Source organism: Salvia hispanica, chromosome 2, assembly GCF_023119035.1.
Source record: "Salvia hispanica cultivar TCC Black 2014 chromosome 2, UniMelb_Shisp_WGS_1.0, whole genome shotgun sequence".
In the NCBI taxonomy this organism is placed as follows: domain Eukaryota; kingdom Viridiplantae; phylum Streptophyta; class Magnoliopsida; order Lamiales; family Lamiaceae; genus Salvia; species Salvia hispanica.
Window position 1 is genome coordinate 8258716 of NC_062966.1, and position 71061 is coordinate 8329776.

The window sequence follows — 71061 nt, forward strand, 5'->3', positions numbered from 1 at the left end:
GTAAATCTTACTATAATAAAACAATAATATTCAGACATACTCCCTTCTTTTTCCAAAAATAAAAACTTCTAGAACAATACGTATTTTAATGCAAAATTGGTAAAGTATGAAATAGATAAAAGGAAAGAATGTGTTAATGGAAAATGTCACTCATGACTCATCTTAGAGAAAGAACTTTCCTAAAATAGAGTGTTTCTATTCATACGAATGGATTAGTAAAAAATGAAAAGAGGCAGTAAATAAATTGTTGTTTTAAATCTTAATTGCTGCAGCCTGCAGTCAAATAACCGACGTAAATATGATGTCCACTATTTTTTTTATTTCACCAATTTTTGTGTTTAAAACGATGAAAATGCACATAATTAGCCTATGGAGGAGATATATAGATAGATGTTCGTTTTAGACCAAAATCATTAACATTTATTTGTCGATCATATGAACATTTTTATATCGTGGAAATTTGCCGCATAAGTGGAAAATTTACTTAGGCTATGCTCATGTCTAAGCATGAAGAAAATAATACCCAAACCAAATAATTGGAGGATGAGAGTTCACATAATAAAGTGAAAAGATTCGGTTATGCCCAAAAGAAAGTGTGATAAGGGTAGTCAACGTCTGCTACAGAAATTCAACCTGTGACCCAATGTAAAAAAAGTGATATAAAAAATGTTTTAAAAATCAAGTCGTAGATGATCGGCCATCTCAAGATTGAAGTCTCTATCTTGGTGCTTTCATTTTCTTTTGCTGCATTTTAAGAAAAGTGGTTTAAGGTAAAACATATGCATAAGACAAGTATGTCTGCTTTCGAGAATCTTTTTTTCATATATACTTCCCATAACCTTTCTAATTGGATCACCTTACATTCGACATCTTAGGAATATTACTAAAATAATATGGTAAGTCAAGGTCCAACATTTTCAAATTCTTGATTTAATTTGCTGTGCGTGTTTTGGGAATCAATTTTGTGTTTTTGTTCTCCCCACTCCTTAGCTACACATTATTTGAGTGATCAATTAATTAATTAAGATGGGTCGCTTTGGTTGTATTTACCTATAATTAAATTCAACATTATGAAATCATGTAGTACTAGTATTTATTCTATTACTTGTTGGTTGTATTATTTATTAAGAGAAATCATATCAGTCTGTGACCGTTATACGTAACTTTCTAATGTGTGATTGATTTCTCATAATAGAAAAGTAGAATAAAAATAGATTCAATCTCATCGGGAAAGAAATAGAATAGAATGATAATGTGTATTCGTCTATAGCACAATTATTACTTGTAGGAGGAAGAAAAAGGGAAAATGAAAACGGCCCATATGATGTTCACTAGTCGAAGACAACTACTTTATCGAAAATGATATAATAAATGTGCAAAAGTAATGCTCTAATTAAGCTAGTTAATTACTTACTAGTTTAAGGAAAATTCTTTAAATAAGAGCATGTCCGCATGTTTATTTGTTAGATCACATACTGAAGCTTAATATTGTAAATTCAAGGCTGTTAATGGCAAATAAAAATTACTACTTTTAAAGAGATTGTGGTTTAGAGTCTAAAATATCTTTATTGCTATTAACAGAATAGTAGTAGGAGTGGTACAATTTTTTTCTGGTATGATCTCGATCTAATCCTTTTCCCATTTCAACAAACAAAACAAGGCCACCAAAGTTGACGAGGTCGCTCGGAGACTTCAACTGGCAGTCAATCAAGGGCGCAACAATTAATAACTACGCTAACATCGGTTTCAATGAAATATAATCAAGAATCAAAATTTTGAAAGCAAAATTCCAATTACTATTCAAAATGAATATGACACCGGACAACAACTTATCGTTCATGCAACAATATAAATTCCAGGTAATATACCTACTTTTCAAGTTTGATCAACGCAAGTGCTCCGGAGGCCGGAGATGTCAATCGGACCAACTCATTCGAGTTTGATCTAATATGCTCGGGTTATTAAGATACGGGTCATTTGAGTTAAAAAAATTTTAACCCTAATTCTTAATTTTTGGATTTTAAGATAATCCATTAAACTTATAATAAATGAACACACACACACATGATGTTATTCTACTCGAAACTAAAATTTTAGCTCGTAAAATTTATTTATTATGATAAATATAAAAGTAAAAATTAAAAATATAACTTTCAAATGATGAATCAAAATATATTTTTACGTACAGTTGAAAAAAATATTTGACTACTTATTAGTACAAATTAAACGTGATGCATCTGATTAAGGGAGTAGTATATATAAAAAAATCCAACAACAAAATTCTCTTTCTTTTATTTTCACCCTCAAGTGCGACAAGTCAGGTGGAGTTATGTCTGTGACATACTACACCTTAATAATTTCCAGTAATATAAGGGAATTTTTGTTCTATCAGAAATCTAAAAATAAATAAAACATTAAATGATATGCTTTTGTATGGAGTACATGAAATGCTTTACTCTTAGAAGAAGAAAAAAACTTATACTAGTACTATGCGTTATCTGAAATTATGAATCACGGTGAGCTGAATTTCTTGTTTGTTTTTATTGAGGAATGTTAGATTCAAAGGTAGACGGAAGAAAGAATGTATGATAAGGTTTGCATTTTAGGCCTCCAACAATATGCTTATTTTATATATGCCACAAACAAAAAAATGAAAAAAAAAAACAAAAAACAAAAAGAAGGAAGAGAAGAAGAAAAGAAAAAGAAAAGGCTAGTGATTGGCAGTGAAGTGAGTGATCGAAGCGAACTTAGCCAGCTCCTGTGGCAGAAACGGCCCTGCGCCGTCTCCGCCCATGCCGAGAAAATCCCTCGTGAAACCATGCAAGCTCACCGAATTAGCGGCGCCACCGAGACTGTTGCTGAAATTCATGATATTATTAGCGGCCGGATTCTCAAACACCTGATGCAGCTCGCTTCTGTTGGCGGTCATCAGCCCGGCCGTGTTGCCAAAGAAGGCCGGGCTGCTCTTTGTGGACCCCATCTGCGCTGCTTTCTGCAGTAGCGCCGTGGCGGAGTTGTGGCTGTGGGAGTAGAGTGAAGCCATGGAATCCGGCATCGTGGTCGCGGTCTCGGCCTCCTCCTTCATCATCCCTTGCAGCGGGGATGAGGATAGATTTGCGTAGTTAACCATGGGTGGATTGGAGGCGAAGAGGTTGTTGGACGCCATCTGAACGATGTCGTTTGATGAAGGCATGAACATGTTTGAATTGTGATCGGAGTTGGCCTGATCCAACCAAAGCGACAGCCTCGGCTTCTGCTGATTCGGATTTCCAAAATTCTGAATTCCGCCGTTCATCAGATTTCCACACAAATCATTCAAATTGTTGGGGGTTACAACGACCCTGGCGCTCTCCTCCGCCAGGGCGTCGCAGAAAGCGCGGTGCGTGATGAAACTGTCCTTTCTGCGCAATAAATGATTTATAAATTATTAATGGATAACGCATTAATTGAAATGGAAATGGAAATAGTAATAGTAATAGTAATACCTGGAAAAGAGAGTTCCGCAGTCGCATTTGTACTCTCTGGTGCCGCAGGTCTTGGAGTGAGCCTTCCAATCCGACTGCACTGCGTATTTCTTAGAGCATTTCTCGCACTTCCACTTCTTCTCGCCGTGCTTGCGGCTGAAGTGCTTCTTGATCCCGGTGAGGTCGCCCAGGGCCCGGCCCGGCTCGTGGTGTACGCAGCTCTTCTCCGGACAGATGTACACCTTCTTCTTGATTTGGTCCTTGTTAGCTCTTTGCTTCAGCTTCCATGGCAGATTGTGGCCTCTCCTGTGCAGTTGCAGATTCTGGTCTCGCTGGAAGCCTTTGTTGCAGATTTCGCAGATGAATCTGTTGGTCGCCATAAGCGTCTTTGGCGAGAGCGCGATGACTTCCGCATCTGGATCTATGTATGTATGTATGTATAAAATCATCAATATGTATTTATATAGGTATGAATTGAATTGAACTGAATTGAATTAATACCTGGTGTGCCGGGGAGATTTCTTCGCTTTTTAGCAGAAGGGGGTTTGGAGTTAGGGTTTATTTGGGGAGAAAATACATCAGCAGACATCATTTGATTAAGTGTAAGAGTAAAACAAACAAGCTCTCCAAATACAAACAGATGGATGCTTTCGTGTTATTCCAAACTAAGGATAGACGAAAACACACAGGAACAAGACCACAAATTATAGTATACTAGTTTGTAATAAGGTTTTGAAACACACCACAAGAATACAACACAAGAATGACTTAATTTCGACGTCTTGCTCACAGAGATCTGTTGGAGCCTTTGTTTGATTTCAACATAAAAACACCAAAAAATACCACTCAAAGCTAAAGAGAATATTTCCGAACAATCCCCTCTCTCTCTCTCTCTGGCAATTAAGCTTCCCCTTCTACTTCCTATCTCTTTATCTCTTAAATTCAAAATTGGTCAGCCATACAAATAGCAGATGGGGCCATCTCTCTCTCTCTCTCTCTCTAGATAGATAGATACACTTGTTTGTACGTACACATTGGCTGTATGCTGCTTGTAACCAGAATGTGTAGAGCTGTGTGTCATCCGTAGTTTTTCGAGCTGATTTATTAATTTATTATATTATCGACACCCTATAAATATTACAATATATGTATTTCCCTTTATACTAGTAGTAGTATAAAAGTATTGGACGTTACTAGTAGTTTGTTTAAATTTTTCAATAGTTTCTATAGGTATGACAATTGACCATATGCTGCATGCATATATTTCTTTTTCGTTTTACTCTAATTTTTTGAATCGTTCCAAATTGGACAATAAGTAATTTTTCACTTACATGTAAATTTTTTCAGTCATAAAATTAGCACGTATTTCATATTGAACTCCAATGCAGTCCCCTCTTTATATACCTATGATTAATAACTACGTACATTTGATATTTTAAATACTAGAAGTATATATACATGTCGATAAGGGTAAATATATGGAACCAAAAATTGGAAAAGGCGTGCCTAAAAGAGAGTGAGAAAGGTCAAACGGGGAATGGTTTTAAGTTTCAACTTTTTGAAAAACATAGGGCTCTGTGACATGTAGGCTAATATATTTCTTATTTCAATACTTTTGGGTTCACACTTATAGATCTCAAAGAAACAATATAGTAGTGAAAAAGGCAGTAATATGTAAAAAGTGTGTTAGCTTTTCTTGCTCGTGTGTTCGCGAATAAAATCATTACGACATAATTAAAGGTTTGAATTTTTATTCGATAATTGCAGTATTTCCTATTGTTTGTGATAAAGTAATTTACAAGTGCATCAACACTGTCAGAATGAGTTTTCGCAATTCCCGATGATATTTCAGCCACCCGTGACCTAAGGGACCCATTTTTAATCTCAAGTATGAGACGAGTATGATCATTTATGCCATGTAATGTAAGTATATTTGAATCACTTGGAGTATTTGTTCAGAGAAATGACGAATTATACTACTGTCTACTCATAGCATAAAAATAGTCAGCTTTAACAAATTTATAACATATATAAACTTATTGAACATTCAATTTGTTAGGAGAAATGGAGAATTATACTACTCATAGCATCAAAATTGTCAGGTAATTTAATTTTAGTATTCCAGCTAAAATTAAGGGACTTAAACGAAAGCTTCCCAAAAAATAAAATATTAAGTACTAGGACAGCTGTGTTCTTAACTTAAAATTATTTCTCTTTGTACCCTCAATTTTGATATTTAAAAAAATTTCTAATACAATTATGTGAATAATTGCGTCTCTAATTTTGTATTCTTATAACATAAGTTTCTTGTAGTTAATGAAGTTGAATTACCACACTCGTAACACATAAGTTCAATGTGCTATATTAAAACAACATAATTTTAGATTGGTAAAGCATATGAGAGCATCCACAATTCGTACCCCTTTCTATATCCCAATTCAAACATCTCTTTTATTGCATCACAATGCCTCTCAATTTCTACATCATCTCTTGTAACAATTATCAAAGGAATGTCAAACCATTATCAAAGGTAGACTTGTTGTAAGGAAAGATGATACACGATTAGTGGAAAGATTATATGTAGTTGAAAATGAAATTGATAGGATTCAGAATAAAATGATGCCTTTCCATAAGTACATTGTAATACCTCGTAGACGTGGCAATTGGGGGAAATGATTGACACATCTCACATTGATAGAGTTCATAAATCCCCAATGACATACGCGAGTTATCGTGTGTTAAACAACATTGAAGCATACCAGTCAACAAGACATCCTAATATACAACGGCATGAGAACTATGGGATTGTTCGCCGTCCCAATAGTGCAATGGAACAAGATAAAAATTAGGTCACGTCCATTTATATTTCAATTTGTTAAGTTTCGTTTACAAATTTATTTTTGAGATTAACTTGATTGTTAGTTATACCAAATTTGGACCATTGAATATCTTGACGCTTGAGTAGCTTGAAAATACTTACTTATTTTACTTTTTATAAGTTGAACTTGAACCGCTTTTTAAAGCCTATTGAACCATAAATATTCCTAACTTGATTTTATGCATAAAAATTATAAAACTATAGGCTTGATTTTAATATGATAAGAGGATACATGCATGTTCCTGAATCCCGATCGTGTCATGATTTTACCAGTGGTTTATTCATTTTCAACACAAGCTTGAATTTTCTTCATAAATTTTGTGGTTCACAATATATTGAACTTAATCAAGAGGAATCATATATATCCATATAGTGATATTGATGTGGTCCATCAATCTCTATTCTCTCACTCAATAACATATAGTAGTATTTTTTAATGGTGAAAAGAATATTAGTATTATCTACAATATAGAGGTTTGAAATATATACTATCAAGATATGCCTATAATAAAGAATTAGATAAGCAATATATAAATTTAACTGCTTTTGGCTGCAAGCACTTGGATCTTACTACAAAACGAATTATTCTCCTCTCACATGTCCCACTACCATACCCATATCTAAATCACACTAATTCTATTCTCTCTCTATGTATCATGATTCTATGCCTAATTTGTATACTTTGACTAATTGTTTGTAAGTTCACTGCAAATAACGCTAATTTAATTTGTGTTTATAATTATACTACCGACGTTTCAAAAAGTATTTTTATTGTTGGTGTTCCAAATAAAATAATGAAATACAAACGGAAACGTTTTAAAAGAACAAAAAATTAAAATAATTTGTCTCAACTTATGGATGTTTTCTTTTGCATCCTAAATTGTATAGTTATTTTTAAAAAAAAATTCAACGCATATAATTGTGTCTCTATTTTGAGTTCTCAAAAGATACGTTTTTTAATGGTTCTTGGTTTGATTAATAATTTGGTTGTCAATATAAATGTCTTGAGATATATTAATATACTGATCAGTGATTATCGAATGCTAATGTTAATCATCATCAAATTCTTACTAGGCCAAAAGTTTGGAATAAATTGCATGAAAATAATAAAATACAAGCACTTGTTGCTTAATTATACTATGTCTATATGTAAATTAGTAGGTGATGAATAATTAATTAATTAGACATGCACATGCATATGTACGTAGGGACATATTGGACCTAAAAATTTGCCTACAAAAATCAAAATAAGCCCTGATTTCGAGGGTGAAATTATAATTGACGGATTAAGATTTGATTTGCTGTCGTCCGACCACATACGACATTACTTCCATCCATAACTTTCCTATTCCCTATATATAACTCTTCTACGTAACACAATATTTATTCTTTAATTTGATGTGCTGCAAATTTTTAATTGATGATGAGAATTATTAGTTGAAAATTTGCAGCCTAAAAACGCGTTCTAATGTTGCATTTTCAAGGCGCCTATAGAAATTAGTAAAACCCTACTACCAAGAAATTTGGGTCCATCATCAAACCCTATGCAATTCCTTATACGAATTAATATATTACGACCTTTAATTTCGGGTTTATGCATACACATAAACAAGTTTGGTATTTAGATCTTCTAACATTATTTGATCGAGAGAACCCTAGAATGGAGAGAGCAAAGTTAAATATCTAAGAATTAAATATAATTTAATAAATAAATAAATAATATATTACTAATATTCAAATTGCACTAGCATTTGTTAGGCACGATGATCACAATTGAACTACAATAGTATAACATAACATTGAAAGTCAAATTATGTTTAAAAAATACGACAAAAATACATAATAAAAATATGATACTACGCAGATAATTGCTAATGTTCATATATTTAAATATAAAGTGAACTACGAATTCAATCATGTTTTAATTCATCAGTTAAATTCGTAAAGAATAATAAGTGAGAGAAACAAATTTAGTTTTATTGTAAGTTTTATACAAATATATTTACTAGTATAAAAGATAAGATTTTTAAATAAAATATAATATCTCCCTCCTTTAAAATAGAAACTATTTCTATTTTAATTAGTCTCTTAAAATTAAAATTTTCTATTTTAGAAAAAAAAAATCACTGGAAGAGTGGTAACACAAAAAGTGGCAACACAAATGGTGATCATTTAAATGGAAACTGGTCAAATAGAAAGAGACATTTAAGATTGGTAATAATAACAATATTATGTTCATATAGTAATGAAAGAAAAATAACACAAATAATGGTCATTGAAAACCAGTAAAGTAGAAAGAGACATTTAAGATTGGTAATAATAACAATAATATGTCCATATGGTAATGAAAGAAAAATGAAACACAACAGTGAAGTTTATGATTATTTTTTGTGACAATGTGAAAAAATATAAAAAAGTATTAATCTCAACACAAGTTGCACGTTTGCCCATGACAAACAATTCCATTTGATTACACATGGGGTTGTCTAATATTAATAAGTTTAGAAAAAAAATAAAGATGAGTATCCAATGCTCAATTTCTCTACTCAACCTACACGTCCACATCATCCCCCCTTCCCCCTCAACAAAATCCCATTCAAATTTATATTTTTAATACCCTCAAGACTCGAGGTTTATGATATATTTGATGGAAAAAAAAATTACTCCATTAGATAAGAATGTCAATTAACCCAATTTATACTCCAAACCCACTGACTAATGATATTATAATCTTTTAAAATAGATCCTACATATACAACAAGTTTATTTGTAATACTAGTACCCAAAATACAGAAATAAGTAAATAGGTCAACTTTCTGGAGATGCACTAAAATTTATGGAACAATAAAATGAGTTCGGACCTAAAGAAGTGGGGTTCATTTTTCAGGTTAATTGAACATTTTCATCAAGCAATCCAAACAAGATATGAGAAGAGATGCAAAAACATGGCCGCTCAAAAGCATCCTCTCTCTCCACATGATTAAACACTGGCCCATGTCAGAATTATTAAAATCAAGATATTATATTTTTAAATTTGTTTCAATTTTATTATCTCAAAAATTTATTATTGACGTTACTAATTTTATAATTTACATAAATATCAAAACTTAGATCTATTTTTTAGCTTTATAATTTTAAATAAATGAACAAAAGAATAAATCAAGCTATGATTTATATGTAATTTAAAATTTAATGATTTCAATAACTATTATTTAGTTATATATTTATTTTAAAAAATATTATTGACTTAATTATTTTATAAATTATATAAACATTAAAATTAGTTTTTTTTTATATAACTTCGAATAGTAAATAAATAAATTCAAGTTTTGATTTTTATGTAATTTGTAACTAATTAAACAGTATCTTACTCCATTTATTATATCGGATTTACCAACATACAACACCAATTACAATTTTCAAACTTCAGTTCTAAATAGAATTATAGAATCTAAGTCAATATTATTGCGAGGAGAATTCTCTGAAACAATCTCACAGGCGATCAAGACTTGTTCAACATAAAAGCTTAAACCTTGACCAACAACAAGTTTTATCTAAAGCACACTGCAACAAAAACACTCATTACGACATTTTTTAATGCAATTAATGACATTAATAGTACGTGTTTCTAAATATATCACCAATGCTTCAAAAAGTGTCATTATTATTAGTGTCCCAACTAAAATTAGAGGACACAAATGGAAGTGTCCTAAAAAAGCAAATATTTTAAGTTAACCTGTCCTTCATTTAGGAACCCTTTGATTTGCGTCATAAATTATTGTTATTTTTTAAAAATTACAACACAAGTAATTGCGTTTCAATCTTTGTGCCCCTAAACAATGGAGTAAGTTTTTTGTAGTGGCATATCAATACAAAGTACTACGATCCCTATAGTTTACCTTTCCATTTTTTCTTAAAGTTAAGTTTCATTACATCTAGTCAGCAAATAATGAGAGTTGTGTGTAAAATTCACAACTGAAGAACATTGAATGTGATGCGCAAACAATAAACAGCAACACAACAAAACAAAACAAATTGTTGACAACGAAAAAGCAAAAAAAGAGACATGCAAACAAGGAGAAAATTAGCTGGAAACAAGTTAAGTCACCATTGTTTGATACTTTGATGTTCCCTTGAACGGTTGCATGTATGCATAAAGAAAGGCACATCACAAGAATATATATATATATATATATATATTAACAGTATATTTCAAAAATTGAAATTTGCCTTCTTCATTTTTTCAGCCTACTTATAATTATAATCTACGTTATATATATATCTCCATCAAATGTCTATAAGCATGCACATTGCATGGTAAATCTTTGCAGTCTTGAAAAGCACATCTCAATTCATTGATTGGTCTTACACTGCTTCGTTTCCCCCATCTTAAGTTATTTTGTTTGCATAAGTTTACTATAAAATCATCTTATTAGTTCACTACTATATGTTTAATATATTTTAATTTATTTAAAATTGATAGAGATTATTTTATGCTTAATTGGTGCATACTGTACATTGATAAGGTACTACACTCCTCTTTTACTTATTTATGGATTCATATATAAATCTATAATCATGGGGTTAGACAAGACAATAACTATGGGTCTCTTTAAAAAAATTTATTCATGGAACTAAAAGTATATAGGTACCACGATTAATATTTTTAACGAAAATCACTTGAAAATTAAATCCATAATCAAACAAATAAAAGGTTATTGTCAAAACATATGTTTGCTTTAATAGAATGAACGTACAAAAATTTGTATTCAATACAAGTAGCCTAGTATTCCCTCCATCCCGAAAAAGATGACACATTTTTAGTTGGGATGTGATTTTAGGAGTTATTGGTTTATGTGTTTAATTGGAGAGGAAAAAAAAGAAGATAGGGGTGAGTATTAAATAGAGAGAGAAAGAGAGTTGAATATTTTAATTGTAGTGTGAAAAAAGTGGTTGAATGTATTAATTCGAAATGAATTTTCAAAACATAAATGTGTCATCTTATCTGGGACAAACCAAAAAGAAAATTGTGTCATCTTAATTGAGACGAAAGGAGTAGTAGTTTTTCTCCATTTAACTGTCGTACCAACTAAATTGCGCTTCATTAATATACGCAAGTAAGTAGTGCTTGTCAAACAAATATGTATACATTTTAGCATAGCAAAAATTTTTGTGGATTATCCACCTGAAAATTATACTCCTATAATTTATTAATTATAATTAGAGTTTATCAACTACCATCATAATTTAACTAGCGCATGAGAATCACAAAATGCAATTTCGACTGCAAATAAGAATACCCTATAGAGGCTTAAAATTGATGCAAGATATTAAAAAAGTTAACACTTTCTTTAATTTGGAATGAGCTACTGAGTGATTAGAGAACATGGGCTTTCATAAATAAAATAGGAGTAGTAAATAAGCCCAATAAATAACAAACCCAAATTATTGCTCCATTGGGATCGGATGAATAAACACCTTACGAAAAAGTCCTACATTTCATCACAACTGTCCATCAATATTTATTTCCAAGGATGTGTGGGTAATAGTAAATACTTACTACAGTAAAAAATTTCCAGAGAGGGGAAAGCAAGCAAAAATCTTATAATAACCCATGACCACTCCAATTATTTCACACTCAGATTGTTACACTCGGATTGCCCAAAACTTAGGAAATCTCATTATGTGATTATGATATACTATTCTTGTAGCAAATAGAAATATCACTATGCTAATATAGTGGAAATTGACAAGGAATAAACTTTTTTATTTTGCTGGTAGAAATGATGAGACATCTCCTGCCTTGAACCATTACTAGATGGATTTTCCATTATGACTTTACTTCATATGAATGTTACCTTGGATCATACTACAAGGTATGGCAAACTCAGGTACGATAGTGCTATTTATAAATTTTGTTCCCATTATTATCAACTAAAAACATGAGCACAAAATTGGTGGTAGCCTTTAACTTACTCTCTAATTTTTTTTAACTGCGTATATGAGTTCTGACTTCTAAATTTAAATATCATATTTCTTTATAAGCAAGTTTTTGGAATTCACCTGTTATGTGTAGCATGCATGGTACTATTTTACTAGGTTTGTTTGACCCAAATTATTTGATCTGTACATTTACAATTTTACATGGTCTAATAGTGTTATCTTTATACAAGTATATTAGGATGTGGATTTGTAAAGTTTGTCATTTCCAAATGTGTGCTTAAATTTATATCCTATGCTATCATCACATGCTCAGATTGTTGAGACTGATAATGAAGTGGGTTGGTATAAAGTTTGAGCACCTCTATATTTTGATCTAATTAGCTTTGTAGTATTATAATTATTAGTATGGAATATATATAGCTAGGATTCTTAATCTATTTTGATTAATCAAATCTTCACTGGCATTGTAATCTCTCCCTGTTAATGGATCAGATAAAGAAGCCATTTCCGCGAGGCTGATCTCTTGGATCATCCTTGAGCCTGTTGAGTAGCATTTTGTTTTACGACGCACTGATGCCATATAAAGAAATTGTATTTATGATTCATTGTACAACCACCCGCACTAAGCATTTGCAATTAATGTCATGACTTGATTGCTCAAGAGTATTTATCTTTTCTCTTTTAATTAATGTCCCGTGTCCATTAGTCAAAATCCCGACTCCAAAATCAAATAATAATAATAAAAGATTATGTTTACTAATGTTGTACAAGGATTTAATATGATGTCGTAATAGGTTGCTTCACACGCAATACGTGTGGCCACCACGAAAATCACAATATATAATATCCTTTTAGACTAATTCATTTGATAGAGAATAGACCTAGTCTCATTCATTTTATTGAGTTGATTTTCCTGGTACACTTTTACTAAAAAATTCCTTAATATGTCACCACTAACGATATCCAATATTAAACAAATTAAATATTACCGACCTTGGCGCACAATATTTATATACACGTTGTTTCTACTTAATATTGAATGAGTACGATATAAAATTAAGTTTAGGTTCGACCAACCAATTTCATATATTGTTTAAGAAGACTAAACACCAAACTATTGCATACTTGGGTTCTAGTGGATGTTAGATTTGATTATATTCATTAATTTCAAATTGTGAGCAAGAATCTTACTTATTCGTAAATAAAGTACTAGAATGGTCATACAAGTTGTATAGTTATTTCTCTTTATACAATGAATTTATTACGAAATAGATCAACATAGAAAAAAAATTCACACCAATTAATACAAATACATTTCGTGGACTGAAATTCAAAAATAAAATATATGGTAGTAGTAGGTAGTGCAAGTTTGGAACTAGCATTGTGGAAGATCGGCTGGCGGTGGAGGCAACGTTGTGTCCGGCGTGGGCCCATTCTCGATGATAAAAGCATTAGCCAGACCCCACGGCACGTGTCCATCTATGTGACAATGCACGAACCATACACCTGAAAATGAAAATAAAATACGCCTCAATTAATTTTGTATATTTAGATAACTCATCCCTAGTGTAAAATAAATAATTACCTGGATTATTAGCCCGGAACCTGATGACCACCCATCCTAAGCTAGGAACGACAACGGTATTCCGCTCCTGCGGATTGACCAAGTTCAAATTGGCACCATCAGTTTGGGGATTGTAGTTCCCCAGCCCTTGTCCAACCACGTAAAAATTAAGGCCGTGCAGATGCATCGGATGATCATCTGACGACAGCACCGCCGTATTATGAAGTACCATCTCCACCGTCGCGTTGTACTTGAACTGCTTCACTCTCGTCCCCTTCTCCGTCGCAAACAACGCCGGGTTCTGCGTGTTGTTCGGGTTATTGTAGTCGAACGTCACCGGTGGGTTGTCCGGGAAGTCGGCGGTGTAGACCCCACTCACGTTGTTCACGTAGGCCTCCATGATCGAAATCCCCTGTGGCAGCTCGAACGATACGTTGTTCATCGACGCCGCTACTTCCTGCCCGCCCGGCCCGACACAGACCCCGCTCGGGTTGCGGCACGCGACCAGGCCTAGCCCGGTAGTCACAAACATGCGCTCGTCTATCTCCAGTGGGACCGGGGTCCAGTGCGGGCTGCTGGTCAAACCGGTCAAGCTGCTCAAAAACCTGTTCGCTATCTCCGTGTCGTTTCTGCTGGGCATTACGGGCAATAGTGGTGTCGAATTCACCGGGGCCCCCACGTACGACATGATGGCGGTGGTCGATATGTTGACGTAGGGAGCGAGCAGTGGGATCACGAACGCGCTTGCTGCCATGTAGTAGCGATTTACCGGTTGATCGGCCGTCATAAGCGCGTCCACGGTCTGCCCCGGTGCTAAAACCAACACGTCGGTGTTGTAGGGGTCGGTGTAGGACGCGTCCACGGCCACCACTGTGAAATTGTGGTTGGCGATCTTGAAGAATAGCGGAGTGTTGAGTGCAGCGTTGATTACTCGGAGAAGATAGGTTCTTCCTTGTACCAACGTAAACCTAACAGTGTCTGTAAAAAAACAGAGTCAAATAATCGCGGGCAGAAGGAGTACTATTTATTAAAATAGTAAATTTGATATATATGTGCACTTACTATTTGAGGAGCATGGGTAGAGATCACCGGGCTGACCGTTAATAGTAAAAGCATTAGAAACATTAGGCGCACCCCCTGTTGAGACAGCTTCCTCTTCCACATCCATGATATCAGCATTCCACCATTCACCTGCACCCACAAATATACGATCAATATTCACCTAGTATTACATAATTTTAATTAATGAATTGAATATGAAATATTATACTGACCAAGAACAATTGGGATTTCACGGAATGGCGTTGGGAATGGGTATGTGCGACCGGGTGCGGGTCGGATTATTATGGCTCCATGAACCGTGGCTCGGAGTGCTTTGAAATGTGCATGCCACAAGAGACTTCCTTCTTGGCGGGTCACGTTGAATCTGTAGGTGAAGCTTTGACCGGGCCGGATCGGGCATTGCGTAACGTATTCGGGCCCATCGGCCCATGCGCTCAGTAGCTGGAACACCCCATGCCTGTGCCATTACACAATTATTTACCCAAAATATATAATTATTACAAATGCTAGCCTCTAATTTTAGCGATTAAGATTGTTTGAAAATATCGTTTATTGGTCGATTAGTTAATCAATAAGGAACGACGGCCAGACCTAGTCCATGTGTATACGCACGATTCCTATATAAAGATTGTAGTTTGACGTAAGAAATTTTGTAGTATACATGTGGATCATCAGTTCATTTTAATATATCATGATTGTATAGACTATATTAAATTAACCAACAACTAGATGGGTGGTAGGTTTTGCAAAATCCATAATAAGTATTGCATTGAAATTTCATTTTTTTAATTTATTTTTATTTATTTATGATATAAAAATCAAGTCGTGTGTCAGTGTCTAAAAATAATACTCCACTAAATCTTTCACTTTATATATAATCAAAATAAAAAAGATTATATAAGTATAGATGAAATGACATACCAATGAATTGTGACATTATATGGTGATACGTTATTAACACGAACAACAAGTGTATCACCATCTTCAGCTACAATAGTTGGTCCAGGAAGACCGCCATTGACCGCAGTGATCACTTGATCTCGGCATAACCGATTCACAGTAACATTTCCCACCTGCAATTTAGCTTGTTAAATTTGTTCACTCCCAATAATCAAATTGTAACTCAATCAATTATGGTTACTCAGGTTTTGACTGCATGCACAATATATGTTGCATAATAGAAATTGAAAAGGAACACACTGAATAAATAAATCAATTACATTAAAAGTATGTCGAACAATTCGAGCAGAGGCAAATGATGAAGAGCAAGCCAAAAGAGCTAAAGCCAAAGCTAAAAGCAATAAGGAGCGACGCATTGCTACGTATAGTAATAAAGATATGAATGAATAAATGAAAGGTATAAAAATCTCAAATATGAAGGAGGTGGATTGATTTTGAAGAGATGGATTGGTGAAGAAAGTTAAGCAGATGAGTGCCTATTTATACCAAAAAAAATATGATGGACTTGGTCGTCGATTGATAATTGTTCAAAGTCTGGTTTTGTGAAGAGTGTATATATGTAATTTTATACACTAGAGATGAGAATTAATGTGTATAAAATAATGGTAAAATGTTAGATTTTCCATTGATTATGTGATGTAGCGTGTGGAAGAACAAATATCCTAAGTTGTTAATTATGGCCGAAGCTAATAGAGAATTTGGTTGCAACAGAAGCTTCATATCATCATCAAATGAATTGAATACACTTTTTAAATGCATAATGTCAAAGTGGTTACGATTTTCATTCAGAACCGTGTTCTCTTGTCATTGTTTTGACCAGCTCTTTCTTTTTACTATTATTACTAGTACTATTTTTGGTCTTGGTTATTCGTTTTCCAATTACTTCAAAATACTAGTAACATTTTTTTCGTGTAAACACAATTTATGATCAAATGAACTGTAATTACAATGCATATGTTTGTAATTAATTAGGTCTATTTTTGCTAACGAGGAAGTTGCAATTTTGATGATTGTATTGGAAGATTGATGTCAAAATCTTCAAATCATTATTTATTCTAGTATGTCAACGCCCAATCTTCTTTTCTTATCCGCGTTTTCGGATGGATAATCATTATTTTTATTGTTTAAGTTTGACTGCACATCATATAATACCAGAGACCATGATTGCAATATTAAAATTTAAAACTCATCTAAATATTTCGTGTAACCCGCTGTCTCGTACTGATTATGGAATATAACAGCTTTTGAAATTAAATATTTAAATGCATTAAAATGGAGTAAGTACTCCCCCTCCGTCTCATTAAATATGCAACATTTGTTTTTCGGCACATGATTTTATGTAGTGTTGTTTTGTGAATTAATGAAGAGAGAGTAAAGTAAGAGAGAAGAAAAAGTAGAGAGAGTATTGTTTGCATTATTAGAAACGTTTCATTTTTAATAGGACAGACTAAAAAGGAAAACGTTTCATTTCTAATAGGACAGAGGGAGTATTTGTTTTACCAACTTCGAGATTTGAGCGACTTAAGTTTTTCCGAAATTTGAGCGAATTAAGTTAGATGCAGATTGGAAGCAATAGCTTATCATTACCAAACTGTATAATAAAAACTTAAAAAGAAAAATACGGATATTGAATCACCGGAATCAATAATAATCTAACTATTATACCCTTCCTCCTTTAAAAATATGAAATAGTATTTCCTATTTAATTTGTTTTTCGAAATTATAAATTTTTTCTTTTTAGATATTTTTCTATCTAATAAGGTACTCATTCTCAATTAATAATATTTTAGTTACATTCTTCTCATCTCTCTCACTTTATTAATTGTGAATTAAAACTCATGCTTCTTTAAAAGTTTATAATTTAAGAGATGGATCGAAGTATAATTTCTAATTTTATAGGACGAAAGGAGTATAGTGGATCAAAGGAGAAATAATAAAGTACTGGATTGTAAGCATGTAGGAATTTACTAGGGGTGGCAAATCGTGCGTGTCGGGTCGTTATCGTGTCGACACAATAACGACACGAATACGATAACAACAGACACGAACACGACCCGTTAAGAAAACCTCAAACACGAACACGAACACGACCCGCTACCTCTCAGACACGAACACGACACGAACCCATTAACGACACAAACCGTTTCGGGTAGGGCTGGGGAAAAATACCGAAAAAATGATATATCGCTCGTATCGTATTGAAAAATATCGAAAAATTATCGAATTTTCGATATATCGTAATTTTCGATACGATACGATATCGTATCGTAAGTTTTCGATACGATAACGATATGAATTTCCTTATATCGCGATATATCGTTTTATATCGAAAATACGATATATATCGAAAATTTTCGATATATCGATATTTTATTTTCGATATATATCGATATATATCGAAATTTTCGATATATATCGATATTTAACGATATATCGAAATATCGATACGATAACGATATGAAATTTTTTTATATCGAAAGTTCGATATATCGAAATTTTCGATACGATAACGATATGAAATTCTTTCATATCGATATTTTCGATACGATACACGATACAACGTTTTCGATACGATATATCGTATCGACCCACCCCTAGTTTCGGGTCAACACGACACGAACACGACACGAACCCATTAATGACATGAAAATAAGTATTGAAAAATGAAAATAATAAGAATAATAATATTAAAATATTATGTGTTAATAAGAATAATAATATTAAAATATTATGTGTTAACGGATAACACGAACACGACACGAAATTTTCGTGTCCTTAATGGGTCGACCCGATAAGGACACAAACACGATAAGCTCTGACCCAAACCCATTAATTTCGTGACGGTTCGTGTCGTGTTATCATGTCGTGTCAAAAATTGTCAGCCCTAGAATTTACTTGCTCAAGGCTAATGTCAAAAGGGTTATTATAACTAAAGGATTGCTTCACGATTATATATAAAGGGTTGAAAATGACAGTAATAAAAATGAGTATTTTGTGATTTGAATTCCTCCATCTAGAATATGAATATCAATGTTTGGTAATTTTCCAAGGATGTCAAATCTACGGAGCCACCAAGTGATCACCTACTATCCTTAATTTATACTCCGAGTTGAAATTTAAATCACCATCCAAATTGGACGACTTATTTAATCTTTATGGTTCTAGAATTTGAATTCGTAGACTTATTAATTTCTTGACAATTCAGATATTTAATAAAAAGTATTTGGATTAAATATATTTCTTTAACTGTAATGGGACTTATATAAGAATGGTGACAAAATACATCTTGTAAAAGAGAGTAGTTGTGTACTTCCTATGAAAATTTCTTCCTATCGGTTTGACTTTTGTGTTTGACGTTGCTCCTAGTCTTATAATTATAGAGCACACACTCTATTTCACTTTTATTTAAAATATTCCTTTCATATTCTGAATTTTCGGGTACATTGAAATTAATTTATTGTCAATATATATGTTGTTAATATATAGTATTATACTATAATTAAGTGATTATGATTAAAAATCAATTCATCCCAGAAAATAATTCTCTATATATTTTTTTATAGGATATCATAATTAAAATATAGTTCAGACTTCTTTTTATTTAGAGTGAACTACAAAAACAGTCTGACTATGGATTTATGACAATAGTCCATGGACTTTAAAAATATCTCTAGTGACTACTGGTTTATTTCAAAATTGGTCATTTTGCACTGTTTTCTTCCGAAAATGCCCTTTTGGACTGTTGGACAATTTCGTCTTTTCACATTTTAACTGTTTCAATATTATATTATTTCAATGATGTACTAAATCCGATATTATTTCAAATTTTCTTCTTCTTCTTCTTCTTCTTCTTCTTCTTCTTCTTCTTCTTCTTCTTCTTCTTCTTCTTCCCTTTGCCATCCTTCACTTTATTTTTGTATTTCAGTATAGATTTAATTTATAAAATTAAATTTAATATTTAAAATTTTAAATATCAATAAACAATTTTAATTAAAATTATTAATTTATATATTCTTTCTCGTCTCACAGCTATATATATATAAATAAAACTATGCAGCCAACTTACACAAAACTTTGTACTCCCTCCGTCCCGGCTAAGATGACACATTGCTTAGCCGACACGAGATTTTACGAATTATTGGTTAAAGTGTTTAATTGGAGAGAGAGAAGGTGGGTGTAAGTATTAAAGTAGAGAGATAAAGAAAGATAGATATTTTAATAGGAGTGAGAAAAAGTGGTTGAGAATTGGAGAGAGAAAGTTACCAAAAAAGGAAATGTGTCATCTTAGTTGGAACAAACTAAAAAGGGAAACGTGTCATCTTAAGCGGGACGGAGGGAGTAATAAATACATATATTAATATTTTAATTAAAAATAATTTATTGATATTTAAAAATTTAAATTTTAAATTTAATTTTGAAATAAAAAATAAAGTGAAGGATGACAAAGGGAAGAAGAAAATAATTATTTTTAGCTCACTCTTTTATTTATTGAGTTAAATACATATTCGTGGTTCTTACACTGCAAATCCCTAAAAAAAAAAAATATCGCCATTGACCCCTATCATTTAACTTAATCATGAATAAGGTTTTTTTTCTCTAAAACATCCTCATCCTCTGAAGGGCAATTTCTGACCATCACTATATTTATTGTTTTAGCGTTTGCTTCTATTTTTCTTTTGCTTAGATACTTTGTTTGTGAGTCCAAGTATATTCCTTGTGAGTCCAAGTAGTACTAGTATATTCCTTTACTCCTATTTAAATTCATTGTGAAATACTCTATATGTAAGAAATAGAAGATTAGATTAGTTAGTTGCTTTAATAAAAAGTTATACTATCACTTACTTTAATTAATAATACTTCTAATAGACTTCCATATGCCAGAAGTTAGAATGTTAAATATTATAAAAACTCTAACATTTTATAAATCTTAGAATTCATAACATAGTCCTATTTAATTTAACCTTATTATACTTATGGTTGTGTTTACTTTTTTATTTTGTGTATATGATTGCCTATAGTATTCTCATATTTAAAACAGAGTATATTAATTTTTAAATAAATTGAAGTCGAAATAAATATAGGCTAGTACGATGGAATGAACTGAAGAATGAAATAGTATTTCTACTTCTATTCTTTTTTTCTTTGGTTGGTACTTTTTCCGTTCCACAAAAGCAAGCACGTTTGGTTGGTCAAGAGTTTTAATACTATATAATTAGTAAAGTAAGAGAGAGAGGTAAATTAAAAAAAGTAATTAAAATATTGTTAATGTAGAATGACCCCCACCTCTTTAGTGAGAAAATAGTTTCAAAAATTAGAAAATGTTAATTCTTGTGATATGGACTTAAAAAAAAGTGCATACTCTTGTGGGATGGTGGAAATATATATATATATATATATTTTTTAGGAATCACCATTCAATGGAGATAGTGATCCATGAACCTCTTAGTTAAAAGAGCAACAACTCAACCACTAGGCTATTAACTTTAATAAGACAATTATTGAAAACTCTTATATTTCTATGCACGGATGGGGTGATTTGGCTATTTTTGGCTCGACGCTAAGGAATATTTAGGCTCTCCAAATGGTCGGGAGGAGGAGGCGTCTGCCCCCTCCCACTCCTGAATCCGCCAGTGTACACCAAAACACACTCTTTAACCACACACCAACACGCACACACTACACACAATAAATTAAACTTGAAATTAAACTCTAAAATAATTAATTGTTCATATATTATTTCATTTCATTCCATTCCATTCCTATATTATATATAATATCAAAAATAAAAATGAAATCAGTCAAGTACTAATAACAATTCAATTCCTTTAGTATTTTTTTTACTTGCTAAACCCAAAAATGAATTGGAAATGTCGTTCCATTCGATCTTCATTTCATTCTCATTCCTGGACTTAGTGCAATGGTTGTTGGAAAATAATGAGTTGGATCTAAGCCCAGAGGAAATACTGGGTCGTAACTGATAGGCCCATTTAGTTCGGAAGTAAAAACCAATGAATCTCATCGATTCGGCCGAAAACAGAGAAATGCAAATCTTCGTGAAAACCCTAACCGGCAAAACCATCACTCTCGAAGTCGAGAGCTCAGACACAATCGACAATGTGAAGGCCAAGATCCAGGACAAGGAAGGAATCCCGCCGGATCAGCAGCGCCTGATCTTCGCCGGGAAGCAGTTGGAGGACGGCCGAACCCTCGCCGATTACAACATTCAGAAGGAATCCACGCTCCACCTCGTCCTCCGCCTTCGCGGCGGCTCCGGTAGCACCTGGCGGATTCCTTTCGTGGCCAATCACTTGTTGAAGAAGATCACCCAGCTAAACGAGACCTCTAAGAAGGAGTTGATCAAGACCTGGTCTAGGGCTTCCACCATCATTCCGGAAATGGTCGGGCACCGCGTTGCCGTCTACGATGGGAGGAAACACGTGCCGTTTCGTATTTCTGAGAATATGGTGGGGCATAAATTGGGGGAATTGAAGCCGCGGCGCCACAACCGGAAGGAGGTTCATGCGCGCGCCAAGGCTGCCACCAAGAAGAAGAAGTAAGCCACTCTTGGTGAACAGATTTGTTGGTTCAATGGTGTGAGGGTTTATAGGTTTAAAAGTTCGTTTTATGGTTTAGCCTGCTCTTTGAATTTTATCGTGCATTAGCATTAGGGATTTTGAACTGATATCACTGGACATTAGCCTTGGTTCTATCTTGAATAACAAACATTGTCTTTTCCAGTGTAATTTGGATCGTAATGATATGCAATTCACCCCTGTATTCTGATGACTATGCAATGGTCCTGGTTTTTTGTGACATGTGTACTCTTAGATGATAATCGTGATATGCAATTTCATGCTTAATTTTGCATTATCCCCTTATTAAAATGCTAGAATTTGCTTCTTTATGCTTGAACTTGGCGAAGCTAGTGTTCTATTTAGAATCTCCCTTAGGATTCAAGTTTCATCTGCAGCTTGAAAAGAGGGTAAAAATTATGGCTAGAATACTAGATAAGGAGAAAGTGGCTAGTTAGTAGGTGTCACTTGAGGTAGAGGGGTCCGTGGCTTCTGTCAAAGTTGAATCAAAATGAGAATTTTAGAACTCTATCGAAAGATATCTTCCAGGTTTCTTGCCAGCTTGTTATCTCATGGAACTTTTCATTTCATCATCGAAACGAATTTTGGTTGGGTAATGTTGTCACTGAGTCATCTCATGGAACTTTTGATGTCATCTAGAATCATCACATGGTAGTTAGTATACATGGGTGGCGAACGTTGTATTTGCTGTGCAATTATTGAATTAGAGGCTATGAAAATGCAAAAATAAATCATCCCATTTTTATGGGAAAATGTTAATACCCATCATTTGATATTTGCTACACCATATGGCTCTTATTGCAAACATTAGTTTTTCCTATATCTGGGTGGTGTTGATATAGCCACTTGAGCATTTGTGATAGGATGAGAGGTTACATTTTCCTAATCTTGCAAACCAATCAACTTGTGAGTTTTCTCAAATGAGATATCTGCTGAATTGGTTTCACAATGTAGAAGAAGGATGATAAAGTTAGATGGTTCTGATGTTGTTGTCTCCATCTCCATCTCCTTCTCCTCTCCGATCTAATATAATACTCCTGGTAAGATGATTGGATGTCTTCCTTCTGTAGTTAGTGGGTGGAATTGGAATTTTGTTAGATAGAGGTGGGACAGTTTTTCTTTATCTGCTTCCTTTCATTTTGGTGTCAGGTGTTCGTTCATCCAAAATGGTTTCAGTTTTATGCTTGATCTCATCTGTTTGATACAGATACATGCATAATTTTACCACTGTGACTTGAGTAATGGAAAGGTAGTTTAATGCAGCTGCAGAGCAGTTGTAATATACATCGATGTATTAGTATTATTTATGAATACATCTAACTTATGTAGCAAAAGCAGATGTTATTCGAGGCTAAAGACAGAAGTGATGTTCGTTAGCATGTAATTTATTTATTTGTGTTACCAACTTGATTTAAATATCAATTTGCTGTAGAAGAAAGCATGTTTATTATCTGATCTCCAACCATAATACTGCTCTTGATTGTTAATTTATGCTCAATTTATAGGCATTCTTCTGGATGATTAGAATCTTTCAACGTTGGTGGGCAACGTAATAATCAATACAAGTTGGACCGTTATTTATGGCCTCTTGGTCTGGAAATCAACATCGTTTTCTGAACATATTATATACAGATTAGAATGTCAAAATAAACATACATATATGTACACATTAATCTTAGTAGTTGTGTATAAAAGAAGATTAAATATCTTATGGATATTATAATAGTCTCACACTTTAAAACCGTTGCGGAGAACAACTTAACATAAGGCCACAAATGATAAGGAATAATGAACTGAAAAAAAATAAAGCCCAATAATTTGTGAATTAGTATAAAAATAGAAAAGGATGGGGCATTCCGAGAATTGAACTCGGGACCTCTCGCACCCTAAGCGAGAATCATACCACTAGACCAAATGCCCATTTATTATCAATCTTTCTTAATTTTATACATAATATGTCAAGCATGTAGACAGGAAAAAGAAACAGAGTTTAGAAAATTTCCCTAATTTAAACCATTTTTGCATGATTTAACACGTTGTCCGTTTTAGGTTTTCAAAGGAAATTATTGTATCTGTTATTTTAATCACATAATATAATACCTAAATTGAGAGTAAATGCAAAATGATACTCGAAACTTACTAAATTAGATGCAAACTTATCCCATCATTGATTCATTATGATACAAAGCGTTCATAAATAGGTAGTCGAGATAAAATATCAATTGACTTCATGTTCCCATTGAAAATAAATCCAAAAGTCAGATTACGAGTATAACTGAGAATCGGAATCTGCTTCAGTCTTTTTCATTCCTTCATTTTCAGTAGTTAATAAAAATCTTATTTTTTTCCAAACCAATGTGAATTCAAGAATGTTTAAATTATGTTGTTTTCAGTTTACAGTGTTGGACAAAGTGTGTGTGCGTTTGTGTGAATTCATGAACTTATAAGCCATTCTGTTTCTGCTCTTTTTTCTCTTCTTTTAAGGCCTCATATGTCACAAAAGTCACATTTCACAAGTGAAACATACATAAAAAAACTCTCTTGATATTACCTAATTGACCATAAAAATCAAGAAAAAAAAAAAGGAATCCTTTCATCTTGCTTTGGTGGAGCAATGGTGGCCGGAGACTCGACTTCTATCTCTCTGGAGCAAACTCCAACATGGGCCATCGCCACTTTGTGCTTCGTCATCGTCTCCATTTCTATTATACTCGAGCATATCTTCCAACTTCTTACAAATGTGAGCTATCTCTTCTACTTAGCTTTCAGCATCATCATGTGTTGGTACAATTTAACAAATTCAGTTATGTTAAAAGAACATGTTGTAAATCACTGCAGTGGCTCAAGGGACGTCGAGAAACTGCGTTATACGATGCTATGGGGAGGCTTAAATCAGGTCTTCAACCACTTCTTCTTGTATAATGGACTAAACATCTATTTGCTGCTTTTTCTTGGTCTTCATTTTGTTTTCGGTTGGTGCAGAGCTTATGCTTCTCGGTTTCATGTCACTGTTGCTAGCAGTAACTCAACAGTACATTTCCAAAATCTGTGTGCCCTCTGAGGTGGCAGACACTATGCTTCCATGTCGAAAACAAGTTGTTATAGCCGAGACTCAATCTTTATCGGCTTACACACACTTTGTTGATGGACCGAGTGCTTATGGTTTGATATGGGATGATGCGAAGAAGAAATTCGACAATGATCCAAACTTACAGAAATCAATTAATAGGAGATTGGCTGAAGATGTTGGAGATGGAGGTCAAGTTAACAAGACAGAGAAGAGTGATAATGCCACAGACTCTTGCAGCTCCAAAGTATGTGCACGCTTTTGTTATAATCGCGCTTTCTTTCCTTGAGTGTGTTCAAATATAATTTTAGAGTGTTTCAGGGAAAGGTTTCATTGGTGACAGAGAAAGGGATTCAACAGCTGCAGCACTTCATCTTTGTGCTAGCAGTTATGCAGATTGTGTATAGTGTCCTCACCCTTGCATTAGGAAGGGCTAAGGTAACGGTTAATTGTTGCAATACATAACACACTTTCTATATATGATGCCTAAGCCATTTGTCTCTTATTTGATAGATGAGGCGTTGGAAGGCTTGGGAGAAAGAAACTCAAACTACTGATTACCAGGTTGCTAATGGTATGTTTGAATTTTCAAATCTCCGAGCTGTTCTTAGCATGATCATCTACTTTTCGTCAACGAATTTGACTTAACAAATGCTTGGAGCTCTCAAGGAAGTGGTTATGAAGTTGTCTTTGTTAGTAATATGTTTACCTTACTGTCAGTTTTTGACATTGTAAAGTTCTAAGTAAAGGATGCATAAAGTTGTCCGGACCTTTTGGTTTGGTTTAAACGATTTTGTGTAGAGGCGAATGCGATAATGCCAAAAATATAAATTGAGATTTTTTAAGTACTGCGTTGACACTTGATTTCCTCGTAACAAGATGAATATTTGTTTCATGTGATGCAGATCCAAATAGATTTAGACTCACGAGACAGACTACATTTGGCAGACGCCATTCAAATTGCACAGACACGTCGATTCAGCTCTGGATAGTAAGTATTTCTGCTGGCATATACTATGGTTACCTAAATTTGTGACTCCTAACTGTATATATGATCTGCTGGAACAGAAATGTTTTTTCAGGCAGTTCTTCCATTCAGTGGCGAAAGTCGATTACTTCACCATAAGACATGGCTTTATCATGGTAATGAGAGAGTGAGAGAGAGTACATATACACACATGTGTAGCAAGATTCTTATTATTGGGAATTTGCAGGCTCATTTCTCCTCCAGCCAGAGTAACTTCGATTTTCAGAAGTATATAGAGCGTTCTCTCGATGAAGATTTCACAGTTATGGTCAGCATCAGGTTCTTATTTGTCTCAACCACATTCCATTTCTATCTGATAAGATTAAAAAAAGGGAAATCTGAGTTCTATATATGTGTTTTGCAGCCCTATGATGTGGTTTTTAGTTGTCATCTTCATGCTTCTCGATGTTCGTGGTGAATCCCACAACCAATTCTCTCTGTTTAATCGTCCTATGCCTTTCCCTTGTATCTATATTGCATAAACTTGAAATTTACTTTTTAATCAGGTTGGCATTCATATCTTTGGATATCATGTGTTCCATTATTGGTAGGTTTGTGATTGAAATAATATGAGATATAAACCAGACACTAACATTTACAAAATTTGGGATGTGAAGATAGTCTTAACACTGGGCACTAAACTGGAGGTTATCGTTACAAAAATGGCCGTACAACTCAGAGACAAGAACAACGTCGTCATAGGCGTGCCACTTGTGAAACCCAACGACGAACTCTTCTGGTTTAAGAGGCCGGGGTTTGTGTTGAGCCTCTTGCACCTAACACTTTTTGTGGTACATGTTCATCTTCATCTACTCTCTCAAATTTCTGCAAAGTCACGTTTTAACTTAACATGGTTGTTGCAGAATGCATTTGAGCTGGCCTTCTTCATTTGGGTCACTGTAAGAAAGCATTTCATCACAATCTATCTTTCCAAACCTCAACCAGATTTTTTTTTATATGAGGCCTTTTGTTGCTTTTGTGTGTCAACAGATACAATTCGGGTTTAGTTCTTGCTACCACGAGCACACGGTGATTATAGTGACTAGAATAGTGTTAGCGTAAGCATTTACATATCTTAACTTCATCCCATTCTTGAATCATCACTAAGTTTTATGGAATGGATGGTGCTGCAGAGTTGCTGTGCAAGTTATTTGCAGCTACATTACTCTGCCCCTTTATGCTCTGGTGACACAGGTTTTTTATCACAAACATGTGAAGTTGCATAGATGAATAGTATCTTGATGAAGAAAATGGAGCTAATATGTGGCTGGTTTTGGTGACAGATGGGTTCCGAATTCAGAGGTAAGGTGCTCGGGGAAAGAACTGCGCTAGTTCTAAAGCAATGGCATGCTCAAGTAAGGGGTAGAAGGAAGCAGCAACAGCAACAGCAACGTAGTGATATGATGCAATCTTCGCCTCCTATTATGTCGTCTGGTCCTACCGATCTCAACTATACTCCAGATTCAGAGCTGACCGTGGTTAATAGTGTATCAAGGATCGATGAAATCACAGAGGAGCAAGATGAGGAGAGATCATCTTAGGCTCAAGCCAACATCTTATGTGTTTTTCATGCATTATTGTTACTTAATTTGACTGTGTGTGTAATAGTTTTACTTGAAGTGTTTTTTATTATGTAAATCAATTGTGTTTCACAGTTTCAGAGTGAGTAGTATATGTTTTCAATTCCAGCAGTTATGAAGAAACATTTTAAGTATTAGGCTCACACAGACACAATTGCATCAGCCATACACCAATATTAATTCATGTCCATCGATTATAGTAAGATTTTATTTTTATCTTTGGTTTAGTATGTTTTGTTTGATTACGTCCTCTTTAATTCAGCTTCTTTAATGCATCATTAATGAGATTTTAGTCTTCTCTCAGGGGCCACTTTTCTTTATATCTTACTCATCTATGAAACCCCACATACTTTCTTTTCATGAGAGATCAATTATTCATTTAATTATTTTTAAATTATTCTATATATTTAAATTGAATTAAATACTGAATGAAACTAAAAGTTAAAAAAAAATTCTTTAAATAATTAAATGAATTAAAGACTTTTTGTATTTTAAAGATTCTTTTTAAATTTTTATTTGCATTTAACTCAATTAAAATACTCCCTCCGTCCCCGATTAGGAGTCACACTTTGACCGGGCACGGATTTTAATAAATGTAAAGAAAAGTTGGTTGAAAAAGTTAGTGGAATGTGAGATCCATTTTTTTATATTGGTTTTATAATAAAATGTGAGTAGGTTGAGTTAGTGGAATGTGAGACCTATTTACTATTTATGGTCTAAATGAAGTGTGACTCTTAATTGGGGGCGGACCGAAATGGAAAAATGTGACTCCTAATCGGGGACGGAGGGAGTATATAGAACCCACAGTTGGCCGTGTGCGAGCAAACCAGCTTCGCACAGTCACTTCCTGTCTAGGAGATAAAATATTTATTTATTTCTGCAAGGAGGTAAGAGTAAGAGAACTTTTTAAATTATCTTGATTACTAAGTACCCATAATACATATTACTATGATAATCTCTCCATGCCATTGAAGATGACTCACTTTTCTTTTTAATTTGTCTCAACCAAGATGACTCATTATGAAAAATGAAAATATTTTTCTTTTTACTTTGTTCCTTCTCTTTTATTTTAGTATCTCCATTTTTCACATAAAATAAAGTTGCATAAAATTCCGCCCAAGAAAAGGATCATCTTTCTTAAGACGGACGGAGTAGTTTTGTTTAAATTAAATAAAGGACAAAAATCATATAACAAAATTTATTTCTTCTCATAATACTAAATGCATTTCAAACTTGTCACAATAGTATGTACTTTCGGTCGTGGAGTAGCACTTCCAACCGTTATATTATTAATATCGAATGATGGTTTACAAAGAGTCAGTGGCGGAGCCAGGATTTTAATCATGAGGGGGCCTAAATTACTACTTAAATTTTGTTAATTTGTCTCGGTGTCAAGTTGTTTCAGTATCTACAATATGAAATTAACTCGAATATAAGTAATAGAGAGATATACGCAAGAGATGGATAATGAGATAATTAGAGGATGGTAATAAAAATAGAGATACAGTGACGACGTCAACATCGATATAATTAAAGAATATAGTATTTATTTTATAATATAGAGCATAGTATTAACATTAATTTTGCTAATATTATATACTTATTTATGTAATGAAAGAGTTATTTTCTATTCATAAATACCATAACATTAAAATAATATTATACTATGGCTGGCATATTTACATATTTATGTTCTTAAATTATGAAAATAATTCTTAACAGTTACAAAAGAAAATATTTATACAAGATTACTAGCTAAGATTATAGTTACTAGAGAAAATAAACAAAATTATTAACATTAGAAAATCTAATAGAACATAAACATATTCAAGAGAAAATCTAAAGATATATAGAAAAATATTAACACAATATTCAATAGAAATCTAAGGAGATAATGATAAAAAAATATACACGCTGCAGGATCAAGAATCGAACCTGAGATCAATTAGTTAAAAGTGTACCATCGTAACCAATTGCACCACTACGAACTTAGATAATTGTTTCGTACATATATAATATATAGGCAAAGTTCGAAAGGGTGAGGGGCCCAAGGGCCCCCCTGGCCCCACCCTAGCTCCGCCCTTGCTAAGAGTCTAAGGCAGTATTCTTTGGGAAACAACTGTGAAATTAATTGTTTGTTGAAAAGACGAAAATGACTTCAAGTCTATAAATCTCGATTTGAGTCTGTCTACGTCTACACGGGCACGGCCAACGTTTTTTGGTCCGGCCCTAATATTTTATATTTTTATTGCTTAATGTCTCAAACCCTTCCTTTGCACCCCTAAAACCCCAAGAAAAGTAGGCCGGAAAAAAAAATATTTATGATCAATAAAGTTGTAGTGTAAGTGAGTTAACGATTCATCTATAACACACTTTCTACTTTTCTTTTTCGCTTTTCTTTCTATTATTTATTTATAAAGTATAAAAATCTTTAGTTTCTAGTATATAAAGTATAAACATTTTTAGCCTTTAGGGATCCCTCTTTTTTCCGTTTCTTTTTAGAGAAGGGTCTGTCCATTGTAAACTTACTGTTTTTTAGTGTAAACTTACTGTTTTTTACTAATAGGTGGGATGCTCTTATACCAACACTTTAGTCTCTAAGAGCATCCACAATGGCAGCTAGCGCACCGGCTAGCCGATTCGCACCGCTAGCCGGTGGGCTAGCCGAACCATTGGAATTGGCCAGCGCCTTTTCGGCGAGAAAATAGGCGAGCGCTCGCCGATGCGCTCGCCGATGAGCTGGCCGCCATTGCAGGCTCGCGATCGGCGAGCGATCGGCCAAAGGCAATTTTTAATTTTTTAATTTTTTTTGAAATACTATATATACGCGATTTTAGTTTCATTTTCATTCGCACCACTTGTATTAACGAGTTTTCTCTCTCTTACAAGGTCTTCACTCGAAGCTCGAGAGCATGCGTGTCGATTTGGATGCCGGGAGGGCTCAGACGGAGGGCTCGGGCTCAGATGCCACAGATGTGGAGTTCCCGGGTGGCGGCGGCAACGGTGGCGAGGACGGCGACGTCGACGAGGAGTAGAGAGAGGCGGGGCTCGTGTGTGGAAGTCCGGTTTTTTTTATTATGTAATTTTTTTTAATTAATGTAATTTTTTTTAATCAATGTACCTTTTTTTTATTTAAATGAAATTAATGAATTTTCTCGTATATGTATATGTCTCGTAAATTTAATTCCGTAATTTTGTCATAAATTTAATTCCGTAAATTGAATTATTTTTATTGCGGCTAGCATGTGGCTAGCCTTAAGGGGCTAACCTATTTGAGTAAAATGATGATGTGACGGGTGGAATTTTAGTGCTGCTGACGTGGCGGGGAGAGAGAGAGTGGGCTGGCTTTGTGGCTAGCTTATAGGCTGGCTTGCTAAAGCCATTGTGGACCTGCAAGAGCATCTCCAATGGTAAATTTATCCGACTGCGATTGACGTGTTAGCCCGATTCGGCTAGCCGAACATTGGAGTAGGCTGGCGATTTCGGCGGAAAAACCGGCGAGCTAGCCGATTGTGTGTATGGGCAGCGTGCGGCGCCGCCATTGTGGCCCGGCCCGTCGGCCCCGTGTAAATTACAATTTTTAATTTTTTTTTAAAAACTATATAAACGCGATTTTAGTTTCATTTTCCTTATTTGCACCGCTTGTTTTAATGAGTTTTCTCTCTCTAACTTTCTGTAGAGCATCATCGAGCGATGAGTAACGCAGTGGTAGCGGTGGTGAGTAGTGGTGGGGATGCGGGTACGAGAACGGAGGATGAGCGAGCATGGAGCTACATGAACCGCGAGATGGAGCGATACATGCGTAGGGTGGAACAGAAGGCGATACCTCGCCCTCCACGGGTTATCCACCATCGAGCGTTGATTGATCGGGATCACGCCGCCGCCTATTGCAGGCCTATGTAGCATTGGAGATGCTCTAATGCTACTTTAAAACTAAAATGGAATAGACAATTAGATTCAATTTTACTCTAGAATTAATTTCATTTTAAGGTTTTCGAGGAAAAAATATCTATTTTTAGGATTATACTACAAGACATTCATATCACTTTTTTAAAATTTTGTGTGTAAATAAAGGTAAGTGATAGAAAATATTCTTTTAATTTGAGTTTAATATAAATGATTAAAGGAAAATCATATTTAGTGTTATATTTATACTAAAATGAGTTTTAAGCTTAGGTAAATTAATGGTTAGTGAACCCAAAACTGTAATGAGTTTATACATACTTAATACTTTTGAGCTTTACCTTTCCCACTTGAGCAAGGTGGAGAAGTGAAGGTTGAATATGCTGCTTCAACCACTAATTAATGCTACTAATGAACCAACCATGACATCTTTTTTAATCTATTATTACAACTCCCCTCCACAAATTATTCCACTTAACACTGATTTTGGGCGACTGCGCATGGCCAAGGAATCAACACTTGCTAATGATTACCATTTTCCACTATCATTGTTTTTCTTAATTTTATTTTTCCATATAAGCCAATTTTTAATGGACTTAGATTTTGTAAGTGCCCGCCTTCTTACTTAAATTCACGTGCATTCCAGTGAAGTCTTGAAAGCTCATCATGCAAAACTCTCCACTTTTAAATGGAGAGATTTAAGGATTAAATAAATTTTGATCTCTGTAATTAACAATTAACAAGATAATTCATCAAACAATTTGTCGATCCTTTTAAATAAATGTCTCTAACGTCCATGCAACTATTATCATTTAGAATCTTAAATTGCAAGGATATTAAACTAATGGTGTTTTAGTTCAACAAATTGACGTGTACATCTTTTATTAATTTAAGATTAGCTTTTTTTGTCTTCTCCTGGTTTCAATATGTTCCTACTCCGTCCGAAGCAAAAGTATCTTTTCATTTCGATGATTTTAAATTTGTAGTGCATAAAATGAATAACTTATAAACTGCTCAAAATAAATAATTTAATAATAGTAATATAATACAAGAATAGTACAAAGGGTTGGATAGTTATTCGCTACCCGAGGCCCGCCTTGTGCATTATTATGATCACCTAATTCGAATATAAATATATTTCTTAGAAACAAAATTCATTGAGTTTCTTCGATTACGCTAAGTTGGAAATGTTGTAGTGCCTAGTTGGGCAGCGGTGTGACCCACAAATAATGCCCATAATTCAACAGTCAACTCAGCAGCCAGCTTGTCTTTTTCTTTTGTTAGTTTTTTTTATATATTATCTTTATGAACAGTTTAATTAATCCGTGAATAATGTCCCAGCTAATTAATACTATAACTTTATATTATTGAGTTTATTTAGTCTGAGTAAAGAGACTAGTGATGTAGCTTAGTCCTAGTGGGGAACTTTGAGTATATTAAGTAGTACTAGGAAATTGAGTTTAGTGTAATCAAAATTAATGAAATTTGTCAGTGAATATGGATTTTCAGTGGATTTTTTCTACTCCATTATAGTAACTAGAATGAAATTATAAAATCAAGATTTGTATGAATTAAAAAAAAGTTATAGTGGATAGAATTGGTGGAGCATGCAGCCAAATTGTAAGCGTGGTGTGAAGTGGCCGAAAGGTCAATTTATTGCGGCTAAGTGGATCAGCCTCTTAATTCCCACCTAATTGCTTGTGTGTGTGTGTGTGTGTGCTGCCCCTATATATACAATACACCCTAATTATAAGAAGAGTGTAAGTAATCCCTTCATTTCTGTGTATTCCCCAAACAAACAAAAGATGGCTAGTTTTGCATCAGCTTTCATCTTTCTGTTAATACCGTTGCTCCTCCATTTCCCTTATGGTAACTTGGTTTTCTCCTTTATTACACACTTTTTATTACCACTTGCACATCATGCCATACATGAAATGTGTGTACTTAATTAATAATAATGTCATAAAAGAGTTTGCATAGGAGTATACCTTTCAATTTATTTAGTATATAGCAATAGGTAAATAATATGTGTGTGAATACATATTTGAAGGGGAAAGTGAGATACAGAGCAATTACTACTCAGAGAGTTGCCCGAGAGCAGAAGAGATCATAAAGGAGCAAGTGACCGCCCTTTACCACAAGCACGGAAACACCGCCATTTCCTGGATCAGAAATCTCTTCCATGACTGCGTTGTTAAGGTCTCTTCTACACTATATATTCATTTCCATTAATGTAAACTTTGATATATTGATCATATAATTGTACATAATAAAACACAGTCATGCGATGCATCCCTGCTATTGGAGAGTGCTAATGGCGTGGAATCGGAGAAGGCCACGTCGAGGAGCTTCGGGATGAGAAACTTCAAGTATATCCAAACAATCAAACACGCTCTCGAGAAGGAGTGCCCCTCCACCGTCTCTTGTGCTGACATCGTTGCTCTCTCAGCCAGAGACGGAGCAGTCATGGTATGTAATAATCATATCTAATCCATCTTTTCTATTTATATTAATTAATGAATATGAGTTTGGTGGATGAAGTTGGGAGGGCCATATATAGAGATGAAGACCGGCAGAAAAGACAGCAAGGTAAGCTATGCCGCACAAGTTGAGAGCTCCATCCCCAATCACAACGACACCGTTTCTGCAGTCCTTTCCACCTTCCAATCTATCGGCATTGATACCCTAGGAACAGTTGCTCTATTAGGTACAATTACTATTTCAATTTCATAACTATACATGATGTTAATTAAGGGATGTAGTCAACTGTTAACTGCTAACTACTAAGTACTAACTATGTCAACAACCTATGTTATAGATGTCAACACGAAGATATTTGTATGCCAATTCTTTATGTTGACACTTATAACACGGGCTGTTGACATAATTAGCAGTTAGCAATTTAAGATAGTTAACAACCTAACAGGATCCTGTTAATTAATTAAATAGGGGCGCACTCAGTGGGGCGAGTCCACTGCATCAACCTGGTGCAGAGGCTGTACCCGACGGTTGACCCGACCCTGGACCCAGACTACGCAGAGTATCTGAAAAAGAGATGCCCGTCCCCGAACCCGGATCCGAACGCGGTGCTGTACTCAAGAAACGACCGGGAGACGCCGATGGTGCTGGACAACATGTACTACAACAACATACTGAAGCACAAGGGGCTGTTGGCGGTGGATCAGCAGTTGGTTTCGGATCCGAATACTTACCCTTTCGTCCAAAAGATGGCTGCGGACAATGGATACTTCCACGATCAGTTCGCCAAGGCTCTCCTCATCTTGTCAGAGAACAATCCTCTGACTGGGGATGAAGGAGAGATTAGAAAGGATTGTCGATTTGTCAACATAAATTGATGTGTATTACCTGAATCAATGGCCATCATGTAATAATCTATTTCTCCTCTTGGATCCTTTTCATTTTGTTTTTCTAAATAATTTACTACCTACTAAGTTTTATGGAAATTATTATGAATGATTAGGGGAGTGGGTAATTAACAAAGTATTACCAATAACTCATTAATTCATTAATTATTCTTGAGTCTTTCACAAACTCATTAAGAAAATATACCAAAAGTTTTTCACAAACTTTTGACAAATTAATAGGAGTAGTACATAATTCTTTAATACTCTCCGTCCGTGAAAAATATCGTATTTTATTATTCCAGTATGTATACAATCTAAAATCTCATTTGTTTTTTTTTACTTTTATTAAATGAACATCGCATTCTATTAGTCATCAAACTTCATTATAAAATTAATACTCTCTTTGTCACAACTAAATTGAGTCGTATTCTTTTTATTCATTAATGATAAATTAATGTGAAAAGAAAAAGTTATGTACTATATGAGAAAAATAGATAATATTATACTCCACTAAGGAGTAGTACAATTTATTTTGTGTTATGATCTATACTCTTCCTTTCACTAATAATGGTTCTATTTTGCTATTTTTGTCCGTCTATTAATTAATGTTATATTTATTTATTTTTTATTAATTTTAGTAAAGACTACTTATTCTAATATTTTTTTACATTTATTTTTCATTATATTTCTTAAAATTCGTACGAAGTTAAATTGAGTCTCCTATTAAGGAATGGAAGGATCATTAATATCAGGTATATCGCCAGCTTTTTCTATTACTAATTGTCTAATTCTTTCTCTCATTATCTATCTCTCTTATCTCTCTTATGTAATGACAAAAAAAATACTCTTACTCCAATATTAATCATGAGCCCCCAATATAAAAATATGGCACCGTTTGTTAAGAATTTGTCTTTGCTCTCCTCTTCTAATTATTGTGTAGTTACCCACAATCAAACATTTAAATTGTATATTTTGAACGGCAGAATCATAGATCAATCATCTATGACATAATCTGATTAATCAATTAGACTGCGATAGGTAGTATCGTAATCATTCTTAATTAATCAACCGTAACCTACTCCACTGATGGATAATAGCATTGTATGTAAAAATATAAATAAACAACATACATCCTTCGTTTCCAAAAATAGGAATTTTAAAAACAGCATATATTTAAATGTAAAATCAGTAAAATAAAAAAGGAGATAGAAAAAAAATAGATAAAATCAGATAGGAGAGTAGAAAAAATAGTGGAATTGGTGTTAGTGTATTGCATAATTCATTTCCCAAAATAGAGAATTTCTATCTGTAAAACGGATAAAAAGCAAATAATTTATGGAGTATTCTTTCATGAAACGGAAGGATTAGTACTTAGAAGTATAAACATAGTAACAGACAGCTATAATCGAGTGTTCAGTCACATGCATCAGCTGCACACCGGTTTAAACGACTTCTCCCTTTTCCAGTTTTCCCATTACTATCTTCATTTATTTTATTATTGAATAGAACAATAGACGGATACAATTTTTTTTCAATTACTGGTATGTGAAATTTGATTCCATATAAAAAGATATTCTAAATTATGGACACGTTGGGCAGAGATATAACATAATCTAACTCTGTTGCAACTTGCATGACCTGAACAAAGAGCCTTAACGTTTTCAATAAAAGAAAATTTGCTCAATCTTTTTAGCAACTACTACTACTTTACTTCTGATGTGTCACTCAATCTCTTATTACTAGTTTATCAGATTATTCTGTACTGATACTTCAAAATATATTATTAATGAATCCCATTATATTATGTTAAGATTTCTGTTCTCTTAACGAAGCGTCTCTGTCACGAAACCAACAACACACGAATCCGGCGTCCCTAAGCTTGGGATCGGCGGCTGATAAACGATAGGCTGGCGCGAAAGAGGTTTCCGTCGGCAGCGTGTAGGGTTTGTTGTGTATTGCACAAGTTTTGTGGTCAAAAATATTACTTCATTAATTGAGTATCGAAATTAATGAATGCCCTATTTATAAATTCTAGGACCCTAGGGTTGGTTCGACCTAAACCTACATCGGGAAAGAACCAACAAAGAAAACCCGACGGAGCTTATAAATCGCTCAATTTAAATAACAAGACAAATACTTAAATAAAGAAAAAACAGAATGTTCGACTCTTAACAAAAATAAGCAAAAATAAAATAGAGGCTCCTGCCTATTTGGTGACACAATCATGAAGACGATTTGGAGGCTTCAATTGCTCCCTCGGACGTAGCCTCCTTCCCTCCACGATCAGCTTCGGTGTCTCTTCCTTCTCCAGTTCCTCCGACTCGCCTCCCCCTGACTCTGCTGCCGTTTCCTCTGTTGGCGTCACCAACTCCTTCGTTGGTGGCGTCTGCTCTGATATTGACTTTGACGGTGAATCGCATTCCTCTCCATCTGGTGTGTTCGTAACAACTCCCCCCTCCTTAGCAACCACCTTGCCCTCAAGGGGGATATTGGGAAAACGTTTCTGTATTTCCGCCAAAGGTTCCCACGAAGGCGACTCCGACCCATCGGACCAACGAACCAACACATGCTCCATCGCCGCCCCCTTATGCCACATAATCTGAGAATCCAGGATTGAAATAGGGTGGGCAATGGGTCGATTCCCGTTGAACTTATCCGGGAGCGGAACCACTGGATCATCTGCTACAAAAGCCCGCAATAGGCTCACGTGGAAGACGTTATGGATCCGACTGCCTTCCGGAAGGCGCAGCTTGTATGCTACCGGCCCAATGCGCTGCAATATCTCGTACGGCCCATAGAAACGCCTGGCCAGCTTAGCCGAAAGAGGCTTCGCGACGGAATGCTGTCGGTAAGGTTGCAACTTCAGCCATACAAATGCTCCCACCTTGAATTCCACATGTCTTCTATGTTTGTTTGCTGCACTGCTCATGCGCTGTTGCGCTTTCAACAAATTATCGCGAAGCTCTATCAAAAGCTCCCCTCGTTGCCTGATCAATTCCGCCACATTCGGTGGGGTTTTAGCCGATGGCGCGGCTGCTACTAACAGCGGAGGCTCACGTCCATAGAGAGCTCGAAACGGGGAAGTCCCCAAAGCCGCATGATGGAAGCAATTCAAGGCGAGTTCCGCCCATGGCAAAAAATTAGACCATGTAGAAGGTCTGTCCGCCGTAAAAGCACGAAGGTACTGTTCCAAGCCCTTGTTCCGAATCTCTGTCTGGCCATCCGACTGCGGATGATAGGCCGTAGTGAAGTTGAGCTTGGTTCCACTAAGGCGGAGAATCTCCTCCCATACCGCATTCAAAAAAACCGAGTCCCGGTCAGACACCAGAGTTTTCGGGAAGCCGTGGTGACGAACAACGGTATTGACGAAGAGATGGGCAACCCTCAAGGCATCAAACCGGGTAGGCAGGGCAGCAAAATGAGCGTATTTAGATAGACGGTCGACCACTACGACGACGGTGGTGTAGCCCCTTGATTGAGGTAGACCCGTCACGAAATCCATTGAAACATCATCCCACACTTGCGAAGGGACCGGTAATGGTTGGAGTAACCCTGCCGGTTTCTGTGTTGAATATTTTGTCGACTGACAAATGGCGCACGCATCTACGAAGTCACGGACCTCCTTTCTCATCTTCATCCAGTAAAATCCAGCGGCCAATAAACGGAAGGTCCGCTCATGGCCCGGATGACCTGCCATCGGAGTACTATGGTGTTCCTTCAACAATAATCTCTTTAAAGCTGATGCCGGACTCACGACGATCCTGCGATTGAAATAAATTAATCCATTCGTGAACGAGAAATGCGGCGGCACCTCTCCAGATTCAATTTTGGTCTTCAGTTCCACCATATCGGGCAGTGAAGCCGTCTCCTCTCGTAATGAATCCAACACCTTCGGGATCGGGTGTGCGACCGCTGTCAGCACAGCGCCATCTGCCACCGGATCTGCCTGAACCAACTCCTCTCCTGCTGTGTCTGCCCGAGTCAGCACTGAATCATTTCCTCCTCGTTCAACTAGGGCTGCCCCCTCCGGCGCTGTGGTTGCCATGGTCAGCGGCTCCAGTTCCTGCACCGCTGCAGACGGCGAGTTAGGATCCTCTCGACGCGAGAGCGCGTCTGCCGCTTTATTTGTGATTCCCTTTTTATACTCAATAAGGAATTTATAGCCCATCAATTTCCGCACGTAGAGCTGTTGATCCGGGGTCTGCACCACCTGCTGCAGCAGCTCTTTTAAACTTTTTTGGTCGGTGCGGATGATAAACTCCCGCCCCAACAAGTACTGTCGCCATTTCTGCACCGCTTCGACAATAGCGAATAGTTCTTTGTGGTATGTTGATGCAACACGACGTCGTGGGCCCAACTTGCGACTGAAAAATGCAATTGGGTGGCTATCTTGAATCAGCACCGCGCCTATCCCCACGTCGGAGGCGTCTGTCTCCACACAGAAAGGTTTATTAAAATCTGGCAGTCTCAACACCGGAGCCGATGTCATGGCTAGTTTCAGCGCCTCGAATGCCGCACCTGCTTCGTCAGACCAGTCAAAGGAATCTTTCTTCAACAAGTTCGTCAGGGGAGCCGCTATGACTGCATAGTTTGCCACGAAGCGGCGGTAGTATCCCGTCAAACCCAGAAACCCTCGAAGCTGTTTTACATTGAGTGGCAAAGGCCACGCCGTCATTGCCTCGATCTTCGCTGGGTCGGCCATTAAATTACCATCTGAAATCAAATGACCCAAGTACTCAACAGTAGTGCTGCAGAATGAACACTTTGCCAATTTCACAAAAAATTGATTCTCAAGTAGGAGCGATAGTACCTTAGCCAAGTGTTCGCAGTGTGTGTCCATGGTCGGGCTGTACACCAATATATCGTCGAAGAAGACGATCACAAATTTACGCAGAAAGGGCTGAAAAATGCTATTCATAGCCGCCTGGAATGTGGACGGGGCATTCGTCAAGCCGAACGGCATTACCAAAAATTCGAAATGACCGTCATGTGTGCGGAATGCCGTCTTAAAAATATCCGCCTCGTGCATTCTTATTTGATGATATCCCGATCGGAGATCTAACTTGGTGAAGAACTTTGCCTGCCCCAGCTCATCAAATAATTCGTCCGCCGTAGGTATCGGAAAATGGTCAGGTACGGTTGCCAAGTTCAAGGCCCTGTAGTCTATACAAAATCGAAAAGTTCCATCCTTTTTTCGAATGAGTAAGACAGGAGACGAAAAAGGACTCTGACTCCGTTGTATAATTCCTTGTTCCATCATTTCTTTGACCTGCTTTTCGATCTCGTTCTTCTGAAAGTATGGGTAGCGATAGGGCCTCACATTGACCGGTTTCGAGTTGGGCAACAAATGAATTCTGTGATCAAACGGTCGGGCTGGCGGTATTCCTTCCGGAAGGTCGAATACACGCCTGTGGTCATCCAGGACCCGGCGAAAATCTGGTGGCAATTCCTCTGGAAAGGCGGACTCTGTTGACAGTAGCAGACCCACCTCCTCGTTGGGGTCCCATGGCACCAATTCATAAAATTCATGAGCCGTTGAGAACGAGGCCAATAAGGCCAGTGAATGTAGTGTGATCTGCCGCGGCCCCGGGACCATCCCTTGTATAACAATGCGCGTACCGTCACGTTGAAATTCCAACGTTTTTCCTACAAAATCCGCTGAAATTTTCCCAAGGGACTCTAGCCAAGGTGTTCCAAGAATCAAATCAGGTCCGTGAATGTCCAATATATGCAAATCAATCAAAAATTGGGCTCCTTGCATTTTCAACTTCGTGCGCCGCGAGACATGGGAGCACACCAAAGATCCTCCGTTCCCCACATACACCCGAAAAGGACGGATTGGTGTGAGGCTCAGCTGCAAACGCTCGGCGATACGTGGGTGCAGGAAGTCGTGTGAGCTTCCTGTATCAATCAATATAGAAACTTCTGTGGATCCAATCTCCCCTGCTACCTGAAACGGTTTAGAGCGTGCGTTGCCATGTATTGCGTGTAAGTGTGAGATATCTGCAGTTATCACATCATCAGTCTGCTGGAACAAATCAAGGTGACCCTCCTCCTCCTCCTCGTCGTCTTCGCCAATATAACAAAGGAGTTTAACCGCGCCGAACCTCCAATTGATCAAATCGAGCCATAATTCTGTCAAAGCCTTGGGCGAAAGGGTCGGTAGATGTACCCTCGCTCACGTTACGGTCTGCACGCGGTGGAGGTCGTGGTGGACCGTTTCGATTTACCCCTTGTTGGCGGCGACCCGATCCAAGACCCAATCCTTGAGCGTTGCCGCCCGTCAGGAACGGCGGTGATCCGCTCAAATTCTCCGTTAACTCCATTCGTTCGGGATGAAAGCACCAATTTGTTAAGATTTCTGTTCTCTTAACGAAGCGTCTCTGTCACGAAACCAACAACACACGAATCCGGCGTCCCTAAGCTTGAATCGGCGGCTGATAAACGATAGGCTGGCGCGGAAGAGGTTTCCGTCGGCAGCGTGTAGGGTTTGTTGTGTATTGCACAAGTTTTGTGGTCAAAAATATTACTTCATTAATTGAGTATCGAAATTAATGAATGCCCTATTTATAAATTCTAGGACCCTAGGGTTGGTTCGACCTAAACCTACATCGGGAAAGAACCAACAAAGAAAACCCGACGGAGCTTATAAATCGCTCAATTTAAATAACAAGACAAATACTTAAATAAAGAAAAAACAGAATGTTCGACTCTTAACAAAAATAAGCAAAAATAAAATAGAGGCTCCTGCCTATTTGGTGACACAATCATGAAGACGATTTGGAGGCTTCAATTGCTCCCTCGGACGTAGCCTCCTTCCCTCCACGATCAGCTTCGGTGTCTCTTCCTTCTCTAGTTCCTCCGACTCGCCTCCCCCTGACTCTGCTGCCGTTTCCTCTGTTGGCGTCACCAACTCCTTCGTTGGTGGCGTCTGCTCTGATATTGACTTTGACGGTGAATCGCATTCCTCTCCATCTGGTGTGTTCGTAACATATTACTAATGTTTTTCTATGATTTACAATATGTAAATTTTATAACATTACAATTTTTAAATTGCTAACCATAAAGTGATTCCGTAAAGCTTTCAAGTCAAAATGATACTACTAGTATTTCTTCAGTTTACGCCATATCTTAGTGAAAGATTAAATTGCATCTCGCGACTCTATTTCGAGTTACAATATTTTCAGTATGATATCAATTAGATTATCGATATGTGTCGATCTTTGATAAATTTTTCTACTCAAAATCAAACTTCGAATTCTACAATATGCTTTAGATTTTCGTGACATGCAACAGTACTGCAAAATGGCCTCATTCCCCCGGCAAAATTAGATAACCTTTAGGGCGTGTTTGCAATAGCATTTATGCATAGTAGCCTAAAATGAAGATCATTTATTTTTTATATAATTGTAAAAGAATACACTAGTACTGTTGATCAATTCAGATTTTTACCATAAATTTTAAATATGATGAAAAGATACACCAATTTTTAACTTATACTCACTCGTGTCCTCAATAAATATCTCATATAGTACATTTCGTTATTTGAACGGACTCCCAACTAATGTTTAATTTCATTTTTATTATTTCTGATAAATGGGTGTCATTTTTACTTACAATTATCATAAAACTAATATATACTCCATCCGTCTCATTAAATACGAAATATTTGGAAATCCCGTGAGAGTTTATGTAGTACTATTGTTTTACTCCTTCCGTCCCACAAAAGATGTCACACTTTCCTTTTCAGTTTGTCCCACAAAAGATGTCACATTTCCCTTTTTGGAAAAAGTTCTCTCTCACATGAATATAAAAATTATATTTTCTCTCTCCATTTAACACACAAAACAAAACCTCATAAAATCTCGTGCCGTCCCATAAGTGTGACATCTTTTGTGGGACGGGAGGTACGAATTAATGAAGAGAGATAAAAAAATAAAGATAAAGTTATTTCCATTTTAGAAAACGTTTCGTTTTTAATAGAACAGAGATAATATAAAAATATGATTCACTTTCCACTTTTCTACTCACATACTTTTACAAATTCAAACAATTTTTTAATATATGCATTGGTCAAATATGTGATATTTTATACTAATCCTTAATGACAGTAGTAAATCTTTCACAGAATTCAGTTTTATCCATATTTAATCCTATATAGAAGACCAGGATGTCTACATTATTTGACCGCTAATTCCTTCAAACAATTGTTTATAGGACAAACTTGTAATGTTATTAAAAAAATAAACAAACATTGAAATACAAAAACTTCAATTCGTGTCATGGGAAATTTATGTAAAAATTAAAAATTGGTGTAATTTTTTTTATCAAATTTAAAGTTAGTAGTCTTTGCCAAAGTTAATGTATTCTTTTTGAGTATTAGCCTTTTAGAATTTATATTACTGTATGTTTTATATACTCCTTTTGTCCCTTTTCAAGCATAATATTTATTTTTAATACAATTTTATGTATCTCTATTATTTTGTAAGCTACATAAACGAATGGAGAACAAAACAGAGATGATATTTTCATTTTAAATGAAAAAGTAATTGATTATATTAATTAAAACAAAAAAATTACTTTTATTTGGGATAAATAAAAAAAATATAATTATGTTAGTTGAAACTTGAAACGGTGGAAATAATTAATAAATAATTAAATCACATTACGAAAGCATTTCCATGAGATAATAAAAATAATTGTGACAGCGAGAATAAAATTGCAAACGTCGGCAACTGCATTCTGTGTTGCCCAAAAAAGAATTAGCTTTATACGGTGTTTTTTATGAGAACCGACGACCGACCTCAGGAAATATTACCGTTGAAACAGATACGTGGCATCCACATGTCCCGTTGCATTCCTCCTTGGATTCCCTTTTCTCTTCTCTCTTCCTCCACACCACACACACCCTCTTCATCACTCTGTCTCTTCCTCACCTTTGTAATTCCATCGTTAACCTCACCTTTGTAATTCAAATCGGAGAAACAAACATTCCCTCCCTCATTCTCTCATGGAACATTCTCCAAATTAGACCATCATGTCATTTTCCGGCGGGATTTCTCATTGTTTATTAATCACAGCCTTTTTTGCTTCATTCTTCTTTTACTCCCCCAATGTGGCGACGGCGGCGACTGACTTCGACTTCGGAACGCTGACGCTGTCCAGCATGAAGCTCCTCGGCGACGCCCACTTCAGCAACGGGAGCGTGAGGCTCACTCGCGACGTCACCGTCCCCTACTCTGGCGCCGGCAGGGTCCTGTACTCGAAGCCCGTCAGTTTCCGCCGCCCCGGGATTAATTCCACGGCGAGCTTCTCCACATTCTTCTCCTTCTCCGTCACCAACCTGAACCCCTCCTCCATCGGCGGCGGCCTGGCCTTCGTCCTCTCGCCGAGCGACGAGTTCGTCGGCGACGCCGGCGGGTTTCTGGGGCTGATGGAGGCGGAGGGCGCCCCGAAGGGCGTGGTGGCGGTTGAGTTCGACACGATGATGGACGTCGAGTTCAAAGACATCAATGGGAATCATGTGGGTTTGGATCTGAATTCCATGGTTTCCACCCGAGTTAGGGATTTGGGGATTGTCGGAGTGGAATTGAAAAGCGGCGACCTGGTCAACTCGTGGGTCGATTACTCCGGCCCAACTCGGAGCCTCAAGGTCTACGTGTCGTATTCCAATTTGAAGCCCAAGGAGCCCGTTTTGTCCGCCGCCCTCGATCTCGGTGAGTATATCTCCGACGATTTCATGTTTGTCGGCTTCTCCGGGTCCACTCAGGGGAGCACCGAAGTCCACAGCATTGACTGGTGGAGCTTCACCTCCTCGTTTGAAGAAACCAGCTCCCCGCCGCCGCCGCCGACTTCGAGTTTAATGAACCCGGCGGCGGAGACAGTCAATCCCCCACCGCCTTCCTCTGCCGCTCCTCCGCCTGAGGCGGAGAAAACGACTTCAGGAGGTAAATGCCACAACCAGCTGTGCAGAAGTGGGCCCGGGGCGGTGGTGGGGGTAGTGACCGCTGGCGCATTCGCACTAGGATTCTGCGCTCTGGCGCTGATTTGGCTTCACAACAACAAATTCAAAAGGCGGAAAAAGCCCGACATTGTGGCCTCGGATGTGATCAAGACGCCCAAGGAATTCGGGTACAAGGAGCTGAGCGTCGCCACGAAGGGTTTCGATTCGAATCGAGTGATCGGGCACGGCGCGTTCGGTACCGTGTACAAGGGAGTCCTCCCGAGCACCGGAGACGTAGTGGCGGTGAAGAGGTGCACCCACGCGGGGCAGGGGAAAACAGAGTTTCTATCCGAGCTTTCGATAATCGGAAGCTTAAGGCATAGGAATCTGGTGAAACTTCAGGGATGGTGCCACGACAAGGGCGAGAGCCTACTCGTTTACGACCTCATGTCGAACGGCAGCCTCGATAAGGCGCTGTTCGAGTCAAGGATGACGCTTCCGTGGCCGCACCGCCGCAAAATTCTCCTCGGCGTGGCCTCAGCTCTTTCCTACCTGCATCAGGAATGCGAGAGCCAGGTGATCCATAGAGACATCAAGAGCAGCAACATTATGTTAGACGAGGGTTTCAACGCGAGATTAGGCGATTTCGGATTGGCAAGGCAGATCGAGCACGACAAGTCCCCCGATGCCACGGTGGCGGCAGGGACAATGGGCTACCTGGCTCCGGAGTATCTCCTGACGGGGCGCGCCACGGATAAGACGGACGTGTTTAGCTACGGGGCGGTGGTGCTGGAGGTGGCGTGCGGGAGGCGGCCGATCGAGAAGGATGTGACGAGTAGGAATCTGGTGGAATGGGTGTGGGGATTGCACAGGGATGGGAATTTGATGATGGCGGCGGATAGGAGGCTCGGGAATGAGTTTGATGAGTCGGAGATGAGGAAGGTGATGATGATCGGGCTGGCGTGCTCGCATCCGGACCCGATGGCAAGGCCGGTGATGAGGGCGGTGGTGCAGATGCTGGTGGGGGAGGCAGAGATTCCGGTAGTGCCTACGACTAGGCCTACGTTGAGCTTCAGCACTTCGGACCTCCTCTTGACGCTGCAAGATAGCGTTTCCGATATGATCGCGCTGTCGACGTCCTCCTCTGAAATCAGCTTCTCCGGCAACGGTGCTCTTGACATGGTCTAGTGTAGTGTAGTCATGTTCTTTTATTGCTTTTGATTTCCATAATTTATTCATTCATTTATTACAGTGTATGTAAGTTTAATACTCTCAGCCACCAAGCTTAATTGTTACCTCGTCCGTTTTAGTTTTGGTAATCCTTTTGGTTCTTTTTTTGGTTAGGGGAGTAGCTTTCTTTTATCATTGATATATTCTATTAGTACTTGAATTCGTTACAAGCAGGGAGTAACAATAGTTATACAAGTGAAGCTGAAAGGTATTGTGAATTTGGCTTGTTGATGTGTGTGTTTAATGACCTGAATAACTTCTCACAATAGATTAAATGACGTTTGAAGATATATAAATATGAACCTCTCTTACAAGAAAGTTAATGCAACATATCTATTTTTAAAATTTCGGTGTTTTTTTGAAAAGAACACCAAAAACAATTTTGAGAAAAATAAAAGAAGAACGTATGTCAAAATGAATAAAGGGTATGAACACTCATACTTTATAAGCGAGACTAACTTGTAGTATACTTATAAGGGTGCTATCTTTTCTCCATTTCACAATAGCATATATGGATTTCAATGAAAAATCTAAAATATGTTGGTCATTAAATTTCAATGACAAATCTCATCTATTCTCTTGTAGCATCACATGGACAGGGTAGGCTGGATATTTGAACGTAGAAAGTAGGGCCATCTCATGACTAATTAAAACTCCATTAATTCAAAATATTCAATAATGTTAGCAGGTACAGTTGAAATATGAAAATAGTATACATTATTGCTGCCTGCTTGGTGAATGTTTTACAACATACTATACAATATATATTCATAACCACTTCTTCTGATTGACCTCTCCATCATCAATCAAAATAATCGCAATTGTTTCAGTAAGTTGGTGGGACAGAGTAACCAATTAAGAAAAACAAAGAAATAATAGCATCTATCTTTTTATAATAAAATCTTTGTCGTAGTAAAATCGGAAATCGCGTGATTGAATAGAATATTTTTTAGAGTAATGACGTTTTTCTTGGATAAGCTCTTGGCAATGTAATTTTTGGATGGAGGGAGTACTATATCTATATTGGAAATTGAATTAATTCGATCAATCAATAATAATCTATTTGAAACACTCAACTAACAATTAAGTAATTAACATAGTATGTTACAAATTAGAATAATGCATAATCGGATTATCTTAATAATACATAAATAATGCATTTGGATTTTTCAGCTATCGTTATGATTCATGAAATGCTAATGATTAATGAACGAAAACATTTTTAACATATAAAACCCAGTAAAATCACTAGTGCATGGATCAAAATAGGAATGTGATAAGCTCACACCGCACAATCATAAGGATTAAGGAGCCAAGATAAGTCAGATTAGAAACATTATAAAGAGAACACTAGAAAAATCTATCACTCCCTGAAACCACAATTCTACATTATGCAAGGACATGAAAAGAATCCAACCAGAGAGTATGTTTGTTTATATATGTTTCAAAACAAAATGCACATCCACCCGATACACGGTTTATACACCGAACAAGTGAATCAAACAACCATCACAATTGTATAAAAGTAGACAGTTACTATGAATGATCATATGACAAAGAGAAGCATTTATACTCGACGGCCCATGGTCTGTTCCCCGGGGGGAATCATGACTAGGACGGGTTGGGCATTGAAACCGGGATGTGGAAGCCTACGACGGATCTCACGCCCCTCCTGGCAAAGAGCACATGGATGGCAGAAGACATGAGTAGCAAAGTCGCAGGCCATCTCACATTGCTCGCGTTGAACTTCATCCTCTGCTAAGCTTCCACAGCAGCCACATGATCTTGCAAGTGCCTCACTGCTTCCCTGTTGTGCAAGCAATATAAGATCCATAACTCCTCTTAATGTAATTCCACATAAATGAATTAAGGCAAGAAAGGATGCTCTCTCTCACACACACACATATACGCAAAAGGAAGCAAACAAGATTGGCCGAATGACACCATGAACAATGTGATACTAAACAAGTATTGCCATGTAATAGCACAAAAAAAAACTTTGCTCTTCTGTAAGTTGTTACAGTCATTATAAACTGATTGCAGGTTGCTCCTGAATCATAACATAGGTTGAAGAGTAGAACATAACTCGATAGCTAACCTCTAGATTAAACTTGCGACGAATGGCTGTACGGATGGGAGAGGAGAACCAAGGGGCAAGACAGTTCCAGCCGAAAATCGTATTCCCCATTAGATACAGGCCAGTGTAAGGCAAGCAGTGATCAGCAAATGTACCAGGAGATGATCCAAGCCTCTCTACATTGCTCCCGTAGAGCACACAAGGAGCCACACTACCCAATAAACCTGCCCAATATTATAAATCCATACAGCTCAAAGAGACCATAAGTACAATACTATGACAAGAGATACATCCAAAGGGGCATCATGCTACTATTCAAGATTGACAATATACATTATTGAGTAATTACCAATGCATCACAAGCATTTCTCCAATTCTAGATATGAATCAGGCAATATTTCTCAAACTGTTGAAATTATCTAGGGCTTTGCTTTGGGATATCCCAAATTTGTAAACAATTTTAGGAAACGATATAAATTAGCCTACTACTATTATCTATCTTGGCTACAAACCCACAAACCTAATTCAAACAAAATAAACAATGATCACCAAAATTCTCAGCACAGAATAAGATACCAATGCCTAAAATTTAGTAAAGTAATCTTGAACTAACGGGGGGAAACAAGAAAACTCACAAACTTCAAGATCGCTACTGCAGAATTGGTCGTTCCTCCCAAGACAAGAGAAGAGACCAGAATCCCAGTGGGTCCTCTCCATCATGGATTCAGACACGGGTAGACCGTCGGCCGTCCATCCCACCGGGATCGCTGCTCCGACATTCTCGCCGACGGCGACGGGGACGCCGGATTTCTTCTCATTTGCCATCTCAATTTCCTCTTGATTCGGTAAAAGCGGATTGGATTCATCGGAATTCGCCATTTTCACTAAAACTTGCCTCTTAAAAAGTCGCAGAGGATTATGAGTAATGGGAAGCAACTATCTCTGATTTCAGCTCCCAACTAACTACTGTTTGTAGTAATTTAATATTATTATTTTATGATTAGCATAGCCACGTGGAATACGTAGACGTTAAGGAATTCGTGATTAGACTTTAGAGCATCAGCAGCGCAGCTCGTCGCTGTCTCTATCTCGTCCTGCCGAGACGAGACGGCAACGAGACCGCGTTGCAACCTCCATCTCGTCCTATGTCTCGCGCGGAAGGGGCTGGGCACGAGACAGGTCGCCACGCGCCTTGGCGACGTGGCGTGCTCCGGTTCGTGCGTGCCCGCGAGTGGGCGTCGTTTATCTCAGTTTAAAATGTTTTTTTTTGTTTTTTTTAAAAAAATCAGGAAAATTCAAAAATTAAATAAATAAAAATATTGTAATTTTTAATTTTTATATTTTTCAATAATAAAAATCAAAAATTAAAAAATTAAAATTAAAATTAAAAATACTCCATATGATTTCAATTATGTATTTTTCGTATTTTCGGATGTTATAATTTTTGTGATTTTTAATTATTTATTGAATTATTGGTATTAATTTAATATTTCAATGAAATATTAATTGAATTTGTTGGAAATAAAAATAAAAAATAAAATTGAATAAATAGTTCAGGGATGAGATGGTTAAAAGATGGAAGGATGTCGGTGTTGTCTCTTAGTTAAGAGATGGGCTGAAAAGTACAGTATAATCCATGAATAATTAAATGATGAAATGATTAAGGGATGAATAAGAGATAGGATTGCGGATAATCTTAATCCTATTTTATGGAACTAGCTAGTTTGATTTCGGAAAAACAATTGCTTTGACACTGTTAAGAGAAAAAAATTACCTATGACATGTCAATGCTATATCCAACCAATAGTTAATAAGTAGAAATAGATTAATATTCAAATTAATTCCACCTCGTACATTTACTTAGTTTTGGCCAATGCCAAATAAATTTATTATGCGCATATCACCGCTGCCACGTTACGTTAAGCATTTTTTGCATTTTTATTACACCATCCATCCAAATGATAGCAACTTAATTATCAGTAACTCAATTATCAACTTTACCACTTGTACATATATATTCTCTAGTTCCAGTCACAAGTTACATAATCGTATTGAAATGTTCACATGAATTGACTAATACAATTGACTCGATCTCAAATCATATAGCAAAAGGTTAAAATAGGTCTAAATCTAATCAAATTACTTAAATTGAAAATGTACTCATTTCAAAAAGTTGCAAGGGTAGTAGAAGCAGTTGATATGAGGATTCTCTCACTAAATAGTGGAGTATGACATTTTGGTCTCTGATATCCAATTTTATTGTGAATTAATGAAAAAGGAAATTAAAAAGAAATAAAATAGATAATATTATTTTTATTTTGTGGAAAAATACAGTACTCATATATTATTTTTAATAGACAATCAAGGAAAACTTATCAAGATTATATAAAAAGTAACAGTAATTAAAAAGATTGACGAAAGAAGTCAACCAACAAATTAGTAATGAAATTGATTTAGCAGAAGAATTTTGGATAACATCATCAGCTAACAATTAAAGTGGGTTGTGAAACAACTAGCCTTTCTCCTGTAGTCGCCGGCTCCGATTTACATCTCCTTAGCCGCTGAGCGTCGCCGCCAATTTTCTTCATTTCTTCAACTTTTTCAGCTGAATTCTCCATCTGTTCTAATTCTTTTTCTTCCTCTTGTTGTTTTTCAGTATTGCTGCTGGCTAATTCATCCGATTTTTCGACATTCCAAAATCGAGCTCCCAAGGACGAAGATCTGTAGGGAGCGGATCTGCATCTGGTCAACATCAACGCATTTTTTGGCGGGGAATAACAAGGTTCCAGAAATCCCCTTTTATTTTCGGCGGGGCTCTCATTGTTTAGGTTTTCAATTTTGGAATCGACCTTCTTGCTGCATCCCCACCCGAAAATTGATCCGCACTTGCAGAGGATCCCGCTTAATGGATTGTTTCCGAAGCAGAGGCTTTTCGAGCGGCGGCGTCTCCTGGGCTTGGAGCGGCGGATGCGGACTTGGCCGATGCAGGTGACTTTAGGCGACGATGGTTCCTCGATTGCTGCCGGCGCGCTTCTCCTTCCGCGGAGGTAAAATATGGGGCTCGACCGCGACCTGCTTCTACTCCGACTCCGGCTCCGGCTGCCCACGTTGAACCGCATTAACGGCGGGGGAAACTTCTCCGCCCGGCTAGGGCTCGATAATGGCTTCGATATGCTACCTTTCATCGCTACAATTCTCTCTGTTTCACTTGTACACACATGCGTTGCAGTGCGTGTATATATATTTATGCGTATCTACTTTGTACGTGTGTGCTCCTCTGCCTCTGCCTGGTGGGGATTATTGTCTCTCTCAGTATAGTTGAGTTGTACTCCCGCCGTCCCAAGGAAGATGACTCATTCCTTGAGTGCGGATAATTTATGTACTCCCTTTATTTTATGTGTAAAATGGAGAGAATAAAGTAAAATATATGAAATAAAGTGGAAATAGGTTATTTGTTTGGGATAAACCAAAAAGAAAAATGAGTAACGGAGGAACTACCATTTCTTTTTGGTTTGTTCTAGTTTAGTCATTTCTTTATTTTGGTAAAAGCTCTATATCTTAACTTTACTCCCTCTTTTCCTTTTTTTTTAATTTACTCTCTCATTTTTAATCTATTTAATATCTCAACTACATTATATACTTTCAACTACATTTTCTTCTTCTATCTTTTATCAATTACGCATTAAAAGTCAGTGTGAATTATTTCTATAGGAGATGAGGGAGTAATAATTATTTTAACTTCACTGTAAATAAAATAAAAGGTTGTGACTAGTGCAGTAATTTTGTAGTTATTGCATTCAAGGTTGGCGCAATTGCCATGATGGCATAGCCCAAATTTTGTTTTTATATTAATTTTTATATACATATAGATGTGGTACTGGTACGTAGAAGTACTATATTTTTATTAGTTGTTTTCTGTAAGGAATATACTACAAGAAGTTTATTTTGCTATTATCTTCGTGATAAATGATTTTGATAAGATATTTTTGTTTACATCGTTAGAGACCTATAGAAGTCATATCGTAGTATTGGAATCTATAGTGCTATGTTTCAAAATTAGCCTATAACAAACTTACTAACACGTTGAGTTTGGATTTATGGTGCTTTAATACATCGAATTGGACCAATTTATGGCTCTACTACATCACCATTCTATTTCTATTTATTGATTTATTGTTGAAAATAACATGTTGAATGTCATTATCACCTTATCAACATAAGCGAGAATGCAACCAAACGAAATAAAGGCATATCTTATCTCAAGCTTCCATCCTAATTGAATGGGTCACCATATAAATATTACTACTCCATTAATTTATAAACTTACATATATGCATCACTACACTTATTTTAGAAAGGGTAGGGCTCTATAAGTGGGTTTGGGCACTAGTTACGCAATCTTTATTATCTAGAAAGAGAGTCGAATGATATGAGATGCCTCTCTATTTTCTTCTTAAGTTGGATACTTGCACCCCACTTTTTATTCATTTCATCATATTTACTCTTATTTATAGTTTTATACTCCCTCCGTCCCAAGGTATTAGACCAACTTTCCTTTTTGGGATGTCCCAACATATTAGACTCGTTTCCTTTTTTAGCAAAAAGCATCTATCTTATTTTATTCTCCACCTACTTTTTTCTCTCTCTTCTCTCCCCTACTTTTTCCCTCTCTCATACTTTACTCTCTCCACTCTACCTATTTAAATATCAATTCCTTAAATCATGTGCCCAAAAGAAGTGAGTCTAATACTTCGGGACGGAGGGAGTAACATTTTTTGGGTTTTTAGCTAATTTTTATTGATAAACAGCAGCTAATTGTACTTTGCATCGCATTCCAGCTCTAGATATACACCTATGACCTATACTATATAGCATAATATTGTTTTGAAATAGGAGATGAAAGTACAAATTAATGCAAAGCATATAGCGGTCATTTTGAGGTTTGAAGGGTAAAATGAGATAGTAAAATGGGTATACTCCAGACTCACTTTATTCTATTTTTACTGTTCAAGTTGTATGTTTTTATTGCCCCACTCAACTAGTCTAAAGGGACAATACAAGACATGAGACAGAATACAGAAGCCCCTTTTGTGTTATTTCTATGTGGTAAACTTTATGTACATATTTACATTTTTCATGATTTTTTTTACCAGGATCAAACACTACTGGATCAATCACCCATTTCACCGAGGTAATAACTAAGAATATTTAATGGGAATTTGGTATGAGTGATTGACTAGAGTTTGATGAAGGGAGGGCTAGTTGGCACCACCAACTTGTTCGACGATCTTCTAACAAAGAATGATGAATTTAGGCATAAATTTGAAGAAAGTTACTTTGATTTCAAAAGACACAGGGAGTGGGGCTGGCTTTCCAAAACTTTGCAAACAACTGCAACCTAGATTAGACATGCAAACAACCTTTTCTTTTTAACCTTTCTCCATTGTATTTTGTGCTCAAATATTTGATAGCCCCCACTCTGCTTTTCCAAAAGTCAATAACAAAGGCTACAAAAAGTCAACTGCCTCTCCCTCTCCCTCTCCCTCTCCCTCTACCTCTCTCAATAAGAGATGGGAGACAGTAAGATCGAAAATGAAATTAGATATGTCAAGAACTCACATCAAAGATACTCTCTCGTCTCATAAAAATACAGGCATTTCCATTTATAGAAAGTTGTCCTCAACTTATTACTCATTGTTAGAAAGTGTTGGAAAGAGAGACAACATTAATATGCCGCCCAACATTCATTTTTGGTGAGTTCCTAAGTGGTGCTTTCTTCCAAGACTTTGTAGAGTACTGACAAACTCATATTTTAGGCTTGTTTTATGGGTGATTAAAGAGTGCTTTTGATGGTTTAAGATGTTAAATACAAGTTTTTTCACCGCATATACACTAATTAGGTGAGTTGATGGGTTTGTCGTAGTTTTGTGATGAAAACAGGTTGAAACGAGCCGAAGCTGAAATTCGAGGAGTTCTCCAGGAGGAAAACCCGACCGGGTGTTTTCCATCTCTCGGAACACCCGGTCGGGTGTTTTGAAGTAGCCTTGTGGACTCCAGGAGGAAAACCCGACCGGGTGTTTTCCATTTCTCGGAAAACCCGGTCGGGTGTTTTGCAAAATAGCGGGCTTCGGGAAGAAAACCCGGTCGGGTGTTTTATCACCTACAAATCACCCGACCGGGTGTTTGCTAATTTGTCCTGATTTTCACTCCGAGTATAAAAGGGGTTCTAACTCAATTTAGAACCCTAACCTTCCCCACGACAAATTGAGAGAAAAAATCGAGAGATACAAGTCATTGAAGGCAAGGAGGCTTCCATCTTCAAGAGATTGAAGAAGAAAGATCCTCCCCAACATCAAGTCTACATTAGGGAGTTCTATTACCTTTTCTTACTATGTTTTCCTTTGAAGTTTTTGTATTTTCTTTTGTCTTAGCTTCCATTATGAGTAGCTAAGTTCTTATTAGGGATATTGGTGAAGTTTGTATGGAATTCATGGGCTAAATCTTGATTTATGCTTATCTATGTCTTATGTGGTGGTTTTGTTGGTTGTTGTGCTTTTTCATTATCCAATTGATTAGCTACCAGTTTGATATGTCTTATTCTAATTATTGTCGTTGAAAGATGCTTAATTAGATAGTTAAATGACCAACAACTCCGTGCGTTGTATGTGCTCGAGAGAGACATAGCTAGAGAGAGGGCTTGGGTCCGTAGGTTGTAGGAGTTGGTTTCGAAGTGTAGGGAGGAGACTCCGACCTTAGAGGCCGATCAACGTGTTAGGTGCACCCGAGAGGGGGTCTAACCAATTAACCCGACCTTCCTAGCCACACATAAGACCATTTAGATGAGCATGATCCCTAGGTGAACACCCGTGATCCATACCAACGGATCAATATCCCTATCTTTCCAACTTGAGTGAAAACTATCCTTTTTCTTGTCTTAATTTCCTTTTGCTCTTACTTTCTTACTTGTTCTTTGATCTTAGTGTAGAAAAACCAAAAAAACCCCTTCTAATAGTCTAGATAGTGTTCTAAATTGCATCGTAGTACTCAAGCCGGCACTTAGTCTTCGAGGATCGATAATTTTAACTTGCCACGTGCTACATACCCCCATACACTTGTGGGTGACATTTTGATTGCAAGTTTAGCATGAGTCAAGTTTTTGGCGCCGTTGCCGGGGACTAATTTGCTTTTGTGTTTGATATTGTGATAAGATAGAGAATACTAGTTTAGACATTTACTTGCTTTATTTAGTTTAGTTTTCTAGTTTAGCTCTAATTTTCCTTTGTTTCCTCTCTTGTGTTGTGTAGGTTTTTATGCTCACGCGCTCAAGGCATCTACCCCTTGAGCCGATTAATTTAGAGATAGAAGCCGCCAATAGAAGAAGAGGAGGACGAAGGAGGAGAGCACGAGCTCAACATCTAGTTGAGCCAATGGAAAATCCAAATGGGAACAACGAGGAAGTACCACCTCCACCTCCACCTCCCCTTAATCAAGACCAAATCATCCTCCAACTACAACAACAAATGGAGGAGATGAGAAGGGAAAGAGAGGAGGAAAGGAGAAGAGATGCACCGGTTAGAAATGCATTTGGGAACGTTAATATCCCAATGCCACCCATTGATCCAAGAGTGAATGCCAACAATTTTGAGTTGAAGACGGCATTGATCCAATTTGTGGAGCAACGTGTTTTCTCGGGAAGGCCCACGGAGGATCCTAATATGCATTTAGCCAAATTCTTGGAGATTGCCAACACAACCAAGCTTAATGGGGTTCCCGAAGATACAATCAAGCTTAGGCTATTCCCTTTCTCATTGACGGGATATGCTAGAGATTGGTTTGATAACCTTGAGCCGGGCTCGGTTATAAGTTGGGACGACTTAGCCAAAAAGTTCTTGGAGAGGTTCTTCCCTCTTAGCTCTACTCTCAACCTACAAGCGGAGATCTCCCATTTTAAAATGAAGAGCCAAGAGTCTATGTTTGAAGCATGGGAGAGGTTTAACGCTTTGTTGAAGAAGTGTCCTAACCATGGGCTATCTCCGGGCCATCAAGTGAGCCTTTTCTACAATGGATGCTCGGAATTTATCAAAAGTCAACTAGACTTTGGTTCGGGGGGATCATTCTTGGACAAAGGGGTCGATGAGTGCAAGAAGATGCTTCAAAGGCTTGCATACACTAGCAAGAGTTGGAGCTCGGGTCGAGATGGCTCTATGCCGGTAGCTTCGGTTGTTGATTCGGATGCATTCAATCTCCTCAACCAACAAATGATGATTCTCAATCAAAAGGTGGATAGCATAAGTTTGGGGATGGCACCCAATGTAGAGCCTCAACCTACCGTAGAGGATGTTAATTATGTGCATCAAGGGGGAAACCAAGGAGGAAATCAAAGGAACTTCTACAATTATCACCCCAACAATGGGGGTGGTAATTATCGTCCATCCTTCAATACACATCCAAATCTTTCGTATGGAAATCCGAATAATGCTATTCAACCGAGTGGGGTTAACAATGCACCTAGCACTTCAAAGTCTTCAAGTGATGTTACCAATGAGCTTCTAAAAGCTTTGATGGAGAAGACCGATGGGATTATGGAACACTCTACCAAGAGAATTGATAAAGTTGAGACGGCGGTGGTAGAAGTTGCTACAAGAATGGGGGCCTTGGAGCACCAAATGAGTCAAATTGCTCAAACCGTGGGTCAACTTCATCAACCGGGGCAATTCCCAAGCACTACAATTCCAAATCCGAAAGATTGCAAGGCAATCTACTTGAGGAGTGGGACAAGTTATGAGAGTCCTCCTATGCCCGAAGTGGAAGCTAAGGAAGTACCCGAAGAAGAGAAAGAAGAAGAGGAAATAGAGGTGGAGTCACCTAATATGCCATCCGAGGGTCAACCCGAGGCAATTATTCCTCCCAAGCCCATGGAAGTCAAAATTCCTTTTCCTCAAGTGGTGCACAAGAAGAAATTAGATGAGAAGTTTGCAAAGTTCCTTGAGATCTTCAAGAGGGTGCACCTCAATATACCTCTCATTGAGGCACTCCAACAAATGCCCGGCTATCTTAAATTCTTGAAGGAGATTATGTCAAAGAAGAAGAAGTTGGTTGATTATGAAACCGTGAGCTTGACCGAGAATTGTAGTGCAATCATCCAACAAAAGATGCCGGCAAAGATGAAAGATCCGGGAAGCTTCAACATCTCTTGTGTGATCGGGAATGATAGGCAAACTAAGGCCTTGTGTGATTTGGGGGCAAGCATAAATCTTATGCCCTTAAGCTTCTTCCGGAAGTTAAAGTTTGGTGTTTTGAAGCCGACCACCATCACCCTTCAAATGGCGGATAAGTCCGTCAAGTTCCCCAATGGAATTCTTGAAAATGTCTTAGTAAGGGTGAATGATTTTATCTTCCCCGTGGACTTTGTAGTCTTGGACATGAAGGAGGATCCTAATGTTCCTCTCATTCTTGGAAGGCCATTCCTTGCAACCGGGAAAGCTTTAATTGATGTCACCAAGGGAGAACTCACCCTTAGGCATGGAAACAAGACGGCTATCCTCTCTATGTTAGACAAGATGAAACGCCATGAAATGGAAGAATCCAAGAGAGTAGAAGAGGTGCCTTTGGAAATTGAAGAGTGCAAGGTGATACAAGTGTCTAAGGATGATTGAAGTTGAGAAGCCCTTGGAGGAGATCTTGGTCCCTAATTGGTTCTTTGAGCTTGAGAATGAAACAAGTTTGGGGGAGCAAAAGAAGGAGGTGCCAAAATGGGCAAATGGTGAATCTCATGGAGTTGACCTTGGAGAAAATGACAAGCCTATTTGGTGGAAAAAGCGGCTAAACAAGCTCTATTTGGCCGCAAAAGCTAGGACGGGCCCCGATGAGGTGATCCAAGTGAGCTTGGACCATTAAGTGAAAGCTTGAAGACCGTCGGGCAAACGACGTTAAACAATTGCGCTATGGGGGAGGCAACCCCTAGTAGGTACAATTTTATTTTGTGTCAATGTGTTTTTCTCTCATTTTTAGTGTTTTTTTTCTTTGTTTTAGTGTGTTGGAACAGGAAAATGGTCCAGAGAGAAAACCCGACCGGGTGTTTTCCATTTCTCGGAAAACCCGGTCGGGTGTTTTGCAGAAGGGTCGTGTTCCAGGAAGAAAACCCGACCGGGTGTTTCTAATTTCCGAATCACCCGGTCGGGTGTTTTGCTCGCGTATATATAGCTGGAGAAAGAGAAAACCCGGCAGAATCACCCGACGCGAACCCTAGCTCCCCAAATTTCGAATTTCGGTGAATTCCTCTCAATGTCTCCCTTCTAATCTCACTTCTACACTCTAATATCTCTTCTACTTCATCTTTTACACATTTTAAACCATTTAAGTGGTGGAATTTTGTGAAAACAAGGCAAGAAGCTAATTTTCGAGTTCTACTTCAATTAAACCCCAAAGGTATGAATTTCTCCCTCTATTTTTCTTTACCCATAGATAATTGTTGAATATTGAGTGATTTATGGAAGATTATGATGATTTTGGTGCATAATTGTGGGTTTTAGAGGATTAAGAGTGGATTTGTTGTAGAATTGCTAGAATGGGTGAGAATTTAGAACTTGTTTGCATAATGTGAAGTTGAATGTGTTGATGTGTTGCTTTATTGGACATTGTTGATCATTTGTTTCATGTTGATGAAGAGTTGTGATGGTAGAAGGATAAGACAATGAATGGATGGTGTAGTTGTGAGTGATATTGGTTTGAATTGTTAACAATTGTGATTGATTGGTTTTAGGGGAGAATTTGGCTACAAGCATGAGGATTGATGATGATTTTTGTGATATGATGAAGTAAAATTTTTGAGCTTTGCATGTTAGAACAAGAATAGAATGAATTTGTGCATCTCTTGAGCTTAAAGTGTAATTTTATGCTTAGTTTCTTTTGTTATATACTTTGATTGTTGATATATAAGCAATTATTTGGAGGTGATGCCTACTCTTGTGTTTTTAAATGTTTAGTTTGATGATAGAGAGTAGAGAAAAGTACTCCATGGTGTTAACTTGTGTATGTTAGCCTTTGAGCTAAGTTTGGGGGAGTACTTTTACTTTGATGGGTTGATAGATTCTTCTAGGTTTTGATTACATTGCAATTTAATACTTGGCATTTGTAGGTACAATGGTCCTTTCAGCGTCAGCATGTTCGGTCGCCCTAAGAACTGCAGAAGAGCGGACTAAATGGAAGGTTTTGGCCCGACAGGATTACAGGGTTGCGAGACAACCTTGCCGGGCACTTTTGCACAATTTGGGCCTCCTTCAATGCTTTGATGAACTATGTAACGTGGGGGAACTCAACGGAATCTTCACAAGGGAGATTGTTTCCTACCATCGTCTCACTCTCGAGTTTTTAACCACATTGGTGGTACAGATGCGAGGAAGGAATATTGTGGCCATAAGGTTCCGACTAAGGAACAATGAATACGAGCTATCAATGCAAGAGCTTAAGGAGATTTATGGGATTACTACGGATGAGTATGACATGCCGATGGAGTTCAAGAACAGTAGATTCTGAACTCACTGCTCTTGAGACAACAGGGGTTCAAGGTCAGCCGGCCAAGAGCTCCATGATCCGTAATCCAGGCTAAGCCTGCAATAATCACCCTTTTGCACGCATTCGAAAACAGTGGAAACTGTACAAAAAGATGAGCCGTTTTTGTTATGGTGCCTCGTACACAAAAGGCCAAATTTAATACATGGCTCACTATATTGTGAAGAATCCTAGGAGCGAGCATCGAGGAGGAGTACATGGACTATATGTTGCGGTGTTGTGGTAGCGCATCAAGGGCGCCACTTGGAGGGCGGACATGAGGGGATTTGAGCAGATATGATAAACGGCCATGATATTGAAATACTCCTGAGATCACATGATCTTGGAGTGAGCGGAGTGTCGCCTTTTTCTTGCGAGGTTGAAGGATCACTTTCCTCTCCCGACCCCCATTAATGCATATCAATGGCGCGTATAAGAGGAACTGAAGATTTAATTCTAATCCACCAAGCTATCGCAGCCCGATAATCCAAATAAAAGATTTGAAGAGGTTGATCCGGGGATGAGTAATGGAAGAGCTTGATCACGCGGAATTTCCCCGAGGCTCCCGAGGTCCCCGGAGCATTTGATGATAGGCATGCGAACGAAAAGATGAAGAGGAGGTTCATGAGGAACCCGATGCAGAGATGCCGCCATATGGTGATGATGGAGCCGGACAAGCGCTCGTAGGACAAGAAACCGCCAAGAGAGAGAAGAAGAGGACTACAGCCGATCAACGAGAGGATGGCACGTATGGAGCTCGGGCAGAAGAACAAAGGGCCCTAACGATGCACGGGCCGACCGCAGTACGGTGCGAGGCTGAAACCAGTCAAGCCCGAACGATGCGCGATGGAACCGGTATGAGGAGAACTGGAGTCAATTTACCATCAGAAGTTCAACACCGCACAACGGGCCAACCTCAATGCTCGGTTCGCATGAATTTTCGCGGCCCTGGCAAAGATCCACCTCCGCCTCCACAAGGAGGGCGTCCATGCCTTAAGATCCACTTTCAACCACATCCAGCTTTGCTTGGGTCAAGCTCTGGGGGGTGTCTAGTGGATATCTCTTCTATCTCTATCTTCAGTTTGATGATACCCCGTCTCGGTATTCCCTATTCTTTTGATGCTATTTGATGATGATATTGGTGGGCATGTTTAACTCATGATATTCTGACATGATTTTGTTATTTCCTTGTTTTTGTTCAATTATTTTTGTTTTTGTTTCTTTTTAGGAATGTTTTTCTTGTTTTCTTAAAGGTGTTTAATAATTTCCTCATGTATCGATAAGAAGTAGAGTGATGTTCGAACGAGTGTGAGGATTTGTTGAGTGAGTTGCCAATGATGATTTTGTGCAAAAATTTTTGAAAATCTTGTTGATATGGCTAAGTAACATGTAATTTTCATTTCAAATTGCCTAAAGTGAATCAAAGATGGTACCTTGTCTTTTGCCAAAATGACCTTGTGAGAATTCAGTTTCTATACTATCACTAACGCTGTGTTTTATCTCAAAGATGTCATATGTTTCTAGAACTTGTCATGATCTCCTCGAGTCTACATAGTGGCTATAGAGATAAGGGAGGATGTTAGGTCATTTTTATTAGCCAAATCCTAGTTTTACCCGTTATGTTAATAATCCTTGTTAGCCCACTTTGAGCCTATAAACCTTTTCTTTGACAAACCGAGGGTCAGAATTTTCATGTGATACTTTAGAAAATCAAAGAGAAATGAATGTCTGGAAGTGGTGTTGGCAAATGAAAAACAAGTTTGTCGGAAGTTAAAAAAAAAAAAAGAGAGAAAAAAAGGGAAAGAAAAGAAAAGAAAGAAAAAATGAAAGAGAAAAAATGGGCTAATAATCGACATATCGGGGTAAAAAAAGGACGCTCTCAAAGTTGAAAAGAAGATTGAACAAAGTGGAATGTTGGTAGATGAGAAGAGTCTGTGCAAAGCCTAAGCATCTAGCTAAGATCGTGGAAATAAAGTCAGCGAAGTTGAATATATCATATCTTTGGGGATTAAAGTCACTTTAGCCAAAAATTACCCTCACCTATCCAAAGAGCCTACTACAACCTATAGAAAAGACCTTCGGACCTTAGATCTTTAATTGACCGTAGTAGAGGAGTAGTTGTAGATTTCGAGCAAGCATATGGTAAACTATGCATGATTTGATGATCTGAGAGTTATGTCACAGCCATACACTTTCAGAAATAAAGGAATTTCTAAAATGCACGTATTTTCTCCGTGGAGGGCAAATTGGCAAGGTTGAGTACATGATAGTAGCTTGAAGCAATACCTTATAATGTTATACCTCGCCACGAGGCCATCGATACTTGTTGAATACTTTATTTCTAACAGGCAATGGGATTTCCATACCCAACATCCTGTATACGAGTTTGTCTTCTTATTTTCTTCATAGGACAAACAAGTGTTTAAGTTTAGGAGTTGACAAACTCATATTTTAGGCTTGTTTACGGGTGATTAAAGAGTGCTTGATGGTTTAAGATGTTAAATACAAGTTTTTTTCACCGCATATACACTAATTAGGCGAATGGATGGGTTTGTCGTAGCTTTGTGGATTTAAAAAACAAATAAAACGAGCCGAAGCCGACCAGGAGCTCCTCTGTGGAGGAAAACCCGAACGGTGTTTTCCATCTTCTAACACTCGGGCTCCGGGTGTTTTGAAGTAGCCTTGTGGACTCCAGAGGAAAACCCGACTGCGTTTTCCATTTCTGGAAACCCGGCCTGGGTATTTTGCAAAATAGCGGGCTTCGTGGAAGAAAACCCTAGTCGGGTGTTTTATCACCTACAAATCACCCGACCGGGTGTTTCGCACTCATTCCGATTTTCACTCCGAGTATAAAAGGGGTTCTAACTCAATTTAGAACCCCTAACCTTCCCCACGACAACCGAGAGAAAAAATCGAGAGATACAAGTCATCAAGGCAAAGGAGGCTTCCATCTTCAAGAGATTGAAGAAGAAAGATCCTCCCCAACATCAAGTCTTTATTGAGGGAGTTCTATTACCTTTTCTTACTATGTTTTCCTTTGAAGTTTTTGTATTTTCTTTGTCTTAGCTTCCATTATGAGAATAAGGTTCTTATTGTGATATTGGTGAAGTTTGTATGGAATTCATGGGCTAAATCTTGATTTATGCTTATCTATGTCTTGGCGTGGTGGTTTTGTCGTTGTCATGCTTTTCATTATCCAATTGATTAGCTACTGCCAGATATGTCTTATTCTAATTATTGTCGTTGAAAGATGCTTAATTAGGATAGTTAAATGACCAACAACTCGTGCGTTGTATGTGCCTCAGAGAGAGACATAGCTAGAGAGAGGGCTTGGGTCCGTAGGTTGTGTGAGTTGGTTTCGAAGTGTAGGAGGAGACTCCGAATCTTAGGAGGCCGATCAACGTGTTAGGTGCACCCGAGAGGGGGTCTAACCAATTAACCCACCTTCCTAGCTACACATAAGACCATTTAGAGAGATGATCCCATACCAGAGAATCATGCTTTCTCTTGGTCGGATTTCCCGAATGGTAGGACGAAGGTCAAAAGGTGAAAGCTCGATTGGCAATCGGCGTGAATGACAGCGAAGGAGGTGGACTAATCCCGACGGGAGGCAACCGGGAGGCTACCAATCCTCGTGGGAGAACAGTGTCACGCCCGCATTTTCTAAGGATAGAAATGCGGTTGATCGCGACTAGGGGATGATTAAAGAAGCGGGGAAGAAAGGGGGAAACATACATATTTGACCAAAATATATAAATAACTGAAATAACTTGGAAAACGACATAGTATCATCTCAACAAAGTACTAACTCTAAGGAAATAAAGATTTGACTCTCAATGATAAAACAATTCTAAAGGAAGACACTAAGCAGAAGCGTTCAAGACACGGAATGATACCGAGTAAGAAGACACGACATATCCAACAATGCTAAACAAGATATAATAAACCATGAATTCTGCTCAACATCCTCCACATCCATCGCCGCTCAATCTGCACATTAAGAAAAACAATATGCATGGCTGAGTACTTGATGCACTCAGTGGACACATGCCAAATTCAATTTGTCAAGCCATAACGAGTGATCTTGGGGGTTTTAATTTAAAAGAACCCAAGTACACTAGAAACATTTCACATAAAATTCGGTTGCAACTGTTTTCCATCCACATCCACCATCACCATATCTGAACTACATGACAAGGAACGTGGCCACGAACCAAGTCACTAGACCGGCCAACTCCAATGAGATAGCGCACGATCTACTGGGTGTACACCAGTCCGAGCAGGGTTTGCGGCCCTACTGGGACCCGAATTCGATTAACATACATGACATAGCCACTTCAGATAGGTTCATTCAAACACAAAACATGGCAATACAAACATTTTTCACCTCCTTTCACATAGTAAAAATATTTAGGACATAGTCCTTATTTAAAACGAAAGCACACCTCACAAGCTTACTCCTCAATCACTTCCTATTCCAACCGCAACCAACGTGCACAAGCTCACTCTTTTTGAAATAACATAATATATAAAATCAGACTTTGCAAAATAAATTAATTTAACAATGCATGCATCCTAAGGATGTGCTCAAATTATCATCAGTTCTCATAAAATAAAACATATTTATTATTTAAACACCAAAGTTCCCAACATAGAAAACTCTCGGTCATCACCAAAATTAGGCAGTATGTTAAATTCCAATTAGCCCATAGCAAATCATGGCCCAACAAAAGTATTAAAAAAAATACCCAACCCTATTATACTCCCTGCCATTACATGTATGTACTCCTTGCACATCACATATATATATATATATATATATATATTTAACTAAATGCCTAAAATTTGTAAGTAAATAAAATGGCTCAAGCCATTAAACAAATGAAATAAAATATACTCCCAGCCATCATCAACGTATCTCTCTCCCCGCAAGTCTCTCTTTCTCTCTATTTCAAATCTTCTCTCTGCCTCTGTAAAACTCACCCCCTCGCACTCTCTATCATTCTTCTAAAATTCACAAATCATCTGTCAAATGTGTCTCAATTTAGGAACTACAAATCCCCAAAATTAGAAGCACAAAGCTGACATCTTTCTTCCTCTCGGTCTCTCCTCCCAAAGTTATCTGAAGTATCATATGTGACCCCAAACCCATTTGCACCCCTAGAAAATATTTCTATGGCATGTATGGCCCAAAAACAAAACGACCCTAAGGAGAGTGGGTGGATATTTGACTGTGGTGCTACGGATACAATGTCCAATGATAAAAATGATTTTTCCATGTTTGACGAAGCCACAAAAAGCTCAATTCAAATCTCAGATGGGGAGTTAACAGCCGTTAGTGGGAGTGGGACCATCGAAATCTCGCCAACATTAAAACTCTCCAACTGTCTTTACGTGCCCAAATTGTCGCATAAACTCATGTCTATTAGTCATGTGACTAAAGAGCTGAACTGTACATTTCTAATGCATCCAAATTTCTGTGTATTACAGGATATCAGGACGAGGAGGATAATTGGGCATGGCACTGAGCGTCAAGGCCTCTACTACGTGGATGAAATTACTCAACAAGGTGGCACCGCGATGCTTGCTCACGGATCTGCTAATCGAGAAGGTGCTAGGGTATTGTAGTTGGAATTTTGTATAACCATAACTGTGAACACACATCCCTGGGATTCCCTTATCTCTATCGTCTTTCTCCTTGTTTTATTTGCTTTTAGTTGGTCTATGCTTTTTATTGTTTTTAGTTTTCCAAAAGTTTTCAAAACCTACTTGTTTTTCCAGATAGTAATTGAGTCTTAGTAGAGGATAGACACTTTGTGTTTGCCTTCCCCGTGTTCGATATCTGGTACTAACCTTTAGCTATACTATAAACTCTCTCACGGTTATGAAGCAAGTTATATTAAATCAATACATAATTGTGTCACTCAATCATATAGCATCAGAATTACTTAGGGAAGAAACAAAGTAAAAACAAAACGAATATTAAATAGAATATTGGAATTGTATAACCAAAGTCGTTACTAACACATCCCTAGAATCCTATGAGTTTAGTTACACATAGTGAAATAAGCTAAACACATAGATTGAAGGGAAAACAATTTGAACATAAAACTAAAGCAAATAAAACTCGTAGGTTGAATCATTGTCGTTCTTGATGTTCTTGAAATCCTTCTTCAACTCCTTGCACAATGACGTACTCTAACTTTTAATCTCTGGGAATTATTTTGCAAAAAGAAGCTATAGAATAAGGGTTGGAGGAGGAGTCTTGGAGACTCCTCTTTTGGGGACTATGGAAGGGTGAATTCTATGAATTAGGTTATGGGGTATATATAGGCTTGAGAAGGATTTAAATTTGGTAAAAAGTCTCCTCCAAACAATAGGAAAGATGGAATTTTCGTTCCCCATAGTAGAAGGAAAAGATTTGGCTTCACAAGGTAATATCTTATTTCCTTATTCAAATTTTCGCCTAGACTGCATTTGACAGTTTTGCACAACTTCGGTAGAACGGCCATAACTTTCTCCACAAAATTCCGATTGAGATGATCTTGGTACCAACTTGAAGCTCTTTTCGAGACGAAGAGAATGGTGTGTAGAACACCCTGATCGGATTTCAGAATTCCCAGAAAATTGAGTTTGAACACAGCTGTTGTGCGCCGCATTTTTGTGGCGGGCGGTGGCCGGCGGTCGCCGGACATTGATCAGAAGCTTCTGACTCCTTGTGGCGGTCGCCAGGCGTGTCTTTGTCACCGCTGAGCGCCGGCGGTCGCCGGAAGTGTTGCGGCGATTGTCGGACGCTACCTGAAGCTCCAGATTTCCTACTTAGCGTTTTTAACTCCCTTTTTAGGCTTAAATATGCACATTTCTCACAAAACACGTCAAAATATCAAAATAGATAAAATATGCAAATAATGGACATGTAATGCAACTTTGATATTAAAAACGGACCAAATAATGGCCTTAAAACAGTGCAAAATCCGAGCGTATCAGTCACTTATCTTTGGACGTCCCAAAAAAGAATGTGAGTCGCTTGTCTTGGGACGGAGGGAGTAGATAATTACTAGGGTTTTTTGAAACAGGAAGAATCAATAAAATGGGAGTAATGAGTTATGCGGAAATTAATTGATGGGAATGTGATCCGGCGCCTAAAATAGCAACCCTATTTAGAGCTTAAAATCTCGTGCGTGAATTTTTAAATGGAACTGCATTTGGAAAGAAACAAAAATACCCCATATGATGGAGATTCGATAACTAAGTAATGTAACGCGTAAAATTCAATCTAGATCATTCAAAAACTTATCAAATGGATTAGATTTATATTGGGTTTATGCATATGTGTTTATTAGGATTATGTATAAAAAATAATCTGAATATTTAAATTTTAAACTATGATATTTATTTGATTTTTAATCAAATTAGGAAAGTAATCATAACTCTAAAAATAAAAAAAAGTGATACAACTTTTCATAATTATGATTTCCCAACTTTTTCCAGGTATTCTTTTTCTCACTTTTTAGGATTTAACATATCAAATTGTTTAATATTTTATTTTTATTATTTTATACAACTATATTATTAATAACATTATACTCCATCTGTTTCTTATAAATAACAACTCTTTCATTTTTAGTCCATTTCTTAAACATAACAACTTTCAAACTTTTCATTTTTGGAAATCTTTACACCGTTATACACCTCCCTAATAAATTGAGCCCCATAATCCACTAACATTAATTCCATTACTTTTTTCTCTCCCTCTCTCACTTTACCAATTTTTTTTTTCTCTCTTACTTTACCAAATTTTACATTAAAACTCGTGCCGTTTCAAATGTCCCTATTTTTGAAAGGCGGAGGGAGTATTATAAAATAAATGGAAAATTCTTAATATATTTTAATATTAAGAATCATGCTTATTTAGTATAAAAGAAAATAACTACCATCATAATTCTGATTCATTCTAATTCTAATCATAATTTTTATTAATTATTTATAGATATTATTAATACTATCAATTAATATTTTATTCTAGTAATTATAATTTATTTATTTAAATTATGAATAAGAGTAACAATTATACTTATTATTAATAATTTATTATAAATTAATAACTAAGAAAGTCTTAATGAAAATTTGAAATTATGAATTATGTTCTACAATAAATAACTACAATAATAGTAATCATTTATATAATTATTATTAGTAGTATTATTTATAAGCTATACCAAATTGGGAAAATCTTAATTTTATTATTCAAATTATGTACTATTAGAAAAATAATGAATATACAAATATAGTAATAGAAAAATCATTATTAGCATGTTAATTCATTAATTCAATAATTATACTCCCCTCGTTCCACAATAAGAGTCACATTTTGTCATTTCGGTCTGTCCCAAAATAAGAGTCACATTTTACTTTTACCACAAATAGTAAGTTAGTCTCACATTCCAATAACTCAGTTCATTCAAATTTTATTATAAAATTAATATAAAAGAGTGATATCCATATTTTTTTACTAACTTTTCTAGCCCACTAGTCTTTACTCTTTATTTTTCTTAAAATCCGTGTCCACAATAAATTTGAATCTTATTATAGGACGGAAGAAGTAGTAATTATTAGGGGTAACTGCTTTTAAAGTCACCAACTTTCCATGAATTCCGGTTTTTCCCACGAATTTTTAAAAGTTCGTGTAATGTCACGAACTTTATTGTCTGTTGCCATTTTCCCATGTTAGGTTTTCCAGTTTGATTCAAACTGTTCGTTTCCTATTAAGACAATGTCCAAATTCTTTCATCTTACTATCACTATCTTCGTCTTTGAAATAGCTTCGCGTGGGTACCTTGTACGCCTCAATCGGAACTCGGATGAAGAAGTTATGGCTATTATGATGGTACAAGGTCGCACAAAGGTCGCAGCCTTTATCAAATGGCCATAACTTCTTCATCCGAGTTCCGATTGAGGCGTACAAGGTACCCACCGAAATATTTCAAAGACGAAGATAACGATAGTAAGATAAAAGAATTTGGACATTGTCATAATAGAAAACGAACAGTTTGAATCAGACCGGAAAACCTGATATGGAAAAATGGCAACCGACAATAAAATTCGTGACATTACACGAACTTTTAAAAGTTTATGGGAAAAATCGAAATTCATGGAAAGTTGGTGAATTTAAAAGCAGTTACCCCTAATTATTACTACTTAACTGAATTTAATTAATTAATACTCATAAATTTAAAATCTTATCAACTTTGTTAATATTTTCAAATTGGTTATCTATCAAAATCATATTCCCATTATGATAAGGGATTCTTGCGCCTAGTTATAATTGTTTATTTTATGTCGTGGATGATTTAGAATTTTGCAGAGTCGTTAATATCCCCCAAAATTTCAAAAAACTCTGCGTTCCCTTCCTGCCGCCGCAGCCCTACCTATTGGAAGAAATCTTCCCTACTCAAATTCTCCACCAAAAATGCGTCCAGCATCCGTCGACGCTGCTGTATAGGTCATTTTTTCAGTTATTTGGTGTTGAGTCAAAACGTAAGATTCTCAGGTGCTCGTTTATTAGTTACTCCATCAATGTATTTACTTTTCACAAATTGGATGCGGCTTGTTTCATATGAATTCTGCATCACTATCTATTGTTCATTCAGCTATTAACTTGTCAACTAATTTAAACAAAAAAATAAACTGTTTAACCTAGTATGGAAGACCAAAGGAGGCGTACCCTGGAAGCTCTAGAGAGACGATTTGCTCAACACAAGAGCAAGAAAAGGCCAGCTGAAGATAAGAAAACATTTTTTGTATCTTTGCCTGTCAATAAGCCCCTCTCCATATCTTCATCTAAAAAAGGTTCATCTTTTAGTATGATTATGTTCTTCATCTTTTTATTTGAAGTTCCTTGCCGTACCATTACCTGTTGGGGTGATTAGTTTTGACTTTTGAGTTAGCAAAATAGTGCATTCTTAAAATATAACTAATTGCAGCTGCATAATACTTTTCCTTTTTCAATAAAGTATGTATATCTAAACATAGTCTGCTATTGATTAGTTTGGGTGTTACTCTTGTTTAATGTCAAACTTTTATGTTGTGGTCAAAGGGACTCTTTCACATGATTGTTATGGTGAGAAGTGGTACATGTAATTGAAACTTTAGTGTTATTTTCTTGACACAAATATGTTTCAAATTTGCAAATTCTTCGAAGAGGATGTCATTTCAAGTTTTAAAAGTCTTTAGCATGCTCCTCTTGTCTGATATCATGTAAAGAAGGTATTGTTGTGCTAAAAAAAATAGTGCCCGTTCGGATTTGAGTTTGATAAAGAACTCTTAATATTAACCACCTTATTTTGCAGATACAGAAGTAAATGAGCCTGCCTACTTGAAGCTTTCTCACTCTGTTCATGAAAACTTGCTACCAAATGGTGTACAAGTTAGTGTCACATTTGACACTGAGTAGCTGTGTTGTTTATTTGGCATGATTTTAACTTGAAATCAAGTTAACAATTGCTTCTCTATTTACTCTATTTGTGCAGGTTTCTGAAGGTAAAGTCACAGTTAATGGAGTTTTACATGAGCTTTTCCAACACGGTGATTCAGCTAAGAAATACATGCACGGATCCAAAAATATAAAAAATCGAGAATACAATACTTCTTGATAATTATGTCCAGAGAAGTGGCAGTTCAAATTCTGGTCATATGAGAGCACTACAACAAGGCTCAAAACGCTCTAAAAAGCATATGTCCCTAAAGCAACATAAGAGTATTGGAACATTTGATTTGCCGAAAGCATTCCACAAGTCAGTTCACTATCCAGTTCTGTTTTGCTCTTTGTGTGGCCTGCCTCTAACAATCTTAATAT

The 71061-nt window shown here is 36.9% G+C and overlaps 9 protein-coding genes, 2 non-coding genes and 1 pseudogene across 11 annotated transcripts in view; 6 read left to right on the forward strand and 6 right to left on the reverse strand.

Annotated features, from left to right (window-relative positions):
• Nucleotides 1-2566: 2566 nt before the first annotated feature.
• On the reverse strand, nucleotides 2567-4395 carry LOC125203214 (zinc finger protein BALDIBIS-like). The gene is made up of 3 exons (XM_048101522.1): nucleotides 3966-4395; nucleotides 3486-3885; nucleotides 2567-3401 (listed from the first exon to the last, which is right to left on the reverse strand). Exons 1-3 carry the CDS (start codon nucleotides 4054-4056, stop codon nucleotides 2711-2713), a joined length of 1182 nt encoding a protein of 393 aa, XP_047957479.1. The 5' UTR covers nucleotides 4057-4395; the 3' UTR covers nucleotides 2567-2710.
• A 9105-nt stretch (nucleotides 4396-13500) lies between these two features.
• Nucleotides 13501-16330, reverse strand: LOC125204625 (laccase-7-like). Its single transcript, XM_048103332.1, has 6 exons — nucleotides 16132-16330; nucleotides 15833-15984; nucleotides 15124-15368; nucleotides 14912-15040; nucleotides 13871-14827; nucleotides 13501-13791 (listed from the first exon to the last, which is right to left on the reverse strand). The coding sequence occupies exons 1-6, from the start codon at nucleotides 16225-16227 to the stop codon at nucleotides 13661-13663; spliced, it is 1710 nt and encodes a 569-aa protein (XP_047959289.1). The 5' UTR covers nucleotides 16228-16330; the 3' UTR covers nucleotides 13501-13660.
• Nucleotides 16331-21840: 5510 nt separating this feature from the next.
• Nucleotides 21841-22660, forward strand: LOC125207824 (ubiquitin-40S ribosomal protein S27a-like). The gene has a single exon (XM_048107322.1). The coding sequence runs from the start codon at nucleotides 21880-21882 to the stop codon at nucleotides 22426-22428; it is 549 nt and encodes a 182-aa protein (XP_047963279.1). The 5' UTR covers nucleotides 21841-21879; the 3' UTR covers nucleotides 22429-22660.
• A 1652-nt stretch (nucleotides 22661-24312) lies between these two features.
• On the reverse strand, nucleotides 24313-24384 carry TRNAP-AGG. The gene has a single exon. It is a non-coding gene; the product is annotated as a tRNA-Pro (tRNA).
• A 468-nt stretch (nucleotides 24385-24852) lies between these two features.
• LOC125208018 lies at nucleotides 24853-28260 on the forward strand (annotated as a pseudogene).
• Nucleotides 28261-33761: 5501 nt separating this feature from the next.
• LOC125204121 (peroxidase 21-like) lies at nucleotides 33762-35460 on the forward strand. Its single transcript, XM_048102681.1, has 5 exons — nucleotides 33762-33910; nucleotides 34092-34240; nucleotides 34322-34510; nucleotides 34583-34748; nucleotides 34991-35460. Exons 1-5 carry the CDS (start codon nucleotides 33847-33849, stop codon nucleotides 35395-35397), a joined length of 975 nt encoding a protein of 324 aa, XP_047958638.1. The 5' UTR covers nucleotides 33762-33846; the 3' UTR covers nucleotides 35398-35460.
• Nucleotides 35461-44256: 8796 nt separating this feature from the next.
• Nucleotides 44257-46668, forward strand: LOC125207370 (L-type lectin-domain containing receptor kinase VIII.1-like). Its single transcript, XM_048106673.1, has one exon. It carries the CDS (start codon nucleotides 44444-44446, stop codon nucleotides 46535-46537), a length of 2094 nt encoding a protein of 697 aa, XP_047962630.1. The 5' UTR covers nucleotides 44257-44443; the 3' UTR covers nucleotides 46538-46668.
• A 1313-nt stretch (nucleotides 46669-47981) lies between these two features.
• LOC125203791 (cell number regulator 8-like) lies at nucleotides 47982-49620 on the reverse strand. Its single transcript, XM_048102241.1, has 3 exons — nucleotides 49292-49620; nucleotides 48678-48880; nucleotides 47982-48386 (listed from the first exon to the last, which is right to left on the reverse strand). Exons 1-3 carry the CDS (start codon nucleotides 49533-49535, stop codon nucleotides 48147-48149), a joined length of 687 nt encoding a protein of 228 aa, XP_047958198.1. The 5' UTR covers nucleotides 49536-49620; the 3' UTR covers nucleotides 47982-48146.
• A 1460-nt stretch (nucleotides 49621-51080) lies between these two features.
• Nucleotides 51081-52102, reverse strand: LOC125204370. The gene has a single exon (XM_048103019.1). It carries the CDS (start codon nucleotides 51839-51841, stop codon nucleotides 51137-51139), a length of 705 nt encoding a protein of 234 aa, XP_047958976.1. The 5' UTR covers nucleotides 51842-52102; the 3' UTR covers nucleotides 51081-51136.
• A 3981-nt stretch (nucleotides 52103-56083) lies between these two features.
• LOC125206217 lies at nucleotides 56084-58312 on the forward strand. The gene has a single exon (XM_048105502.1). The coding sequence runs from the start codon at nucleotides 56084-56086 to the stop codon at nucleotides 58310-58312; it is 2229 nt and encodes a 742-aa protein (XP_047961459.1).
• On the reverse strand, nucleotides 56579-56685 carry LOC125208742. Its single transcript, XR_007174221.1, has one exon. It is a non-coding gene; the product is annotated as a small nucleolar RNA R71 (small nucleolar RNA).
• An 11267-nt stretch (nucleotides 58313-69579) lies between the features above and the next one.
• The window catches only part of LOC125204399 (ribonuclease MRP protein subunit POP4-like), a 3095-nt gene continuing 1613 nt past the window's right edge, over nucleotides 69580-71061 (forward strand). Inside the window, exons 1-4 of the mRNA XM_048103056.1 lie at nucleotides 69580-69756; nucleotides 69907-70055; nucleotides 70556-70632; nucleotides 70736-70745. Coding sequence (XP_047959013.1) covers nucleotides 69908-70055; nucleotides 70556-70632; nucleotides 70736-70745 — 235 coding nt within the window. The 5' untranslated portion in view covers nucleotides 69580-69756; nucleotide 69907. The remainder of the gene's footprint in view (nucleotides 69757-69906; nucleotides 70056-70555; nucleotides 70633-70735; nucleotides 70746-71061) is intronic.

Coding starts and splice junctions, on each gene's coding strand:
- LOC125203214 (XM_048101522.1), bottom strand. CDS start 4,056: ATGATGTCTGCTGATGTATTTTCTCCCCAAATAAACCCTAACTCCAAA. Junction 3,886..3,965: donor AAATCTCCCCGGCACACCAG/GTATTAATTCAA, acceptor ATACATACATAG/ATCCAGATGCGGAAGTCATC. Junction 3,402..3,485: donor TGCGGAACTCTCTTTTCCAG/GTATTACTATTA, acceptor TTTATTGCGCAG/AAAGGACAGTTTCATCACGC.
- LOC125204625 (XM_048103332.1), bottom strand. CDS start 16,227: ATGCGTCGCTCCTTATTGCTTTTAGCTTTGGCTTTAGCTCTTTTGGCT. Junction 15,369..15,832: donor TATAATGTCACAATTCATTG/GTATGTCATTTC, acceptor GTAATGGCACAG/GCATGGGGTGTTCCAGCTAC. Junction 13,792..13,870: donor GTTCCGGGCTAATAATCCAG/GTAATTATTTAT, acceptor TTTCATTTTCAG/GTGTATGGTTCGTGCATTGT.
- LOC125207824 (XM_048107322.1), top strand. CDS start 21,880: ATGAATCTCATCGATTCGGCCGAAAACAGAGAAATGCAAATCTTCGTG.
- LOC125204121 (XM_048102681.1), top strand. CDS start 33,847: ATGGCTAGTTTTGCATCAGCTTTCATCTTTCTGTTAATACCGTTGCTC. Junction 33,911..34,091: donor GCTCCTCCATTTCCCTTATG/GTAACTTGGTTT, acceptor ACATATTTGAAG/GGGAAAGTGAGATACAGAGC. Junction 34,511..34,582: donor CCAGAGACGGAGCAGTCATG/GTATGTAATAAT, acceptor TGGTGGATGAAG/TTGGGAGGGCCATATATAGA.
- LOC125207370 (XM_048106673.1), top strand. CDS start 44,444: ATGTCATTTTCCGGCGGGATTTCTCATTGTTTATTAATCACAGCCTTT.
- LOC125203791 (XM_048102241.1), bottom strand. CDS start 49,535: ATGGCGAATTCCGATGAATCCAATCCGCTTTTACCGAATCAAGAGGAA. Junction 48,881..49,291: donor CAGTAGCGATCTTGAAGTTT/GTGAGTTTTCTT, acceptor AATATTGGGCAG/GTTTATTGGGTAGTGTGGCT. Junction 48,387..48,677: donor GTCGCAAGTTTAATCTAGAG/GTTAGCTATCGA, acceptor CTTGCACAACAG/GGAAGCAGTGAGGCACTTGC.
- LOC125204370 (XM_048103019.1), bottom strand. CDS start 51,841: ATGAAAGGTAGCATATCGAAGCCATTATCGAGCCCTAGCCGGGCGGAG.
- LOC125206217 (XM_048105502.1), top strand. CDS start 56,084: ATGGAAAATCCAAATGGGAACAACGAGGAAGTACCACCTCCACCTCCA.